Raw genomic sequence first — 69,743 nt, forward strand, 5'->3', positions numbered from 1 at the left:
AGAAACAAAATAACTGGCTAAATGTAAACAAAGACCCAGAAGGACTGTCCCGTATAAGTGACTTAAATCACCTTTTTACTTCATTTCTCATTCAGGATGCTGGCGCTCCTTTCCGGGTGTGTATTTCTGTCCTGCTTCTGACTTGTAGAAACTGCTTCTCTGTGTGCCCCCCCAAACACTGCACTATGACTTTAATAATAAACTTTGTACCTGTTTGGCAGTTTTTGCCTCCTTGAAACAGTTTTGCTTTCAAACAGGGTAAAAAATCAGAGAACTTTGCTTCTAGACTCTAACCCTTGATGGATTGGCAGTTAGGTTCAATGCCTGGACAAGGAAATAAGATCTGTCCCTCCCAGAACAGACGGAATAAAGGAATGAGTGATGTTACAAAAGTGCTTGTAACCTATACAGTCCATGGGTAATGAGGACCAAAATGAATATTTAAAAAATAAAATCTGTGGAGCCTTCTTTATATGGAGGGGAAGTTGGTCTCTGTCTTGGACAAGACCCTCCATGCATTCTGGGAGAGCGATGTTTCCATTCACTTTACACAGAGGAATAACCAATCTCAAATCTTTTCTGTATTATAATTTCCTTATATTCTCATCAGGACCTAGAAAACATGGTTCCATGACCATCCTTGCAGAAACAGTGCATGAGGAATTGAAGAAAATGCCTGTATCAAAAACCCTGCGAGTGGCAACTAAGACCCAATGCAGCAAAATAAATAAATATTTATTTTTAAATATAAAAATTTTTTTTTGAAACAAAGCAGACCAATGAGCTGGAATCAAGATAGCTGGGAGAAACATCAACAACCCCAGATACGCAGATGACACCATCCTAAGGCAGAAAGCTAAGAAGAACTAAAGAGCCTCTTGGTGAAAATGAATGAGGAGAGTAAAAAAGTTGGCTTAAAACTCAACATTCAGAAAACTAAGGTCATGGCATCCAGTCCCATCACTTCATGGCAAATAGATGGGGAAACAGTGACAGACTTAAATTTTTTGGGCTCCAAAATCACTGCAGATGGTGACTGCAGCCATGAAATTAAAAGACGCTTGCTCCTTGCAAGAAAAGCCATGACAAACCTAGACAGCATATTAAAAAGCAGAGACGTTACTTTGCCAACAAAGGTCCGTCTGGTCAAAGCTATGGTTTTTCCAGTAGTCATGTATGGATGTGAGAGTTGGTCTATAAAGAAAGCAGAGTGCCAAAGAATTGATGCTTTTGAACTGTGGTGTTGGAGAAGACTCTTGAGAGTCCCTTGGACTGCAAGGAGATCCAACCAGTCAATCCTAAAGGAAATCAGTCCTGAATATTCACTGAAAGGACTGATGCTGAAGCTGAAACTCCAATACTTTGGCCACCTGATGCGAAGAACTGACTCATTGGAAAAGACCATGATGCTGGGAAAGATTGAGGGCAGGAGGAAAAGGGGATGACAGAAGATGAAATGGTTGCATGGCGTCATCAACTCAATGGACATGAGTTCGTGTAAGCTCCAAGAGTTGGTGATGGACAGGGACGCCTTGCGGGCTACAGTCCATGTGGTCACAAAGAGTCAGACACAACTGAGTGACTGAACTGAACTGCGACTAATGAGGACTATGGGAGTTCAGGGAGAGGCTGAGAGATGGCCAGAGGAGCACAGAGCATGTGGCCCTGGAGCATTAGTCCAGAACTCCAGGGGACAAAGGGCACCCAGGACAAGTCAGCCCCTCAAAAGCATTCTCAGCGATACTCAGAAAAACAGAAAATTCTCTAGCTTTGCATCAATTGGAGTTCAGACTAAGTCAGTTCAGTCTTAAGGAAAGTAACGGCTCTCCTGAGGCCAGAAAATATTGGGGAAATATTGGGGCAGTGTTAGCACTGATGCCTAATGTCCATTCTCATGATGTGCTCAGTGCATAGATTAAACAAACAGGGCAGACAGCCTTGTCATACTCCTTCATGAGAAGTGCCAGGCTGGATGAGTTACAAGCTGGAATCAAGACAGAAGGGAGAAATGCCAACAACCTCAGATATGTGGATGATAACACCCTAATGGCAGAAAGCGAAGAGAAACTACAGAGCCTCTTGATGAGGGTGAAGGAGGAGAGTGACAGAGCCGGCTTAAAACTAAATATTAAAAAACTAAGATTATGGCATCTGGCTCCATTACTTCATGGCAAATAGAGGGGAAAAAGGTGAAAGTAGTGTCAGATTTCCTCTTCTTGGGCTCGAAAATCACTGTGGACCGTGACTGCAGCCACGAAATCAGAAGACGTTTGCTTCTTGGCAGGAAAGCTATGACAAACCTAGACAGTGTGTTGAAAAGCAGAGACATACTCTGCCACCAAAGGTCCATACAGGCAAAGCAATGGTCTTCCCAGTGGTCACGTACGGTTGTGAGAGCTGGACAGTTAAGAAAGCAGAACACCAAAGAATTGATGCCTTCAAACTGTGGTGCTGGAGAACAGCAAGGAGATCAAACCAGTCAATCTTAAGGGAAATCAACCCTGAATACTCATTGGAAGGACTGATACTGAAGCTGAAGCTCCAGTATTTTGGTTATCTGATGTGAACAGCTGACTCATTGGAAAAGTCCCTGATGCTGGGAAAGATTAAGGGCAGAAGGAGAAGAGGGCATCAGAGGATGAGACATCTGAATGGCATCACCAATGCAATGGACATGAACTTGGGTACACTTCAGGAGATGGTGAGGAACAGGGAGGCCTGGCGTGCTGCAGTCCATGGGGTCACAGAGTCAGACAGGTTTGGCCAACTGAACAACAACAACAACAAAAATGTCCATTCTCATTTTCTCTCAAAGTCATGCAATCCTGCATGTTTAGCTGGGACATGGCTACACAATGTAGAATGTTGGCCGCACTAAACAGCCTCCCCTGCAGCTAGCTGTGGCCCTGTGACCAAGCAATGGCCAATGGAACAGAAGTAGAAATAACATAGGCAACATTTAGGACGTTTCTTTCAAAGGAAAGGTTGTGCTTTTCCCTTCTCCACTTCCCATTAACTGGAAGGTTGACGCAGCAGTGGGCCACCTGGCAAACAAACCTTAGTAACGGGAGAGCAACAAGCTGGAAGGAACCTGGGTCCCTGACAAAGTGGAACCACCGTGTCAACTCACCGCTTGCATCTGGACCTATATGAGAGGGAAGCAAACTGCAGCCTTGTTTCAGCCACTATTTCTTAGGGACTGTGTGTAACTTAATATATATTATCAGTTCTGGAAATATGGAGCCTGAGAGGACATAAATCGTCATTTCAGAAGGATGCAATCAAACTCTCCTTGGTCACCTCAGTGTCTTACAGTCAATGAATGTTTATTAAGTTCTCTAAGGATGCAGCACAGCACAAAACAAGTGAAAAATCCTGTCTTAACAGAGTTTACATTTGGAGTTATTTCACTTAACCTTTTAAGACACCCCTCCTTTCTCAGGGAAATGTATCTGCCTTAAGAGATAAGAAGATGAAGGTGGAAGGGTTTCCATAAAGGCTTTGAGGTCACACAGCTGGTGAGTAGACTTCCAGGGTTCAGGTTTATCTTCTGCTGAAGCCACATTCTCACCACTAACACAGTGATCTCCAAACTGAGTTCAGTGGAGTCCTTAGGTGTAACAGAGGTTTATTGTGGTCTGTCATGAATGGATGGTTGTGACTGTAAGAGATGAAGGGGTAGGTTTTCCCCCATGAGCGCAAGAAAGGCCTGGAGATTAGTTCAGGGAGTATCTAAGGAGACCCCAAGGGCAAGGATAAAGGACATCCAGCTCTTAAAGTGAACCAACAGTGAAGGGCAACTGGACAAACCAAAGCACAGCAGGCCCCCAAAGACAGATGGTACCAGAGACCAAAAGCCCCAGACACTTGTGCTTTTGACACTCAAAGGGGACCCTCGGGCGGAACAGCCCTGTCTGGGAATGGGGGAGTGTCTCAATGTGCAAATCGAGCTATATTCACACAAAGTGTCCTGCATTTCAATTTTGTCTGAGTTTGTGTTTGCGGATCCCTATCACATGCCCACACTTGCACGCACACACATCAAGACAAGTGATTCGCGGAAGAAACACAGTGCTGGCTAGAGGGGTCCCAGAGTGACTCCGCTCTGGGGAATGTTTTCAAATATTCTTCTTTCCACTTACTGGGTTTTTACATGGTCTTTAATAAGGATATGACAAACGGGGGGTGGGGGAACCTAAGAGTCAATATATATATTTTTAGAAAGAGCAAGAGTCAGAGATATTTTTCAACATCCCTTTTTATATATTCTGAGCTTTCACACACTCCTCAATGAATTTTCTTAATTGGGAGAAATCACTCTCAAGGGAAATTTCTGTTTAGGTTTTCTGGCGGGATGGGACAAAAAGTGAGTGGTTTCTGTAACTAGGTTGTTCAAATAGATCTAATAAACCCTGTTACCGAAAATGGTAAGCTGTGACTTTCCAGTCAGGGGACAGAACACTGTGCTGTGCCCATCTATAGTACACAACGCTGGAGGAGGTCTTTGCGGGATAAATACACAGCAGCACCCGGGAAAGTCCAGCATCTGGGCAGGCGGCGGCTCTGGATCCACTGTCCACATCCCACTCGCGCAGGCAGGTAATCCATGATGCTCCCACACTGGGAGCCAAGGGATCCCTTTCCCAGGGTGGTTCTGGCCTTAGTCAGGGGTCTGTGGAACAAGGCAGGAGGGAGCCGGGAGGACATGTGTCCATTGCTGGGAGGGTTCTGAGTCCTCTGAAGACCAGTCCTCTCTCTGGGTCTCAATTTTCATCCTGCAAATGGAGGGACATGCCAGCAGGGCTTCTGGGGACATTTCTGCTTTTGAGTCTTTGGGATTGTGATTCGAGCCAACTGTGCCCCTTCCAGCTGTGCATCCAGCGTCAGGTCAGAGCTCCCCCGAGGGCCTGAGGTGCGTCTCCTTGCCTGGCACAGGGCACTGCTCTCAGCCCCGGGGACAGAATTAGTGCAGTGGGTCCCTCTGAACAGAGGCTGCGGGGTCTCCAGGGGGGTTTCCTGGGCTCCACTGTCCCTCCAGGGACCCCGGCAAGCAGACATGAGATGAATCTGCCCAGCACTGAAAAGACAGACGGCTCAGAAACAGAGCCAGCCCTCCAACCTGGCCAAATGCTGCTTTCGTTGCTTAGTTGCTAAGTTGTGACCGACACTTTTGCGACCCCATGGACTGTAGTGTGTCAGGCTCCTCTGTCCATGGGATTCTCCAGGCAAGAATACTGGAGTGAGTTGCCATTTCCTCCTCCAGGGGACCTTCCTGACTCAGGGATCAAACCCTCATTCCGTGTGTCTCCTGCATCGGCAGGCGGGCTCTTTACCATTTGAGCCACCAGGGGAGCATCTGGCTAGCTATTTCTTCAGGAAGAACTTTTGGAGGAAATGTTTAATTCTTTGTGAAAGAAACCAGTGCATCAGCTCTGCATAAACACACTTTTGGGACAATCGGTCACCCCTATCCTTAGGCTTGTTCCCAAGGCCTTTCCCCTGGGCTCCAGACGAGACTCAGCTCAGGCTCCTCCCTTCCACTTCATCCTCTCCTTCCCTCCACCCTCACCACCCCAGCAGTCCTCTCTCCTCTGAACTCTGAGATGAGGGGCAGAGGCTGCAGGGAAACAGCCCTCTTTGCTCAGGTCACCAGTTTGACCTCAGTCTCTCCTGAGGCTTCTGGGCAGTAGCTCAGTCCTCTGTCCCCAGGGATCACAGTCTGGCTTGTAGAGTCCTAGTGGAGGGGTGACACCTCTGGAACTCCTCTTAGGAGCCCAGTACCTTCACCCCGTATGTCACCTGAGCCATTCCACATGTTGGACAGAGGCAGGAATTGACGATCAGAGAGGTTCAGTCCCTGCTCGTCACCACACAGCACTCACAGGTGGTCCAAACCAAATCCTCGACGCGGTCTCTGAGACTCTGAGCTCACCCTGCTTCTCCCACTAGGAGGCCTTTCCAGGTTCCTGACGGAAATACCCTCCACGAGTCCACCTGGCAGGGGCTGAGAAGAACGCTCTCCCCTCCTTGTCTTCACACCAGCCCTCCTCAGGGCAGCCAGGTGCCAGCACGGCTCCCGCTGCCTGTGGTGGCCTCTCTCCTGAACCCTCACTGTGACCAGGCAACTCGATGGGAGAGCCTCCCTGAGGTCACACCCTTGTCCTCAGAGGCGGGGAGAGGCGCTGTGTCCTCTGATCAGTGCAGGGCTCCTCCCTGGGGGACAGAGAGGGCACACGGTGGGAAAGGAGCCCTGCTTCCTAGGACCCTCTGACATGTCAGCTCCCGGGAAGAGGGAGATGGGTTCTCATTGGATAGCACCTCACACCCATCACCAGTTTCCCCACCCTGGAGCCAGGCACCCCAGGCTCCTCACCCCCACTCCTGCACTGCTTGCTGTGTGACCTTGGAAAAGCCCCATCCCCTCTCTGTGCCCAGTCTCTGCACTGGGGAAATTGGTAACAACCACAGGACTTGATCAAACACTGAGAGATAGCCCAGAACCTCCTCATGTATGTTAGGAGCCCAGGAAGCTTCCTATTCCTGGGAGGTCACAGAGAACAGAGACCACGGGGGACAGTGGGTGGGGGTTGGGATGTCATCTAACAATCAGAGACATAAAGGAGCTTTGCTTTGCAGACATGAGGACAGAGAGAATGTCTCCCTTTCTGGCTCTGGGGCTCCTGCTGGCTGGGATCTGCTCCAGTGTCCACTGCCTCCCGGACAATGTGACGGTGAGGGACCAACACAGAAGGGCGGATGACCACACATTAGCCTCCAGCAACACTGACTTCGCCTTCAGCCTCTACAAGCAGTAGGCTTTGAAGAACCCCGATAAGAATGTCATCTACTCCCCTATGAGCATCTCCATAGCGTTGGCCTTCCTGTCTCTGGGGGCCCGAAACACCACACTGACAGAGATCCTAGAAGGTCTCAAGTTCAACCTCTCAGAGATCCAGGAGACAGAGATCCACCAGGGCTTCCGGCACCTCCTGCAGACACTCAATCGACCCAGCAACCAGCTGCAGCTGAACGTGGGCAACGCCATGTTTGTGCAGGACCAGCTGAAGCTGCTGGACAAGTTCATAGAAGATGCCCGGGTGCTGTACTCCTCCGAGGCCTTCTTGACCAACTTCGAGGATCAGGAAGCTGCCAGGCGTCTAATAAATGACTATGTGAAGAATAAAACCCAGGGGAAAATTGAGGAGCTGTTCAAGGTCCTTTCCCAAAGAACAGTCTTGGTCCTGGTGAATTACATCTACTTTAAAGGTGGGTGCCCTCTTTGAGTCAGAAGGAAACACACCTTTAGTTTTGTGTCTTCACGGCTATTTCTATTTCAGCTCAGCCAACTGTGTTGCTGGACATCATAGAGGGAGCTGACATCGGTGCGGACAGCTTGCGCACTAAGACCCTGTCCCCATCACAGTCTTTGTCTATTTGGGGGTTTTCTAAATCACAGCTGTCATTGCAGCACACAAGAGCAGGGGAGCCTTTAACCCTTTGTCTGAGACACAGTGAAGCGAAAGTTGCTCAGTCATGTCTGACTCTGTGACCCTGTGGACTGTAGCCTGTCAGGCTCCTCTGTCCATGGAATTCTCTAGGTCAGAATACTGAAGGGGTCTCCGTTCCCTTCTTCAGGGGATCTTCCCAACACAGGGATCGAACCCAGGTCTCATGCATCCCAGGCAGATTCTTTACTATCTGAGCCGCAGGGAGCCTTTTTATTCTCAAACTTGCCTGACTGCCTGGAGGAAGGAGCTTTCCTCTAAGATCACTGTGGAGTGGCCGGGAACCCCAGCTTCTTTTAGCACATGCAAGGAAGGCCACTGCTCCGCACACTGCGGGCTGTGTCTGACCTGGGCTCCCTCTAAGGGGACTTGGTCTCCGCGGATGGAGGTGGGGCTGGTGGCCAGCTTCATGCTGTGACAGCCTCTGAGCAGCCTGGCCAACTCAAGGAACTTCAGTTGTGCTCCGTTATAGCTATGAGGGTAGCATTGGCAAGGCCAACACCAGAGGGAAGCCTCAGGGGAGGACAACCTCTGGGACAGACTCTTTTCCAGATTCTAGCTGGTCCAGGGCCCAGTCCCATTGAGAGAAACCCAACACAGCAAACCTGATCCTGGAAACTCATAAGGGGCAGAGTGAAGGCAGAAAGATTTCACACCCAGAGTCAGCAGTGCAAAAGGGACACAAAATAAAGACACAAAGAATGATCATTGAGCGAGAGGGTGGTCAGGCGCCTAAGGGACACCAGCTGGGGGCACATATTCGCCCTGAACCGGGGACTTCTGGCAGAGCCCTGGCTAGCCCTCCTGGATCTGTATTTTCCTCTGTAAATGAAGGCATGGATTCCCAGTTCTCCGGAAAATTGTTAATAATCCAGGCCAGATCTACTATGTTTGTTCCTTGACTTTTCTGTGTTCTCATCTCCTACCACCCTGACCTGTCCCAGGAATTTCTCCTCCCCTGGGGCACCCCACCAGCCCAGCTTTCCCTCTCCTCCTGTCTCTAACCATGGGGACACAGGCAGGGCTGGAAACAAAGCAGGAAGCAGAGGTGGATCTGTACTCCATGAAGCCCCAGGGCTCCAGTCTCCCCAAGAAGCCCACCCATCGACACTAAGGTCTCCATCTTCCTTGGGGGACACCCAAGCCCCGTCCTCTGTTGACCCCTCCCTGCCCTCCGGGTCCCCGTGTGGCTCCTACTCTAGCCGGGCTCACAAGGCTGTGGGGACGTGTGTCCTCCCTACAAAGCCAGCGACTAACCCCAGGTCACTAACATGTGCCCTTGAAGGACCAGGCAGTCCCATATCTCCCTGGGCCCAGCCTCATCCCCACCTCTCCCTTGCCCTCCACATTCCTGTTGACTTTGCATGTAGCACAACTAACCAGCGTTGTTTCACATCCCGCTTCCCAATCCTGACCTGCAGGCTTCACCCTTGTCCCCAAGGGCTCACCCACCTGTCCAGGTGTGTGTGTACACTGAGCAGGTCTGTCCCCAGAGGCACGTGGTATGGAGGGCTGCTGGCGTGGGGAGGGTCTTCCCCGCTCAGGGACCAGCGCCGAGGAGGGAGAGACCGCAGCTCTTGCACTCACAGACTCTTCACCTGTCCCCCCGCCTCCAGCCCAGTGGAAGATCCCCTTTGACCCCAAACAGACTCGGCCGGCAGAGTTCCACGTGAGTGAGAATAAGACGGTGGAGGTGCACATGATGAGCATTGGGGGCCTGGTGACCCCTCACTTCCGGGATGAGGAGCTGGGTTGCACGCTGGTGGAGCTCATGTACACCAGCAACGACAGTGCCCTCTTCATCCTCCCCGACGAGGGCAAAATGCAGGACCTAGAAGCCAAGCTGAACCCAGAGACGCTGACGAGGTGGCGAGACTTCCTGCGGCCGAGGTAACTCCTAGGACCTGGAGCTGTGCGTTCACCTGCCTTCTCGGTCCTTCCCCCTCTTCCTGGACTCCTGACCCCCAGCAACAGGGCCTTAGGAATGTCCAGGAGTGGGACAGTGGTGGGAGAGCCTGTACTGAGATATCCTTGCCCTTTGCTGCCTGTGTGGCTCTGAGCCTGATTCTTTCCTTCTGTAAGATGATGGCATCAGAGGGGACAGGGTCTTCCTCTCACACTAACATGTGCTGTGTCATGAGGATCCTCAACATAGCCCCCAACACATGTGCTATTGTCTCGTATCTCCACCTCTTGGGTGGGGGAGCAGATGGGATTTTATCAGCTGAGGGCTCCGGTGAGATAGACACTGAGAATCAGCTTTGCATAGGCTATACATTACGTTCACTCATTTATTTAACCAACCTTTCAGCACTGGTTTCACAGGTTGATCGAGAAGCTGTTCTGTGCCAGTGACTAATTATGCTCTGAGGGTAGGCCAGCAGATAGAATAGTAAATTCTCTGCCCTCGTGAGCTTACTCTGTGATTGAGAGAGACGTACGAGAAACAAATGTAATGAATAATTTGGTGTGTTGAATGGTTAGAAAGGGGGAGACAGGGATAGTAAAGCAAAAAAAATAATAATGATAAAGAAAATTGGACCCAGAGGTATTTTGTGATTGTAACTAGGGGGACCCTTAGGTGGTGTTTGAGGTGAGGGACTGAGCCATGCAGATGTGTTCGGAAAAGCGTTGTTGGCCCAGGGAAGAGCCAGGGCAAAGCCTCTGAGGCAGGAGCCAGTCTATTGTGGCTGAGGATTAGTGAGGCCAGAGCAGGAGAGCAGAGGGAGTGAGAGGGGAAGCTGGGAGAGGTCGGGGTCTTCAGGGAGGACTAAGGTCACTTGGAGCCTTGCAGACCCCTTGACTCCCCTTGTCTAAGGGAAATGGAAACTCATCACAAGGTTTTGGGTCAAAGAGTGAATGATCTGAGTGATGCTTTAAAAGGATCACCCAGGGTGCCGAATGGAGATCAGACAGCAGAGGACATGCACGGAGGCAGGGAGGCCAGCCAGGAGCCCAGTGGGGTCACCCAGGGGAGTCACTGGGGCCGGACCAGGAGGAGCCGGGACGTGTGGGGAGGGGTTGGGCTCTGGGTTAACTGAGAATAGACACACCGGCCAGGACATGAGATTCAGGAGACCGATCTCAGGGGGACAAGAGAGGGAGAGGCAGTGCTGGGCCCAGGGTCTGCAGGGGGCGGGTAGGGAGGGGGTGTGGGCAGCATGAGGGGGTGGGGGCGCCCCCACCCAGAGTCCCACTCCCAGGCTTGCACTCCCCTGGCCCCTTCCTGTGCTTCTCTGGGGCTCAGCTCCCTGCTGAGAGGCGAGGGGTGTCCTTGACCCTCTGTTCTGAGTGGGGGATCTGCAGACCCAGGGGGGATGAGTGTGGGAGGCACTTTATAAAGCACAGGGGACTGGAGACCTGCCTGCATGTGACCTAGAGGCTGAAACCCCTTCCCGACTCCTGTCCAGGGGACCTGACACCTTGGGGTTCGTGACTCCCAGCCCCTCCTCCCTGTAGATCCCAGGAGACCTCAGGACACGGGACCCCCTCCCCCTGCCTGTGCTCCCTTCCCAAACCTTTCCCCTCCAACACCAAGAGCTACCACAGGGCAGGAATGCAGTGAATAGTGGTAAATGGAGGGAATATCCACCAGACACATTGATTTACAAGCCCTGAGGGGACATGGATCTGTACATTCCTGGCCCAAGGAGGATGTTCAGTAGGAATTTGTTGACTAATATATAAAGGAGGGAGGAAGGATGTAAGGAAGAAAGAAGATAGGTCAATGAGGAATAATAGCTCCCTCCCTGCTACAAGGGACCCAGAGTTTAAGGGGAGCCTCAGCCGCCTCATATTAGCATCTGTCAGACCAGACACCAGGGTAAGAGTCTTAAGTGAAATACAGACAGACAGAGAGAGGGGGAGGGGAACCTGGGGGTGGGAGACAGCTTCTCTTACTCCAAGAACCTGCTGGCAGCTCTGCTCAGAAGCAGCAGCCCTGCCCCCAAGGAACTCACCGGGAAGGCAAGACGGAGACTCTAAATATTGGATTATTCAGGCCCCCCAAACCCCTGAATGCAGCTCCCAGCCCTCCATGTCCCACTGTTGTCCCTGCCAAGCCCCTCCCCACCTTGCAGCAGCCCCTCTTTCCTGCAAGTGCTTCTACCTGCCTCGTGGCCTCCTCTTCACCCAGCCCACTCCTTCCCCTCCCCAGGGACTCATACTGGATGCCACCTCCTGCAAGAAGCCTTCCTGGTGACCTTGGTACATCCCTCCCTGTGCTCCCCCTACCCCTACCCCCAGCACGGTCTCCCAGCAGCTGTGGGATCCGTGTTGGAGAAGGGTGATTCCTGAGCCCTGCAGGCTTGCAGGGGAGAAGTAGGGCCGGGTGGGGGCAAGCCCACAGCCTCTGCCTTAGCATGCTGCCCTGAAGGTGAGACTGTTGCAGACAGGAATGCATAATTAAGGAATTAAAGAGAGTTAGCCCGAGGAATCTAGAAACTGAGGAAAGGAGGTACTTATTCCAGGGAGAATGGGGTGGATGGAGACGAAACCAAGGAAGACCTCGCAGAGACGTGGGAGAAACGTGAGCGCCGAGTTGAGTAAGCCATCAAGTTTATTTTCTCACCTCCTAGTTTGATAGATACCCTCCACCTGCCAAAATTTTCCATCTCCAGCGACTATAACCTGAAACACATCCTTTCTAAGCTGGGCGTCTGGAAAGTCTTCACCCCTGAGGCTGACCTGTCAGGAATCACAGATGTCAAGGACTTAGAAGTTTCCCAGGTGAGTTTTTAAACTTTGGACATTTCATCTTCCACATGGGAGCTTGATAGGTGACAGCCAGGCAGATCTTTGGGTAATCTTGAATTTGCAAAACAACTACATTTCTCATTACTCAGTTCAGTTCAGTTCAGTTCAGTCTCTCAGTTGTGTCTGACTCTTTGCGACCCCGTGGACTGCAGCACGCCAGGCCTCCCTGTCCATCACCAACTCCCAGAGCTTGCTCAAACTCATGTCCATCGAGTTGGTGATGCCATCCAACCATCTCATCCTCTCTCATTCCCTTCTCCTCCTGTCTTCAATCTTTCCCAACATCAGGGTCTTTTCAAGTAAGTCAGCTCTTTGCATCAGGTGGCCAAAGTATTGGAGTTTCAGCTTCAGCATCAGTCCTTCCAAAGAATATTCAGGACTGATTTCCTTTAGGATGGATTGATTCTATCTCCTTGTAGTCCAAGGGACTCTCGAGAGTCTTCTCCAACACCACAGATCAAAACATCAATTCTTTGGTGCTCAGCTTTCTTTATGGTCCAATTCTAACATCCATATATGACACCTGGAAAGACCATAGCTTTGACTACACAGACCTTTGTCAGTAAAGTGATGCCTTTGCTTTTTAATATGTTGGACATTACTCAGTTACCCTGCCTGCAATCTGTCAGCCCAGGGGACCTGGGTTATAACCATCTTGGGGGCTGGTTCTACCTTCTTTGTAATATATTTTGGGATAGACATCAGTCCTGGGAATGTGCCTGAGGTGGAATCAACTGTAAATCCCCATCCCTTGCAGCACCTTTTACTGCCTATGGGATAAACTATTAAAGCCCTTAGTCCTGAATCTTGTCATTCTTAAAATATGTATGATAGTTCTTGGCTCCTGTGCAGTGCTCAGCAGAGCAGGTAAGAGGTAATAGGTACTAATAATGGCTCAGGGCCATCATGATCAATATACACTAAGAGGAGGAGAGAAGAACACCAGGGGTCCTGATCCTGCGATCTGAGAAGCAGAGAACTCAAGAGTGACTAGGGGTGGAGCTGGGCAGTCCTACAGTCTCCCCTGCACCCCACCTGCCAGAGGACCTGGTAAAGGAGGCACAGGGGCTATGGGGCCTCATGGTCCAGGGCTGGGAAGCCAATCCTAGGCAAGATAGCTGAGGGCTCAGGGACATGTCAGCTAGGGCCGGAGAGAAGCAGAAAGCAGTGCTTACCCATCTGCTGCTTTGACATGGAGGGACTGTGGACAGTTCCCTGCAAGAAAAATGCCTCGATCTGGCCCCTCCCCCTACACTAGGGGGTGTTTGGGGAGAGCACAGTCTCTGGACTCAGACAGAGAGGGCTTCAGATCAGGGAGCCCCTGCTCTTTGCTTCTCTGACCCTGGGCCCAGGACTTACAGCCTTTGACTGCTCTTTGCACAGCCATGGGTCACATCTATGTGAACTGGCCGACAGGTTTGTTGGGAAAAACAAAGTTGAACAGGTAGATAGCGTAGTAACAGGCCAGTGGCAGAAGGTGGATGAATATCAGTCCCCTTAGAGGCACTCAGGTGGCTGCTCACCTCCTGCCCACCCCATCTCCGGTCCGTAATACTCTGCTGTCCCCACAGATGGTCCACAGCGCTGTGCTGGACTTGGACGAGGAGGGCACAAAAGGAGCTGCTTCTACGGGAGTGATATTTTCTTTCAAGTCCATGACTATTGTGCGTTTCGACAGGCCCTTCCTGATTGCTGTAGTTCTCGAAGACACCCAGGGCATCATCTTTTTGGAGAAAGTCACCAACCCCAGTCAAGCCTAGAGATCCGCTCTGAGCTGTGGGTGCCCTCCTTAAGGAGTGGGGTGCCCAGGTCCCTGGGTGCAGCCTGGCCCCTGGGCACTGAGGATCCACCCTGCCTGTCCCCACCTGCTCACCCCTAGGAAGGTGACAGTGACTCTGCTGGGGGCTCCACATGCACAGGGAGTGTGTGTCCTTGTCACGAGGAGGCTCTGAGACCTTCGACAGCAATAAACCACCTTCCTTTGACTGCACTCTTTCCTGTGTGTCTCCGCCCTGATCCACCTGGCTCCACGCCCTGCTGCTGCCTGGGCCCTGAGGTCAAGTGCCCAGACCTCCCCACCTCTGGGCCCCTCTGCTTTAGACTCACCAAAAGGCTCAGGAGCGGGCTTTGTGCCTGTGACCAAGCCCACTGGACCGCAGGCTCATCACAAGGAGGGGTCCTTGCTGCTTGCTGCCCACTTCCAGGGGTTCTGGCTCCAGGTCAAGGTTCACTCCTTCCTCCCAAGGGCCTGAGATGTGTCCTTGTGCTCACCTGCAGGGGCTCCAACACTGACCCCTTCTGGCACAGCCCCTGGACCCTGCCATCCTGCAGCTGAGCTGGGCCTTCCTCCCTCCAGGATCACCCTTCTGCTCCCCAGCACCTCAACCTGGGAGACTAGCTATTTGCAGGTTTCCAGCTGGGTTCCTCCACCACCTGATGTGTTACATGTCCTCCCCTGACAAAGGCAGGGCTGGCCTGGGGTTGGGGGTCCTGATGACTAGAGTGGATGAGGTCAACGAGCCTTGGTTAATTAGGGTCAGACACTGAGCCACAGCTATGAGCTCAGTGACCAGCAGCCATTTCTGAGGGGCCTCCATCCTCTGGAGTCCTTGGTATGGAACCAGGGGCAGGAAAGGACGGTGACAATGACAACAGTCACCGTGATCAGTGAGCCACGGAGCATCTGCTCTGTGCCAATCACTGTGCACATGCCTCAAGATCCTGCCTTTCATTCAGCATCACACAGTCCCATCTGGAGGGAGGGGCAGTTTACAGATTCCCACTCGACCAAGATGGAAACAGAGGCTCAGGAAGGTGAGGGAGCTGCCTGAGGCCCAGCAGCTGGTAGGTGGTGGAGTCAGGACTGAGCCCAGAGTCTGGCGGGGAGTGATTACTGACCAGATTAGGGGATCATGGAGCAGACAGCTGGTCTGATAGAAGGCCAGGTACCTTGTGCACCTGCTGGAGCGCCCTGACCTCCCCGCCTTGCGCATGGGGCTCTCTTTGCCCCCCCGGGGTGGGGAACCAGCTTCCTGCACACCGGTCCCTGGAATCCAGAGGCATCACAGGACTCAAGTCAGCTGGGTCTTCTCCAGCTGCATCCCCTCTGCCCTCTCTAGACGGCAACCAAGCCTCCTCCTCTTCTTCCCTGCCACCCCCTCCCCCCACCCCTGGTGCCTCCTAGGCTCACACACAGAGCATCAGTCTCTTCAGACACCCGCAGAGCCCCTCCTCCAGCTGACCCCTCCTCAAATCCTCTTATCCCAGAGCCTGACTTAGCCCATCTGAGCCCCATTTCTCATCCCTGGTCTTGAACTTGCAGGAAGCTCCCGAGGGGGTGCAGGTGTGGGAAGAGCCTCCTGTGCGAGGGGGGTCCTGGGGACCTGGGCTCAGCTCCAGGCTCCGTCGCTGCACAGGGGCCCCGCCACCGTCCTCAGGTCACCCGACCTCTCTGGTCCACTCCCTCCTCTCTGTGGGGTTGTGTGAGAATCCCTCGTCCCAGTGCATGTGTGCTAAGTCACTTCAGTCATGTCCAGCTCTGCAAGGCTCCTCCCTCCATGGGATTCTCCAGGCAAGAATACTGGAGTGGGTTGCCATGCCCTTCTCCAGGGGATCTTCCTGACCCAGGGATAGAACCTGTGTCTCTAATGTCTCCTGCATTGGCAGGTGGGTTCTTTAACACATTCCAGGGTTGTAGGAAATCACAGTGGTCATGGGCCAGCCCAAGACCTGGCTCAGGGCGGACCCCCAGGAGGCAGCTGGTTTTATTCCCCTGGTGGACCTGAGGCTGTATCCTCCCTAGTGATTCTGACTCAGCAGGTCTCAGGGGGACCCAGAATCTATGTTAGTAAGGGCCTGAGCTGACCCTGGATCCACAGAGTCAGCCACTGTCACCTTTTAGAGTGAAATTCAGATTTTTTCGCCTCCTTCTGGAGACCCCGATGGCCCCCATCTCTTCAAGAAAAATATCCACCCTCCTCACCACAACCTCAGTACTCCGTTTGATCTGTTCTTGCCAACTTTCTGACTTCTCCTATGACTATCCTTGCCCACAATCTGCTGCAGTGACTGGATTTCCTGCTGTTCTAGAATCTAGAAAGTTGTTTCCTGCCTCAGAACAATTGCACTTGCTATTAGCTGCTTGAACAGCCTTTTTGCAGCCCCTTCCATGGCACACTCCCTCACTTCACTCATTCTCTGCTCGAAGGTCAGCGCCTCAGAGAGGCCCCACCTCTATCCTTACCACCTCTGTCCTCACCACTCTCTACCCTGCGTTAGTTTTCTTCTGCCCATCTGAAAGGATATAAAATATTGGCTTGTTTTCCTCTCTAGAATGTAAACTCTGGTTTTCCAGGTGACCTTGGGCAGCCCTGGACTTTTCTGTACTTGAGGTCTCTTGTCTATGAATGGAAGAATCAACTGAAATTCAGCCTCCAAGAAATCTTCACCTGTAATGTTTATTCCTTATCAGTCACAGGCAGAGAACAGACAGCTGTCTATCTGTCCATTTGCTTAGTAATCTGCTTTTTGAACATCTCAGCTTGGTTAAAATTTTCATCAGTTTCTAACATTTTAACATTCATTGATTTGTTCATTCACTCATTCACCAAACATCAACCAAACATCAACCATCTCTTGGGACCTGAGCTACCTGTTGGGGATGCAAGAGAGAGGATACACAGCTGTTTCCTGAGGGAGCTTGGGGCCAGTGGGGACCGACACAGAGAATTCACACAGAACAGTGTGTCCTGGACAGCCAGGGCCCTAAAACCACAGACTTATGAGTTGACAGGACATTGAAAACTCTTGAGAGTCCCTTGGACAGCAAGGAGATCAGACCAGGCAGTCATAAAGGAAATCAGTCCTGAATATTCATTGGAAGGACCGATGCTGAAGCTGAAGCCCCAGTACTTTGGCCACCTGATGCGAAGAACTGACTCACTGGAAAAGACCCTGATGTTGTGAAAGATTGAGGGCAGGAGGAGAAGCAGGCAACTGAGGATGAGATGGCTGGATGGCATCACTGACTGAATGGACATGAATTTGAGCAAAGTCTGGGAGACAGTGAAGACAGGGAAGCCTGGCACGTTTCAGTCCATGGGGTCGGCAAACAGTTGACGTGACTGAGCGACTGAACAACATAATGCAATGTGAAGGTTGTTCAATGGGTAAATCAGCTCCGGAGATAAGCTCCTTTATTCTCTATTGACTTCATCCTTGAACAAATATTCAGTCATCAGCATATGAAGGACAGGCAGCCTGGGCCCTGTTTGGGAGGAAGTGGCCCCGTTTTTCGAGAGATGGAAATGCAGAGCCCTGATTACAGCCATGCGCAGCCAGGTGAGGCCTAGACAGGGGAGCCTGAAAGACGCATGGAGGGCAGTTAGTTCCTGAAAGGCTTCCTGGAAGACGTGGCCCCCTGAGCTGAGATGGGATAATGGATCAGGAAAGAGACAAAAAAAGATTTCAGCAGAGAGAGGAACATGGTCAGCTCATGGAGGTAGGATGAGCTGGCACCCCACAGCTTCTTGCCCACGTGTGCAGCTCTTGGAGCTTGAGGGGCAGAAGTGCGTTTTGGGAGGAGGTGACCTGTGGATAGCTCACCAAGCTGGCTGGGGGCCGAGATTCCAGCCCCACCCATGGCCCCACACTCACCTGAAACTGAAATCTTCACCTGAACCTTAGAGAAGCTGGGGACAGACAGCAGGTTGCAGGGACCTTCACACAGAAGCGCTTCTCTGCAGGGGGAGTTGTGACAGGCTGGTCTCCTGGGAAGACCAGGACTGTTAGGAGATTCCCTTGGCCCATCACCCACCCTCAGCATCGCCAACAGTGAGGAGAACAACCAGCCTCTCAGTGCAGGGTGTGTGGGAATCCATGGGTGGAGGAGAAAGAGCTGTGAGCATGGGAGGTGCTGGGACTGAGGCTGAGGTCCTGGGCTGAGGCTCAGGGGTTTGCAGCCCAACTCCCTGAGTCTGTTTCCTCCTTTGCCCTCTTGACCACTCAGGGTGGCCATGGAGCTGAAACCAGAGATGCACATAGACCTTTACACCAGGGAAGTCTGAGCTCATGGGAGCCATGCTCCAGCCTCTCCTGGGTCATTCTCTCCTCTGGGGCACCTCCTGCTGTGATGCTGTGCCCATCACAGGAGTGTAGCCCAGGTCGTTGAACTTGCCTCCTAGGTACTTCTCTTACGACTTTTTCAAATGGCATGATGGCCTGATTATTTTCCTGGAGTGGTTTTTAAATGGCAAGTACAAGTCAATAGAACTTTCCACTTCTATGCAGTACAAACAGAAAAGTTAGTATGTACTCAACAGAAAGAGTGTTTGCAAAACTTTTGCAACTCAAAAACCTTGTCCTTCTTGAGCCAGCTTGGTGGCAGGCATGGCACAGAGTGACCTGCAGACTGAGAGCAGAGAAAGGGTGTACATGGGTTAATGGGTTTATGCCAGACTTCATTATCTCTGAATTTAATGTCTGGGCATTTTATATAAATGGAACCGTACAACATGAGATCTTGTGTATCTGCCTTCTTTCACTTAGCATGATGTCTTCAAAGTTCATCCACATTGTATACGTGTCAGTAGATGTGTATATGTGTCACTTCATTCCTTTATATCGCTGAATAGTGTTCCATTGTCTGAGTATAGCATACTTTGTTTATTCATTCGTTAGCTGATGGACAGTTGCCTGTTTCATTTTGGGGGATATTTTGAATATGCTAATATAGCCATTTTTGTTCAGGTATTTTTGTGGACATATGTTTTCATTTTGCAGAGGTGTATGCCTAGGAATGAAATTGCTCGGTCGTATGGTAACTCTACCTTTAGCTCTTTGAGGAAACACCAAGCTGATTTCCACAGCAGCTGCACCATTTTTACATTCCATCAGCAATTTATAAGGGTTTACATATCTCCATATTCTTGACAACACTGGTTATTTCTATTATTGCTAGTTATTTTTACCATTATGGTAGATGCAAGGTGGTATCTCATTGTGGTTTTGATTTACATTTCCATGAGGATGAATGATGGTTCAGTGCTTATTGAACTTTTGTGTATCTTCCTTGGAAAAATGTCTATTCAAGTCCTTTGTCCAGCTTTTTATTGGGTTGTTTGTCTTTTTATTATTGAGTTGCAAATAATCTTTAAATATTCTAGATATACTTCCCTCATCAGATATGTGATTTGCAAATATTTTCTCTAAGTTGTCTTTTTACTCTCTTGATAGTGTCTTTTGATACACAAAAGTTTTTTAACTTTGATGACATCCAGCTTATCTTTTTTTGTTGAGTGATCATGATCTCAGTGTCAGATCTAAGAATCCATTGCCAAATCCAAGGTCATGAATATTTTCTCCTATGTTTTCTCCTATGAATTTTATAGGTTTAGCTGTTGTACTTAGGTTTTTGATCCATTTGAAGATCATTTTTATACATGGTTTGAGGGAAAGGTCTAAAATGACCCACTCTGTTTTCAAAGAACATATTGCAATGTATTTTAATTGAAATTGTTGAATTTTTTTGTTACACTCAAAGTTTCTTGAGAGCTGAGACTTTGACACTTTGTGTTCTCAATAAGACAATAGCAATTAACAGATAATAGGTACTCAATAAATATTTGGTGAATAAATGAATGAATAACTTACTATAGTACTTATTACTGAATATGATCATTGATATAGTTTTCTATTTGATCCAGCTGTATTTTCTGTTTTTCCCTCTTGCTATATTTTTGGGGTTATTTGAGGAATTTTTATGTGTTTTTGTTTTACTGAACTGTTGGCCTTTAAGCTATACTTCTTTGTTGTACTTTTTTTTTTCAGTTGATTGGGAATTTATAATAAATCTCCTGGGGCAGACCGTAGTTCTCTAATTTTACTGTTCTTGCTCTGCCCTGTTAGTTACTCAGTCATGTCTGACTCTTTGTGATTTCATGAACTGTAGCCCGCCAGGCTCCTCTGTCCATGAGATTCTCCAGGCAAGAAAACTGGAGTGGGTTGTCATTTCCTTCTCCAGGGGATTTTCCCAACCTGGGATAAATCCCAGGTCTCACTCATTGCAAGCGTGTTCTTTACCATCTGAGCCACCTGGGAAGCCCAGGGACAGGCAGACTCAGCTTGGCTAGTCGAGTCAGTGTCAATCCTCCCTCCAGGGATCTCTGTGGGCCTAGATCTTCCCAGGATCCTCTATTTCTCAGCATCTCCTAGGACACTAGGACCGTGGTCCCCAGGTGATTGTCCACCCATGAGACAGGAAACCTCACACTGGTTGTCTCTGCAAGTCTCCCGCCCCTCAAGGTCCCACTAATGCCCAAGCCAACTTGATTGATATCTGTGGATTAATATCTTCCTTCTGTGACTTGTCAACCATTTTTTCTCTCTAGGCTTCTTATTATCAACATTTAAACATGCTCACTTTTCACTTAATTCAATTTTTAAAAATATGTCTTCCATTGCCTTTTTTTTTTTTTTTTTTTTTGCTTCCCTGGTGGCTCAGATAGTAAAGAATCTGCCTGCAATGTGGGAGACCTGAGTTCAATCCCTGGGTTGGGAAGATACCCTGGAGAAGGAAATGGCAACTCACTCGAGTATTCTTGCCTGGAAAATCCTAGCGACAGAGGAATCGGGTAGGCTATACTTCTTTGGGTTTCAAACAGTCAGACACAACTGAGTGACTAACACTTTACCTACAGCATTTTTAAGAAAAAAATATTTCTCCTATGTAGATTTTTTTTAACATTGAAGTATATCTGATGTATGTGCATAGTTTTTATATCATCATTTTGAAGGAATAAAGGTCAGAGAGGAATAAATATACACCTCATTTTATTTTATTTAAATAACTTTATTTTGGCTGTGTTGTGAGACTTGTGGATCTTGGTTCCCTGACCAAGGATTGAACCTGGGCCCCAGAAGTGAAACCTCTGAATCCTAACCACTGGACCACCAAGGAATTCCCCACACCTTATTTTAAACACGTTCCTTTTCCTAAATGTTTATAATCCAAATGACTTGATTTTAGAGGAGAAGGTCCTAAGGGAGAAAAATAATCATTTAAAAACCTTTGAATTTCAAAAAAAAAAAAAAGGTCTTCCTTTATACCCCCTCGAGCTCCCCCTTGTCTGTCATTTTCTTTGATGCAAAATTGCTAGAAAGAAATGTCTCCCCTTGCTGTACACCTTGTGCGTCGCTCATTCTCTCGGAAATTCTACAACCTGCTTTCTCCTCCCACATCTCAACTGTCAGTGCCCCTGCAAGTCACCAACGACCCCCACTTGGTAGGTCCAGCCTATCCTGTGAACCCTCTTTGTCTTTTCTCTCTCTCCCAATGTGTCCCTGTGACCCTCTTCATTTTTTTTCTGTCTCTTTGGGTGCCCTCTCTTCCTTTTTCCTGTCCCTGAACTGTGGTCATTCCTGATCATGGGGCCCCAGGCTCCCTTCTGTTCACACTGTCACCAGGAGGGCGTCCTCACCAGGAAGTCTCGTCTCTCCCACGCGTTAGCAGATTTCTGGGTCCTGCTCAGATTTCCTTACTCAACGCCAGATCCCTAGAAGCAAATGCTGACTGTTCTTTTTGTCGTGGATGCCGGCCACGATGCCAGCATCTCAGGTCTATGCAGGAGCTCATCCTCTTCCTCCCGTGTCCTCTTCCTGCTACGTTACCATCTCTCCAAATGGCTCCCTGTAGTTTCCTAAGCTCCCAACCTGGCAACGCTAGTGTCACCTTCACTGCAGCCTGTCCTTACTTCATGAATAATTGATGCCTCAGTCCAATCTATGGTACCTCCTAACTGTCTCTCAAAAGGTCCGTTTTTCTCTGTTTTCAGATCTATATCCCCTGACTTGTATCCCTTGACCATCTACCCTCTTCACCTTAATTCTTTTGATTATCTCCTAACTGTGTGCCATTCCATTTAGGCAGAGCAGTGTTGAACTGTGCCAAGTAAGCCCTGGGTCCGAGGAAGTGGGGGGATTGCATCCAAGCAGACTCAACGTTAACCATTTTACTGGTGAGCATGATTTTACAGAGCTTCACACACAGATCACGGAGGTTTGGGGAGCACAAGGAAGCTCCCCAGGATCACTCAGCATTCCAGAACTCAGCTGAGTTTAGAGTCCAGACATCCTGACTCTCCTGTTTACCTCACCTTTGCTAGGGACCACCAGCCTCAGCCAGGAATTCTACCTTCTTGACGTTGCAGTACCTGACTCAGACCACCAGAGGATCCCATGGATCACACAAATCTGGTCTTAGAACTTGCTGAGTGGGAGGGACCATCGCTTGGACAGCATCTCAGGAATGTCTCAAACAGGGAAGTTAGGAGAAATACAGAATTTCATTGGCTGGAGTTAGTGCCTTTAGGCGATATAAAGCGTGATCAGAGTTTACAAACCGCATGAGAAGTCAGTGGTCTTAGCTTTGCAGCCCGCGAGTCTCTGCTGTTACTCTTAAAACAGTTTGCTGTGGCCTTATCTGGGTACACAGTGGGCTTAACAAGCTGCTGTTAATCCATTCTGGATTTAAAGAGTACCTGTTGGTTATGGTATATCTTTTTGGCAAGTCCTGGTATGGTTTTCTTTGCAAATTGTGGTTTTACTTCCATTGCTTATTAGGATTGACAGCTCTGGCTGTCCTGGAAATTGATGACCATCCAGAAGAGACTGTCGAAATGCACAATGATGGATTAGGTTCTCCTGGCAGGGAAATCAATCTTGATGCCCATGGTGGCAGCTGCTTAAGTGCGCTCCTCAGTCATCTAAACCACAGCCCTTATGCAGCACCATGGGGCCAATAGAACTTCATACACTTAGACGTCAGAGCAGGTGTCTGGTTTGGCTGTGAGGGTGGGCAGTGGCGGGGGGGGGTGGGGTCCTGTGGAATCCAGCCTTTGAAATGTGTAGTCTGTGGGCTACAGTCCATGGGGTCACAAAGGGTCAAACATGACTTAGCAACTGAACAACTATAACAACAAAAGCAGTAGTAGTAACAGTAACAGTTGTTAACTGTTGGTCTTTTGGAGAAGATGCCCTCTGGTCGTTTAAGGGCAGTGGTAGTTCACAGTGTCAGGTAATTTAGCCAAGGCTGTGTTACTATTAAATGTCAAACCCAGATCTCAGCTGAAGCCTGCCGATCCCAAAGTTACCATGGATAACTGCAGGCAGGGGGAAATACAGCAGTATATGTTACCCTGCATATTCAAGCTCAAGGTACCATTGCCTATTCAAACTCAAACTACCATCTTGTTTCCAGATTACTCTATCTTTCCCCATTAGACTCTCCTATCATCCCTCCTGATTTCCCCAGTCTGAAACATAAAATCTCATCATTTGAAAAACTCTCTGGTCATTATTTTCAATAGAATTATTTCTCCTTTGTGCCGGCCACTCATGTTTCCTCCATCCCTGTAACCAGGGGAAACTATGACTTTCAGAGCATCCTCTGCCCTCTTTATGTTCGTGTCTGCACTGCTGAGATACTGAAAATCACACCCCTACACAGGTCAATGACCTGACCTCCAACCCCTGAGGGACCCTACTCTTGCCTGCTAGAACTTTGAGGTTTCCTGATGTCTCCTTGTCTCCCCCGTCCCAGACTTCTGGTCCATTTGCATCTCCAAGAAGGATTCAGTAGATAACATCTCTCTGTAACACAGAGAAAGCAGGAGTCATTTGAGGGGAGCTCCCTCACCTTCTGGCCATGTGATTAGAGCCACATTCTCACCCTCTTGTCCTCTCTCTAGGATGGAAAGTGTGCCACGCCTCTGGTCAAAGGGCTCCTCTCTTGTGCTTGGCATCCCACCCATCCCCACCTCATCATCTCTGATTAACTTCTTCCATCTTCTATGGGATCACTCACCTAGAGCCGAATATACTAGAGTGTGAAGTCAAGTGAGACTGAGGAAGCGTTACTATGAATAAAGTTAGAGAAGGTGACAGAATTCCAGCTGAGCTATTTAAAATTCTAAAAGTCGATGCTGTTAAAGTGCTGCAGCCAATATGTCAGCAAATTTGGAAAACTCAGCAGTGGCCACAAGACTGGAAAAAGTCCATTTTCATTCCAACCCCAAAGAAGGGCAATGCCAAAGAATGTTCACACTGCTGTACAGTTTCGGTCATTTCACATGTTAGTAAGGTTGTGCTCAAAAACCTTCAAGCTAGGCTTTAGCCGTAAGTGAACTGAAAACTTCCAGATGTACAAGCTGGTTTTAGTAAGAACAGAGGAACCAGAGATCAAATTGTCAATATTCATTGGATCGTGGAGAAAGCAGGGGAATTCCAGAAAAGCATCTACTTCTGCTTCACTGACTACTCAAAAGCCTTTGACTGTATTATTGTTGCTGTTGTTCAGTTGCTCAGTCATGTTTGCCTCTTTGTGACTCCATGGACTGCAGCACACTAGGCTTCCCTGTCCTTCACTGTTTCCCGGAGTTTGCTCAAACTCATGTCCATTGAGTCGATGATGCCATTTAACCATCTCATCCTCTGTCGTCCCCTTCTCCTCCCGCCTTCAATCTTTCCCAGCATCATCCCAATGAGTTAGTTCTTCGCATCAGGTGGCCAAATTATTGGAGCTTCATAATCAGCCCTTCCAATGAATATTCAGGGTTGATTTCCTTTAGGATTGACTGGTTTGATCTCCTTGCTGTCCAGAGGACTCTTAAGAGTTTTCTCCAGGCCCACAGTTCGAAATAATCAATTCTTCAGTATTTCTCCTTCTTTATGCCCAACTCTCACATACATACATGACTACTGGAAAAACCATAGCTTTGACTACACAGATCTTTGTCGGTAAAGTGATGTCTCTGCCTTTTAATATGCCATGTAGATTTGTCATAGCTTTTCTTCCAAGAAGCAGACATCTTTTAATTTCATGGCTGCAATCACTTTCCAGTGATTTTGGAGCCTAAGAAAATAAAGTCTGTCACTTTCTATTTTTCCCGCATCTATTTGCCATGAAGTGATGGAACTGGATGCCATGATCTTAGTTTTCTGAATGTTGAGTTTTAAGCCAGGTTTTTCGCTCGCCTCTTTCACTCTTATGAAAGTAGATAGTCTCCCATGATGAGGTGCTGTGGGGCAGGAGGGTGATCCTGGATGAGGAAGGCCCAGCTCAGCTGCAGGATGGGGACGCCCAGGGGCTGTGCCAGCAGAGGTCAGGGTTGGAGCCCCTGCAGGTGGGCACGAGGGCACATCCCAGGCCCTGGGTAGGAAGGAGTGAACCTGGACATGGAACCAGAGCCCCCGGAAGTGGACAGCAGGCAGCAGGGGCCCCTCCCTGTCCTGGGCCTGTGGTCCAGTGGATTTGGTTACAGGCACAAAGCCTGCTCCTGGGCCGGTTGGGGAGGCTAAGGCAGAGGGGCCCAGAGTCTGGGGTGGGCTGAACATGTGTGGGAGGTCAGGGGCTTATCCTCAGGGCCCAGGCAGCAGCAGGGCATGGAATCAGGCAGATCAAGGTGGAGGCACACAGAAAAGAATTCAGTCCAAGAAAGGTGGTTTATTGCTGTCAGAGGTCTCGGAGCCTTCTTGTGACCAGGACACAGAGTCCCTGTGCTGTGGAACCCCCAGCATAGCCACTGTCACCTTCCCAGGGGTAAGCAGGTGGGGGACAGGCTGTCCCAAGGGACCTGGGCACCCAGTTCCTTACCACTCAGAGCAGAGCTCTAGGCTTGACTGGGGTTGATGACTTTGCCCAAAAAGATGGTGCTCTGAGAATCTTTGCTGAGTATGGAAAATAGAAATGGCCTATTGAAACGCACCGTGATCACTGGGCATATGAATCCAGAGAACAGGTTAGCTTTACTTCTTGTGGCAGCAGCTCCTTCTGTGCCCAGCTCCCCCACGTCCAGCGCAGTGCTGTGGACCACCTGTCGGGACACCAGAGCAGTACCCACTGGAGACGGGGTGGGAGGAGGTGAGCAGTCACAAAGCGCCTCTAAGGGGGCTGCCAGTCACCCACCTTCTGTCGCTGACCTGTCACTCTGCTGTTAACCTGTTCAGTTTGTCCTCCCAACAAACCTGTCAGCCAGTTCACGTAGACGTGACCCACGGCTGTGCAAAGCGCAGTCAAAGGCTTTAAGTCCTGGGCCCAGGGTCAGAGAAGCAAAAGAGCAGTGGCTCCCTGATCTGGATCCCCCTCTGTCCGATCCACAGACTGTGCTGTCCCCCAAACACCCCCTAGTGCAGGGGGAGGGGCCGTGTCAAGGCACTTTTATTTCAGCAACTGTCCACAGTCCCTCCATGTCAAAGCAGCAGATGGGCGAGCACTGCTTTCTGCTCCTCTGCTGCCCCAGCTGACATGTCCCTGAGCCCTCAGCTACCTTGCCTAGGCTTGGCTTCCCAGCCCTGGACCATGAGGCCCCATAGCCCCTGTGTCTCCTTTACCAGGTCCTCTGGCAGGTGGGGTGCAGGGGAGACTGCAGGGCTGTCCAGTCACCGCCCTTCCCTGTCCCCCTGCTCCCAGATTCACTCTAGCTTCTCTGTTTCTGGGATCGCAGTACCAGGACCCCTGGTGTTCTTCTCTAGTTGCTCATAGTGCATTTTCATCACAACAGCCCTGAGCCATTGTTAGTAATTATCATCTCTTACCTTCTCTGCTGGGCTCTGCACATGAGCCAAGAAGTATCACGTTCCTTTTAAAAATGACAAGATACAGGGGTAGAGGACTTTAGTTATTTGCTGCCATGGGCAGTATAATTGGAGCATGAAAGTTGAAATAAAGTGTTAGTCGCTCAGTCGTGTCTGACTCTTTGGGCCCCCACAGACTATAGCTCACCAGACTCCTCTGTCCGTGGGATTTCCCAGGCAAGAATACTGGAGTGGGAGGCCATTCCCTTCTCAAAGGGCATCTTCCAGACCCAGGGATCCAACCCGGGTCTCTCTCATTGCAGGTAGTTTCTTGACCCTCTGAGCCACCAGGGAAGCCTCACATTGGAGCTTAGGGTGGGGATTCACTGCTGACCCCCCAGCAGGGTCTTTCCAGTGACTGGGCTGGGTCACATTACACTTAGGGAAAACGGGGACCAGGCCCCTGCACTGTTGGACCACAGCTGTCCTTGGCTTGAGGATTTTAGAGTGAGGGTGATTTTATAATGAGAAATGCAGTTATTTTGCAAATTCAAGATTATCCAAAATCTGCCTGACCTTCACTTTTCAAGCTTTGATGCAGAGGATGTATTGTCAGAAGTTGAAAACCTACCTGGGAAACTGCCCTGTTCTGGGCCCCTGTCACTTGTGACAGGTCAGCCTTGTGGGTGAAGACTTTCGTCACACCCAGCTGGGGAAGGATGTCATCCAGATGATAGTCCCTGGAGATGGAGAACTTTGGCAGGTGGAGGTCACACATCCATCTAGGAAGTGAGATAAAACCTTGAACGTTCGCTTGACTCCGTGCTTGCCTGCCTTTCTCCCAGCTCACAGCATGTCTGGTTTTCTCTCTACCATTCCTTCTCCCTGTGATGAGTACCCCTTCCTCAGTTTCTAGACCCGTTGGGTTAACTCTCCTTAATTCATTCATTATCCATTCACTTCTGCAGGAGTCTAACATGTAGGTAGCGTGCCAGGGCTGGGCTGTGGTGGTTCCTGGGCCTGACCTTGTAAACTCCTCAAGCCCCTCTTTGCAGGAAGCAGGTCACTGACAGTGGCCTTTTTGTCTTTCATTCTAGCAAAGCGACGCATATGAATTCTTTGTGGTTGCTCTGGGTCTTCATTGCTACCCCCTGGCCTTCTCTAGTTGAGGCGGGTGGGGGCTACTCTTTTTGCGGCGTACAGGGGCTACTCTTTTTGCGGCGTACAGGTTTCTCACGGCAGTGGCTTCTCTGCTTCTGGAGCACAGGCTCTCTAGGCACTTGGACTTCAGTGGTTGTGGTGCACTGGCTTAATTGCTCCACGACATGTGGGATCTTCCCAGAGCAGGGATCAAAGCCTTGCCCCCTGCACTGGTAGGCAGATTCCTAATCACTGTACCACCAGAGAAGTCCAAAGCTATAGCTTAAACATTTTCACCAGGTGCCCCCATGCTTAACTACCCTCTGGTCTAAGCACCCCTTTCAAAAGCTCTTGATCACACAGTGCCTTAAGTAATCTGTGGATCCTTTTCTTTGATTAAAGAAGTAGAAATGAAGAATAAGGAATTAGCAGGTGACTAGATCCTTTCCCCAGATTCCCCTTCAGTATCTGGGAAGCAGATCCTGTGAACAAGACAGCATCTAAAAAAGATCACAAGGAGTCCCAGGTGTGTCCTCAGTGGGAGATGGGGAAGAATCTGACCCATTACCTCGATGGTTAACTGAGATTACGTCCCCTTTTTCCCTTTAAAAACTTTCATGGTCAACCAGAGTCTTAGGAACTGGTTCTAGGAAATGAATCCAATTTCTCCCCATGTTGTCAGCCTCCTGAATAAAGCAAGCTTTCCTTCTCCAACCAACACTTGTCTCTCCAGTACTGGATTCTTGGTGGCCAGCAGCCCAAACTTGAATTTCATAAGAGCCCTGCTCCTCCCCTGCAAGCCTGCAGGGCACGGAGATACCTTCACTCCAATAGGGATCCATAGCTGCTGGAAGACTATGCCGGTGGGGCTGCTTCACGGGCACCAGGAAGGCTTCCTGCAGGAGGTGGCATCCAGCCTGGATCCCAAGGAGAGGACTAAGCTGGCTGGGTGAAGAGGAGGGCAGGAGGCAGGAAAACGTACTTGTAGGAAAGAGGGAAGCAAGAGGGGCCACTCCACAGCATGAGGGCAGCCTGAAGGTTGGCTGCAGGGAGCGGTGGGGCTGGGCAGGGACTTACTGAACGTCCTCCATGGGCCAGGAGTGTGTAGATCCATGTCCCTTCAGTGCTTGTAAATCAAGGTGTCTGATGAATGTTCTGTCCATTTACAGCTATTCACTGAGCCCCCAAAGATAAAATAAAGTCAGCCACTGTTTCCCCATCTATTTGCCATGAAGTGATGGGACCAGATGCCATTATCTTAGTTTTCTGAATGTTGAGCTTTAAGCCAACACTTATTCACTCATTAAGTATTTATTGAGTATGTTAACCCCTGTCATTGTTGCTCAGTTGCTAAGTCACGTCCAACTCTTTGAGATCCCACGGGCTGTAGCACCCCAGGCTTCCCTGTCCATCACCAACTCCCGAAGTTTGCTCAGCATCAGTCCTTCCAATGTATATTCAGGCTTAACTCCTGTAACCTTTTTGAGAATATAATCCTGTACAAAAGTGTCAGAGTCCCCACTCTTGAAGAGTTTTGAGTGTAGTAACAGGCACTGATGAGTAAACTTGTAGTTAAAATACATATTGTGCTTTATTCTTTGTTAACAGAGTGGGTCAGGTGGACTTCTATCTCAAACCATGTATAAAACTTAACTCAGGGATTTCCCCGATGGTTCAGTGGCTAGAACTTCACACACACCCCCCCCCGATGTGGGGAGCCGAGGTTCAATCCCTGGTCAGGGAACTAGATCTCATGTGCTGCAGCTAAGACCCTGTGTAGCTAAATAAAGAAATGTATATTTTTAAAAGCTTTACTCAAAATAGTTCAAAGACCTAAGTATAACAACTAAACCCATAAATATCAGAGAAAAGCAAAATTAACATCCTTGGATTTGGCAATGGATTCTAAAACCTGACACCAAAAATCATGAGCAACAACAAAAAAGGAGATAAATTGAACTTTTTCAAAATTAGAATTTTTTTTGCATCAAAAGACACTATCAAGAGAGCAAAAAGACAAATTACAAAATGAGAGAAAATATTTATAAATCAAATATCTGATGAGAAAATTGCATCTAGAATACTTAAAGAATACTTACAACTCAACAGTAAAACAATCCAATGAAAAACTAAACAGAGGATTTGAATGTCATTTCCGAAGAAGATACACAAATAGCCGATAAGGACTGAACAAAATCTGTATGTGTGTGTGTGCTCAGTTGTGTCCGACCCCAAGGATTCTAGCCCACCAGGCTCCTCTGTCTGTAGAATTTTCCAGGCAAGAATACTGGAGTGGGTTGCCATTCCCTTCTCCAGAGAATCTTCCCAACCCAGGGATCAAACCTGTGTCTCTTGCATCTCCTGCATTGGCAGGAGGATTCTTTTTACTAGAGCCACCATGGAAGCCACCTGGTCAGAAAAAAATCTGATCATCATTCATACATAGAGAAATGCAAGTAAAAAGCACAATGAGATACCACCTGATATCTACTAGAATAATGATGATAATGGTAATAATATATAATAGCAATAATAATGATAAATAAACAACCACTGTTGTCAAGAATACGGAGAAGTTAGAACCCTCATACACTGCTGGTGAAAATGTAAAACGATGCAGCTGCTGTGGAAATCAGCTTGGTGGTTCCTCAAGGAACTAAAAGTAGAGTTACCATATAACCCAGCAATTCCATTCCCATGTACACACCCAAGAAAAATGAAAACATATTTTCACATAACAGCCTGTACCTGAATGTTTGCAGTAGCATGGCTGCTAGAAACCTGAAACAGACAAATGACCATCAGCTGACAAATGGATAAACAGAATATGATATATTCAGACAATGGACCGAATTCAGCCAATGGAATTCAGCCATAAAAAGGAATGAAGGGCTGACACACATACCGCAGGGATGAACATTGAAAGCATCAAGCTAAGTGAATGAAGCCAGGGATGAAAGATCACATATTGTATGATCCCCTTTATAGAAAATGTGCAGACATTAAGTCTGGAGACATAGAAAGCATATTAGCAATTACTTATTAGGGTTGGGGGAAGGCAATAGTGGAGAGTGAGAGCTTAACGGGTATGGGGTCTCCTTTTTTGCTTAGTCATTTAGTTGTGTCCGATTCTCTTTGGCAATCCCCATGGACTGTAGCCCACCGGGCTCCTCTGTCCATGGGATTTCCCAGGCAAGAACACTAGAGTGGGTTGCCATTTCCTTCTCCAGGGGATCTTCCTTATCCAGGAATCAAACCCACATCTCCTGCATTGCAGGTAAATTCTATACCAATGAACCCACGGGGAACCCTGGGGTATCCTTTAGAGATGATTTTTAAAAAGTGGGAAAGTAAAACGTAGTGATGATTGCACAGCACTGGGAATGTACCAACTGCCATTGAATTTTACACTTTAAAATGTTTAATGTTTTGGTATTTAAATATCATTTCAATTTCAGAGAGAAAGAAGAGAGAATTTGATGTAGGATAACTAAACTCCCTGTGTAGACATTGTTTGGATTCTAATTGAAAGAAATCAATTAAAAAAAAAAACAAACATTTGGGAACCACTGAGGGAAGCAAAGACTTGATATTTGAAAATATTAAAGAATTATGTTTGATTTTCAAAGTATGATGTACTATTTTGGGTATGACTTTTAAAATTCTTATAGTTAGAGACATTTCTCCAAAGAAGACATACAGATGGCTAACAAACACATGAAAAGATGCTCAACATCACTCATTATTAGAGAAATGCAAATCAAAACCACAATGAGGTATCATTTCACACCAGTCAGAATGGCTGCTATCCAAAAGTCTACAAGCAATAAATGCTGGAGAGGGTGTGGAGAAAAGGGAACCCTCTTACACTGTTGGTGGGAATGCAAACTAGTACAGCCACTATGGAGAACGGTGTGGAGATTCCTTAAAAAACTGGGAATAGAACTGCCATATGACCCAGCAATCCCACTGCTGGGCATATACACCGAGGAAACCAGAATTGAAAGAGACGCATGTACCCCAATGTTCATCGCAGCACTGTTTACAATAGCCAGGACATGGAAGCAACCTAGATGTCCATCAGCAGACGAATGGACAAGGAAGCTGTGGTACATATACACAATGGAATATTACTCAGCCATTAAAAAAATACATTTGAATCGGTTCTACTGAGATGGATGAAACTGGAGCCCATTATACAGAGTGAAGTAAGCCAGAAAGAAAAACAACAATACAGTATACTAATGCATATATATGGAATTTGAAAGATGGTAACGATAACCCTATATGCGAGACAGAATAAGAGACACAGATGCATAGAACAATTTTATGGACTCTGAGGGAGAAGGTGAGGGTGGGACGTTCTGGGAGAATAGCATTGAAATATGTATATTATCATATGTGAAACAGAACACCATTCCATGTTCGATGCATGAGACAAGGGCTCAGGGCCGGGGCAATGGGATGACCCAGAGGGATGGGATGGGGAGGGAGGTGGGTGGGGGGTCCAGGAAGGGGAACACATGTAAACCCATGGCTGATTCATGTCAATGTATGGCAAAAACTATTACAATATTGTAAAGTAATTAGCCCCCAACTAAAATAAATAAATTTATAAAAAAAAAAAACTTTAAAAAACAACAACAACAAAAAAAAATTCTTATAGTTAAAAGATTTGCTTCAAAACAATAAAAAGAGGGAAAGTGATTGAGAATTAGAGAAAAATGATGCTGGCCCTATACTGATAATGACTGAAGCTGCTGTTATGTGTGTGTGGGGGTCATTATGCCATCCTCTTTATTTTTGTATGTATCTGAATTCTTCTGTAATAAAAATCTAAAAAATGCAAAAAAATCATTGAGGGCAGGATTGTGCTTTATTCACCAGTACTTAATAGACCCTTGGCATGAAGTGGGCACTCCAAGAGAATGAATGAATGAATGAATGAATGAATAAACAAATGAATGGATGAAACCATGTATCTCATCATAGCCCCTGCTGCACCCTCCCTTTAGTGAACATCAGGAGAAAGAATCAAAGATCCTGAGAAGTCAAGGAAAAGTGAGACTGGTTGTGTTTATGTGTAGGCAATGGATGAACCAATTAAAAACAAAGTCAAAATGAACAAAGCTGGGAGAAAATTAAGTCTGGCTCACACGGCCTTTAACCCATAAAATTCCTGCCTCTGCACTCAGTTTGGAGGCTACCTGTGTGCCACCCTTACCACCAAGCCAGCTCAGGAAGGACAAGGTTTTTGAATTACAAAAGTTTTGCAAGCACGCTTTCTGCTGAGCACCTATTGACTTTTCTGTTCACACTGCATTGAAGTAGAAAGGTCAGTAGATTATTCATTACTATTTAAAAAGCACTCTAGCCAAAATGAAGAAGCTACCATGACATCATGACATTTGCAAGAGTCATAAGCCAAGCTCCTAGCAGGCAAGATCAAAGATGTGAACCCTGCTCTCCACTCATCCCTCCTCTCCCTCTACAACCTGGACCACTTTGGCCCCATTTCCTGCAACATCCCCTTTAAAGCCCAGCCTGCATCCTGTCCTGGCCCTGAATCTCTTCTCTATATATCAGCTGGAGTCATTTTCCTACCAGTCATTTCTCCTCACATCGACCTTCTGTTTAAATCCCTTTAAAGCTTCCTAGGACTCTATGGAAACGTCCCAGAATCCTTGCTGAGTTCCAGGGCCCTGGTTCTCCAGAGGCTCCATCATGGCCCCAACCTCTCTGCAGCCCCTCCACATCCTGCTCCAGTTGTGCCCAGTTTCTTTCCCTTGATACGGTCCCACTCATTTTTCTTTTTCCTAGCTAGAAACATTCTCCATTCTGTTTACCCTCAACCTACTTTTCCTCTACTGGCAGAACTGAGATCCCTTCCTCCAGGAAGCCTTCCCTGACTTCCCATTGAGTTTGGTCCTCCCCTCTCAGCCTCCTTGTTCATCACCCATCTTCCCCATTATATCCTAAGTCCCACGAGGACCATAGCTGAAAATCCTTATGGGCAAAATGGCTTTGTGGTTTAGAGTGTTCCTCTGACATCCACCTGGTTAGGATAATATCCTGCCTGCAATAATCTCTAGCAGTATGGCCTTTAGGGAATTACAGAGCCTCTCTGTTCCTCTATTTCCTCATTGGTAAAACGGGATGAGGAACAGCAAGTATCTCGTGTGATCAGCTCAAGGACTAAATGGGTTATTTCAGGTAGCAGTCTGAGCAGGCTGCCTGGCAGAGAGACCTCAGCCCTTCTTTTGTGGATGACGTCATTCTTGCCTGGAGCTGTTCTCCCTGGAGATGACCGAGTCCCTGATCACAGTGAGGGGAGGCGGGGCTGGGTGTTGCTCTTACTGCAGGTGTGTGTTTACTGCTCTTTCATTCCCAGGACACCTCTTCTGCCTGCTGATGGGGATCCACTGTCAGGGGAGTAGGTGGAACTGGCCAGGAGGTGGAGGAGCTTGGCTGGGGACCTGGAAGTAGCTGGTCTCCCAGGTTGGGGTGCTGGGGGGCAGAGGGGTGATCCTGGGGGGAGGAAGGCCCAGCTCAGCTACAGGAAAGAGGGGTCCAGGGGCTGTGCCAGAAGAGGTCAGGGTTGGAGCCCCTTGCACGTGAGCACGAGGGCACATCCCAGGTCCTGGGGAGGGAGGAGTGAACTTGGACCTGGAATCAGAACCCCTGGAAGTGGGCATCGGGCAGCAGGGCCCCTCCCAGTCCTGGGCCTGCGGTCCAGTGGGCTTGGTCACAGGCACAAAGCCGGCTCCCGGGCTGGCTGGTGAGGCTGAAGCAGAGATGCCTCAGAAGTAGAGTGGGCCTAGTGTGTGTAGGATGTCAGAGGGGCTTGTCCCTGGGGCCCAGGCACCAGCAGGGCGTGGAGTCAGGCAGATCAGGGCGGAGACACATAGGAAAGAGTCCAGTCCAAGGAAGGTGCTTTATTGCTGGTGTAGGGCTCAGCGTCTTCTCCTGAGCAGGGCACAGGCTCTCTGGGCACAGGGGCCCCCAGCATTGTCACTGTCACCTTCCCAAGGGTGAACGGGTGGAGTTAGATAGGGGGGCTGTTCCTTGGTGCACAGAGGTCAGGCTGCTCCGAGGGACCAGGGCAACCAGCTCCTTCTTCAGTGGACCCGCCATTCGGTGGGGAGCTCTAGGCTTGACTGGGGTTGGTGACTTTCCCCAAAAAGATGATGCTCTGGGTGTCTTTGAGAACTATGGCAATCAGGAAGGGCCTGTTGAAGCTCAAGGGGATCTTGTTTATGGACGTGATTCCCACCTTGATTCCTGTGGCAGCAGCTCCTTCCGTGCCCTCCTCACCCACATCGAGCATGGCCTTGTGGACCACCTGTAGGGATGCCAGAACATTACCCACTGGAGTCGGGGGAGGCAGGGCGTGAGCAGGGCTCTGAGCACCTCTAGGGACTGACATTTATCCACCTGCTCCTGGTCTGTCACTGTGCTGTCAACCTGTTCAGTTTGTCTGTCCTCCCATCAGACTGTCAGCTGGTTTGCCATCGTGATGCACAGGTGTGCAAAGTGAGGTTGTCAGTGATGGGTCGAGGGTTAGAGAGACACAGAGCCAGCACTCCCTGATTCTGGAACCCTCTCTGAGTCCAGAGACTGTGATGCCCCCGAATTCCCCCCAGGGTAGGGGCAGGGGCAATGCCGAGGCATTTTTTTTTTTCTTGCAGGGAACTGTCATAGTCCTCCAGGTCCAAGCAGCAGATTTGGGTGGGAACAGCTTTGCTCCTCTCCTGCCCCAGCTGACATGTCCCTGAGGCCTCGGCTTCTTTGCCTAGGACGTGATTCCCCATCCCTGGACCCCACTGGCCTCTTAGCACCTGTGTCTCCTTTACCAGGTCCTCTGGCAGGTGGGGTGCAGGGGAGACTGCAGGGCTGCCCAGCACCTGCCCCCCTCATCTACTCTGACTTCTCTGCTTCTTGGATCGCAGTACCAGGGCCCGTGGTATTCTTCCGTCCTGCTCTTAGGGTATATTCATCACGATGACCCTGAGCCACTGTTAGTACTTATTACTTCTTACCTGCTCTGCTAGACTCTGCATGCTGGATAAGAACTATCACCTCCTTTTACAGATGAAGAAAATGGAGGGCTATAGGATTTGCCTCAATAGGAGTGAAAAGTAGAGCTTGGCATGGGGTCCACCACTGATATCACCCCAGGTCTTTCCCAGTGATGGAATCCGGGTCACCTATTTCAGGGAATGTGGGGACAACCCCCAATATGATGGTAACCCAGCTCTCCTAGGCTTGGGGAGTCCCGGGAAGGGCTACTGAATTGTAGGAAATTCAAGGAATTTCTAAATTCAAAATTAGCCAAGCATTTGCCTGTCTGTCCCCATTCAAGCTCCTAGAAGAAGGATGAACTGTCCAAAATTCAGACTCACCTGGGAAACCTCTAGCTTGTGGTCATCTGTGATTCCTGACAGGTCCGCCTCCTGGGTGAAGACTTTCTTAATTTCCAGCTGGGAAAGTATGTCTTTCAGCTTATTGTCACTGGAGGTGGAAAACCTTGGCAGGTTGAGTTCCTGTATCCGTCTAGGAAATGTGAAAAATGAGCTCGTGCCTGACTCAGCGTCCGCCTTCTTCGCAGCTCACATCTCGGTCTTCTGTGGTTTCCTCTTCAACCACCACCTTACCACTGGGGGAACACAACTCCTTTCCTCAAGTTTCTAGACCCATCTGGCCAACTCTTTCTGATTCCTTAATTATCCTTTCCTGTCTGCAGGAGTCTAACCCAGGGGCAGTGCACTGAGGTTGGGACCTGGCCCTGCTCCTCCCCTGCAAGCCTGCAGGGCACAGGAAACACCTTCCTCCAGCATGGATTCCACAGCTGCTGGGAAACTGTGCTGGCGAGGCTGCTCCACAGGCACCAGGAAGGCTTCCTGCAGGAGGTGGCATGGAGCCTGACTCCCAGGGGAGGGGATGGAACTGACTGGGTGAAGAGGAGCCTAGGAGGAGGTGGATACAGTTGCAGGAATGTGGGAAGCCGGAGGGGCTGTTCCACAGCACAAGGGCGGCCTGAGTGTGGGTGGCAGGGAAGGAAGGAGCTGAACAGGAGCTTGGAGGGGACATGAGGGGCTGGGGGCTGCAATCAAGGGCCTTGGGGACCTGAATCATCCTATTCAGAGTCTCTCTCTTGCCTTCCTGGTGAGTTTCTTGGGGGTAGGGCTGCTGCTTCTGAGCAGAGCCACCAGCAGTTTATTGGAGCAAGAGATGCTGTCTTCCACACCCAGGCCTCTCTCTCTCTCTGTGTATTTCCCTTAAGACTCTTGTCAGGGTGCCTGGTCTTACAAATGCCAAATATGAGGAGGCTGTGACTCCCCTTAAGCTCTGGGTTCTTTTGGAACACAGAGGAAACGATTCTCCTCATTGTCATTCCTCATTTATTCATTCATCTTTTATCCATTTACTCAATAAGATATTACTGAACATCCTCCATGGGCCAGGAATGTACAGATCCATGTCCCCTCGGGGCTTGTAAATCAATGTGTCTGGTGGATATTCCCTCCTTTTACCACTATTCACTGCATTTCTGCCCTGTGGTAGCTCTTGGTGTTGGAGGGGAAAGGTTTGGGAAGGGAGCACAACCAGGGGGAGAGGGTCCCGTGTCCTGAGGTCTCCTGGGATCTACAGGGAGGAGGGGCTGGGAGTCATGAGCCCCAAGGTGTCAGGTCCCCTGGACAGGAGTCAGGAAGGGGCTGCAGCCTCTAGGTCACATGCAGGCAGGTCTTCAGTCCCCTGTGCTTTATAAAGTGCCTCCCACACTCATCCCCCCTGGGTCTGCAGATCCCCCACTCAGAACAGAGGGTCAAGGACACCCCTCGCCTCTCAGCAGGGAGCTGAGCCCCAGAGAAGCACAGGAAGGGGCCAGGGGAGTGTAAGCCTGGGAGTGGGACTCTGGGTGGGGGCGGCCCCGGTGGGGGCGGCCCCGCCCCCTCATGCTGCCCACACCCCCTCCCTACCCGCCCCCTGCAGACCCTGGGCCCAGCACTGCCTCTCCATCTCTTGTCCCCCTGAGATCGGTCTCCTGAATCTCATGTCCTGGCCGGTGTGTCTATTCTCAGTTAACCCAGAGCCCAACCCCTCCCCACACGTCCCGGCTCCTCCTGGTCCAGCCCCAGTGACTCCCCTGGGTGACCCCACTGGGCTCCTGGCTGGCCTCCCTGCCTCCATGCATATCCTGCGCAGGCAGTTCTTCACTAGGCACCCTGGGTGATCCTTTTAAAGCATCACTTAGATCATTCACTCTTTGGGCCAAAACCTTGTGACAAGTTTCCATTTCCCTTAGATGGGGGGAGTCAAGGGATCTTCAAGGTCCCATGTAATCTGAATTCCCCTTGGGTTCTCTGACTTCACCCAACTTCCCCTCTCACCTCCTCTGCTCTGCTGCTCTGGCCTCACTAATGCTCAACCACACCAGACTGGCTCCTGCCTCAGAGGCTTTGCACTGGCTGTTCCCTTGGCCAGGAATGCTTTTCCCAACACATCCACATGGCTCAGTCCCTCACCTCAAACATCACAAAGGACACTCTATTTACAATCACAAACTACCTCTGGGAGTAATTATCTTTTTCCTTTATTATCCCTCATCTCTGCATTTCTCACCTCTCAAAGTAACAAATAATTTAATTATTTTATTTATTTCTTGTCTATCTCCTTCCATTACAAAGTAAGTGCTATGAAGGTGGGGATCTAGGGGCTTATTTGCCTACCTACCCTCAGGGTCTAAATTATTATTATTATTATTATTATGAAAATAGTCCCTGGGACATAGCAAGTCCTCAATTAATCTGTTCAACCAGTGTTGAGTGGATGAATGAATAAATGAGTCACTATGATGGAAAGACCATGCAGAGCTGGCCCTCAGCCTCTGTCTCACCTGAGCCCTCAGCTCAGGTTCCATCTTCCTCCCTCCACCTACAAAGGGTGGAGCCATGGAGAGAATGTGCATGAGTGTTGAGGGTCCTCATGACTCACACACGTTAGAGGCAGAGGGAACCTCAGCCACTGTCCTCTCTGAGGTCATCATCTTGTAGAAGGAGAAATTCAAGCCCAGAGCCACACAGGCAGCAAAGTGCAAGGTCATCCCTGGATGGGTTCTCCCAGCAGTTCCCACACCCCTGGACATTCCTGAGGCCCTGTTGCTGGGGATCAGGAGTCCAGGAAGAGGGGAAAGGACCCAGAAGGCAAGTGGGCCCACAGTCCTGGGTCCTGGGGACAGTCACCTGGGGAACAGTGATTCTCGCCACCTCGTCAGCATCTTGGGGTTCAGCTTGGCTTCCAGGTCCTGCATTTTGCCCTCATCGGGGAGGATGAAGAGGGCGCTGTCGTTGCTGGTGTACGTGAGCTCCACCGGTGTGCAGCCCAGCTCCTCGTCCCGGAAGTAAGGGGTCACCAGGCCCCTAATGCTCATCATGGGCACCTCCACCGTCTTGTTCTTGCTCACACGGAACAGTGACTTGTAAGTTTGTTTGGGATCAAAGGGCGTCCTCCACTGGGCTGGAGGCAGAGGGACAGGTGAGGAGTCTGTGACTGCAAGGACTGTGCCCTCTCCCTCCCCCGCCCCCTGGTCCTTGAGAGGGAAGACCCTCCCACACCAGACCCCCCATACCATGTGCCTCTAAGGATGGCTGTTCCAGGTGGGCACATACACCTGGGAAGGTAGGTAAGCCCTGGGAATGGAAGTGAACACAGATCAGGATTGAAAAGAGGAACATGAAGCAAAGCTGGTTAATTGTTCTACATGAGCAATCAACAGGAATGTGGAGGGCATGGGAGAGACAGAAGTGAGGCTGGGGCCTGGGGAGATACAGGACCTCCTGGTCCTTCAAGGGGACAAGTGACCAGGAGTTAGTCGTTGGCTTTTCAGGGAGGACACACGTCCCCACAGCCTGTGAACCCAGCTGGAGCAGGAGCCACACGGGGACCAGGAGGGCAGGGCAGGGCAGGGTCAACAGAGGAGAGGACCCGGGTCTCCACCAGGAGGATGGATCCTCACTGAGGCAGAGACTTCTAGGGGAATTTAGGGCTCTGGGATTTCATGGAGTGTGTATCCATCCCAACCTCCTGCTTTGTTTCCACCTCCATCTCTGTCCTCATGGTTAGAGGCAGGGGCAGGGGGAAAGCAGGGCTGGCTGGAGTGCCCCTGGAAAAGAGATTTTGGAGGAAAAAGTCTCAGGATGGGATGGTAGGAGAAGAAAGCACAGGAGATACAAAGAACAATCCAGGGAAAGTCAGCCCTAAATTCATATTTCAGAACAATTCAGTTCTAAGCCTTCATTTACAGATAAAAACAGTGGCCCCAGAGGGCCGCTCTGGGTTCTATCAGGAACTCCCAGCCCAGGGAAATCTTATGGTCCACACCTAGTGGGTCTTAGACACCTGACCACTTCTGACTCAGTGATCCTCTCTGGGTTCCTAATTGCACAGTTGGCTCCCTGTGCAAAATCCATCTGCCTCTGCTCCTCCCCTTGTGAATATCTAGGCTGAGGTTTGCCATGCTGACCTCCTGTCACCAGGACCGGGCATCAGACCAGCCCGAAGCTGGGAGAGGATCCTGTCTAGGAGGCTCCCCTCTGCAGAGGCTGCTCCCGGATGGTGACCTGGCCTGTTCCACCCTAAGCTGATAGAAGAGCACAAACGAAGACCCTGGGGCTGCGCAGGCTCCTCAGAGTCTGTCTCACCGTGAAGACCACTGGCCTCACCGGGAGCCTCCAGAGACCAAGTCCCCCGGGAGGTCAGAACCACCCCATGGTGGGCACAGCCGAGGGCTTCCTGAGGGCTCCAACCCACCTCATCAGGAAGGACACATCCAAGAGTGATGGGGATGGGAAGGTCCTTCCTTTAAGCAGCCGGGTAAGATTAAGTCAAAACAAAACTCTCCCTCTGCCTCAGACAAAGGGCTAGTAGCTCCCCTGCACTAAAGTCCTGCAATGACCACTGGAGTTTGGAAAACCCCAAGACAGTCAAAGCCAATGGTTGGGGCAGGGTCTTGGTGCCCCAGCATCCTGAACTGAGGGCTCGTGTGCAGTCACTAAGTCCTGTCTGACTCTGTGACCCCATGGACTGTAGCCCACCAGGCTCTTCTGTTCATGGGATTTTCAAGGCAAGAATACTGGAGTGGGTTGCCATTTCCTCCTCCAGGGAATCTTCCCAACTCAGGAATCGATCTCATGTCTCCTGCATTGTCAGGCAGGTTCTTTATCACTGAGCCACCAGGGAAGTCCACTTCTATATAGTATTTTGCCTAATGATACAGTTGGCTGAGCCAGAACAGAAATAGCCTGAAGTCACAAAAAAAAAAAAAAAAAAGTGCATTTCCTTCTGAATACCAATGCCGGCACCCACCTTTAAAGTAGACATAATTCACCAGAATCATCTTTGTGAGTGGGTCGAGGTCCTTGAACAAGTCCACAATTTTCCCCTGAGTTTTATTCTTCACATAGTCATTTATTAGACTCTTGGCAGCTTCAGGATCCCCGAAGTTGGTGGAGAAGGCCTCGGAGGAGTACAGCACCTGGGCATCTTCCCTGAACTTGTCCAGCAGCTTCAGCTGCTCTTGCACAAACATGGCATTGCCCACGCTCAGCTGCAACTGGTTGCTGGGTTGATTGAGTGTCTGCAGGAGGTGCTGGAAACCCTGATGGATTTCTGTCTCGGGGGTCTCTGTGAGGTTGAACATGAGACCTTCCAGGATCTCCGTCAGGGTGGGGCCACGAGCCCCCAGAGACAGGAAGGCCAAAGCTACAGAGATGCTCAGAGGGGAGAAGATGACATTCTTATCGGGGTTCTTCAAAGCCAACTGCTTGTAGAGGCTGAAGGCGAAGTCGGTGTTGCTGGAGGCTAATGTGTGGTCATCCACAGGCGCCCCTTTGTGCTGTTTTTCTGGGGTCACATTCTCTGGGAGGCAGTGGACACTGGAGCAGAGTCCAGCCACCAGGAGTCCGAGAGCCAGAAAGGGAGACATTCTCTCTGCCCTCATATCTGAAAACAAAGCTCCTTTAAGTCTCTGGGTGTCAGATGACATCCCAGCCCCCATCCTCTGTACCACCAGAGTGGTCTCTGTTCTCTCAGCCCTGCTCCTCTGTGACCTCCCAGGGGTAGCCACCCTCCTGGGCTCCCAACACACACGGAGAGGTTCTGGGCTCCAATTTCCTCAGTGGAGAGACTGGGCACAGAGAGGGGAAGGGGGCTTTTCCAAGGTCACACGGCAAGCAGTGGAGTAGTGAGGGTGAGGAGCCTGGGGTGCCTGGCTCCAGGGTGGGGAAGCTGGTGATGGGTGTGAGGTGCTATCCAGTGAGGACCAATCTCCCTCTTCCTGGGAGCTAACACCGTCACAGGGCACTAGAACTTTATCCCTTCTCTGTCCCTCCAGGAAGGAGCCCTGCACTGATCAGAGGACACAGCACCTCTCCCCGCCTCTGAGGACAAGGGTGTGACCTCAGGGAGGCTCTCCCATCGAGGTGCCTGGTCACAATGAGGGTTCAGGAGAGAGGCCACCACAGGCAGCGGGAGCCGGAGCTGTGCTGGCACCTGGCTGCCCTGAGGAGGGCTGGTGTGAAGAACAAGGAGGGGAGAGCGTTCTTCTCAGCCCCTGCCAGGTGGACTCGTGGAGGATATTTCCATCAAGACCCTGGAAAGGGCTCCTAGTGGGAGAAGCAGGGTGAGCTCAGAGTCTCAGAGACCGCGTCGAGGATTTCATTTGGACCGCCTGTGAGTGCTGTGTGGTGATGAGCAGGGACTGAACCTCTCTGATCCTCAATTCCCACCTCTGTCCAACATGTGGAATGGCTCAGGTGACATACGGGGTGAAGGTACTGGGCTCCTAAGAGGAGTTCCAGAGGTGTCACCCCTCCGCTAGCCACCCTCTCTAGGACTCTACAAGCCAGACTGTGATCCCTGAGGACAGAGGACTGAGGTACTGCTCAGGAGCCTCAGGAGAGACTGAGGTCAAACTGGTGACCTCAGCAAAGAGGGCTGTTTCCCTGCAGCCTCTGCCCCTCATCTCAGAAGAGACAGGGCTGCGGTGGTGAGGGGGGAAGGGGAGAGAGACAAGAGGCAGAGGGGGGAGGAGACTGGAGGGGAGAGGAGCAGGGGGTGTGGGGGAGGAAGCTGAGCTGAGTCTTGTCCAGAGACCAGGGGAAAGGCCTTCACACAAGCCTGGGGAGAGAGGTGATCGATTGCCTCAACTATTCATGTACTCAGGAGTGATACAAAGGTTTTTTCCAAATGAGTTAAGCATTTTCTTCCAAAACTATTCCTGGAATATTCATTTGTTCTGGTTGCATGGTTGCCTCTGCTTCTGAGCGGTCTGTCTTTTCAGTACTGGACAGTCTCAGCCCCTGTCTGCTTGCCAGAGTCCCTGGAGGGACAGTGGAGCCCAGAAAACCCACCTGGAGACCCCGCAGCTTCTGCCCAGAGGGATCCACTGCACTAATTCCGTCCCCAGGAATCTCTGAGAGCAGCACCCTGTGCCAAGCAAAGAGATGCACCTCAGGGCCCTCAGGGGGTCTCTGACCTGACGCTGGATGCACAGCTGGATGGGGCACAGCTGACTCGAATCACAATCCCAAAGACTCAAAAGCAGAAATGCCTCCAGTAGCCCTGGTGGCACGTCCCTCCCTTTGCAGGATGAAAACTGAGACCCAGAGAGAAAACTGGTCTTCAGAGGACTCAGAACCCTCCCAGCATCAGACACATGTCCTCCCGCCTCCCTCTTGCCTCAGGTTCTACCGATCCCTGCCCAAGGCTAGAGCCACCCTGGGAAAGGGGTCCCTTAGCTCCCAGTGTGGGAGCATCATGGTTTACCTGCCTTTGAGAGCGGGATGTGGACAGTGTATCCAGAGCCTGCCCAGATGATGGAGTTTCGTGACTTTGTTTGTCTATTTATCCTGCAAATATCTCTTCTCTGGCTTGCGAAATATAGGAGGGAACAAAACCTCAGACTGGAAATGGGCAGATGAACATTTCTGGTAAGAGGATTCATTAGGTCTATGCAAACAATCTCGTTACCGAAATAGGGGTTTTCTCCCCTAAAAAAATAGCCAGTAAATAAACCCACAAAAAAATCTTTCTCATGTTAGAGTTTTCTTCTATTTATGAAATACTCACTGAGGAACATGTGACAACTCAGAAAACATCAAATAGAATATTGAAAACTACTCCAAATTATTGTTGTTTTAAAAAAGTTATTGACTCTTATTAGTGTTTTATTCCTGGTCTGATATCCTCTTTAAGGATCACGGAGAAACCCCCAAAATGTAGAGAAGGGCTTGTAAAATATTTCCCAGAACGCTATCGCCCAGGGAAATCCCAAGTTAACATTGTGTTGTGTTTCTTTATTAGTCATTTTTCTTTGAAGAGTGCGTGTGAGTGTGTACATTTGCATATGTGATAGGACATGATTTTAAAATGCAATACACTATTTGTTTACAGTTTGATTTGCAAGTTGAAGCACTCCTCCCCTACTCTCACAGAAGTGGTGTGAGCCTGAGGTCCCTGAAGAGTGTCCGAAATACAAGTGTCTGGGGCCTCTGGTCTCCAGCACCATCTGTTTGGGGGACCTGCTGTGACTTGGACATCGCCCTGCTGTCCTTCACCATTGGTTCACCCTAGGAGCTAATTGTCCTCCCTTCTTGACCTTGAGGTCTCCTTAGCTGTCTCAATGAGATAATTTCAGGTATTTCCTAGGCTCATGGGAAAAACCTGTCCCTTCATCCATCATAGTCACATCCCTCCAGCCATGAAAATCCCTGACAATCCCTGCTAGACTTCTGGAGACCCCTGGGGTTCTATTAAGCACAGTTTGCAAACCACTGACTTAGTGATATTGGGCTTCTCCCATGGCTGAGCAGGAAAAGAATTTGCCTGTAATGCAGGACACCAGGGTTCGACCCCTGGGTCAGGAAAGATCCCTGGAGCAGGAAATGGTACCTGCTCCGGTATTCTTGCCTGAAAAATCCCATGAACAAAGGAGCACAGCAGGCTAAGGTCCAGAGAGGTTGCAAAGAGTTGGACACGACTGAGCAGAATGATGGCTTAGAGGTGAGGGTATGACTTTGCCAGGAGGTAAGCTTTGATCCTGAAAGTACTGCTGACCAGCTGTGTAATCCCATGATATTTATTGAAAATCTGTGGACTTTAATCTCTTTATCTCTAAAATGCAGATAAGAAAGTGTCCCTGACTGGAAAGAGGTGGGGGAGGTGTGTCTATGAAGAGTTAGTCAAATAACACTAGGTGTAAGCTCTCAGTTCAGTTCAATTCAGTCACTCAGTTGTGTCCGACTCTTTTCAACCCCATGAACTGCAGCACGCCGGGCCTCCCTGTCCATCACGAACTCCCAGAGTTTACTCAAACTGGTCCATTGAGTCGGTGATGCCATGCAACCATCTCATCCTCTGTCATCCCCTTCTCCTCTTGCCTTCAATCTTTCCCAGCATCAGGGTCTTTTCAAATGAGTCAGCTCTTTGCATCAGGTGGCCAAAGTATTGGAGTTTCAGCTTCAACATCAGTCCTTCCCATGAACATTCAGGACTGATTTCCTTTAGGATGGACTAGGTTGATCTCCTTGCAGTCCAAGGGATTCTCAAGAGCCTTCTACAACACCACAGTTCAAACACCTCAATTTTTCGACACTCGGCTGTCTTTATAGTCCAACTCTCACATCCATACACAACTATTGGAAAAACCATAACCTTGACTAGGTGGACCTTTGTTGGCAAAGTAATGTCTCTGCTTTTTAATATGCTGTCTAGGTTGGCCATAGCTTATCCTTTCAGTCCTTTTCCTTTCATGTCCTTTCAGTCTCCATAATTTCCAGAACTGACTGTATATTTTGAAGTTACAGAGAATCCCAAAGAAAGTAGTGGCTAAAACAAGACTAGAGTTTATTTTTCTCTTGTAAGTCCTGATATTTTAAGCAGTGAGTTGACATGTTGATTCCAATTTGTCAGGGACTCAGGCTGCTTCTATTCTTCCTGTTTTTTGCCAGGTCCCAGAGGACTCATTGCCACATCCGCCTTCCATTTAATGGGAGTCAAGAGGGGAGGCTAGCTTGAAACTCAACGTTCAAAAAACTAAGCTCATAGCATCCAGTCTCATCACTTCATCGCAAATAGAAGGAGAAAGGGTGGAAGCAATGACAGATATTATCTTCTTGGGCTCCAAATCACTGAGGACAGTGATTGGTGGTGGTTTATTTGCTAAGTTGTGTCCAACTCTTGTGACCCCAAAGATTGTAGCCTGCCAGGCTCCTCTGCCCATGGGGTGGATTGCCATTTCCTTCTCCAGGGTGTCGACTAAAAAGAGATGTACAACTTGAGAGTTGTGAGTTAAGTTTTATTTGGGGCAAAATGAGGAATGCAGCCCTTGAGGGAGCATCTCAGACAGCTCTGAGAGTCTGCTCCAAAGCGGCAGTGGGAGAAAGTTAATATATAAGGTTTTGGTGAAGGGAGAGTTCAATACCATGAAGCACTCAATTTGCAAAAGGTTTTTTGTTAGTCATGAGGGTCTGATGTCAACTTGAAGGGAGTTAGTTCTTCGCTAGATATGAGGAGATACAAGGATTGAGATCTTAAAATCTATTCCTAAAAACATCCAACTATCTAAAGACCTGTCCCACCAGAGTCCCTGGAGCACAGAGTGTCTCACTTCACCCTGAACTCCCTCAGGGGTTGTTCAAGGTCAATAGGTATAGCTGTATGGAGTTCAGCCTCCACAGAGGCAGATGGCAAATGTCTTTGTTGTTCAGTCATTGTCAATGATCTTGGTAAGTGCCAATTCGTAGTTGACAAGCGGATCTTCCCAAGGATCTTCCCAACCCAGGAATGAAACCCGGGTCTCCTGCATCGCGGGCAGATTCTTTTCCCACTGAGCTATGAGTGCACCCATGAAATTAAAAGATGCTTGCTCCTTGGAAGGAAAGCTACGACAAAACTAGAGAGCATATTAAAAAGCAGAGACATCATTTTGTTCACAAAGCTCTGTATGGTCAAAGCTTGATATTTCCAGTAGTCATGTACACATGTGAGAATTGAACCATAAAGAAGGCTGAACTGCGAAGAATTGATGCTTTTAAATTGTGGTGCTAGAGAAGACTCTTGAGAGTTCCTTGGCCAGCAAGGAGATCAAAACAGTCAATCCTAAAGGAAATCAACCCTGAATGTTCATTGGAAGGACTGATGCTGAAGTTCCAAATACTTTGGCCACCTGATGCAAAGAGCCAACTCACTGGAAAAGACCCTGATGCTGGGAAAGATTGAGGGCAGGAGGAGAAGTGAGCGGCAGAGGATGAGATGGTGGGATGGCATCACTGACTCAAGGCACATGAGTTGGAGAAAATTCAAGGAAATAGTGCAGGACAAAGGAGCCCGGCAAGTTGTAGTCCATGGGGTCTCAATGAGTCGGACATGACTTAGAGACTGAACAACAACAATTTTTGATGGTCTCATCTTATTAGGCTGGAAAACAAACCCTATATGTAAGGAAGGGGGAAGATAATATTCTATCTTGGTGGAGAAAAAAAAAAGGACGCTTTGATTGGATAAAAGTCTTGGTATCTAATTTCCAAGAACATTTGTACCCAACACCCAATTTAAACCATAGAGAAAAGGAAGGACATACTAAACAAATACATTAGACTATATATATATACATATATATATATATATATATATATATACATACAGATAGCAAAAAAAGAAATTAATACAATTTTAGTCACAGTAGGAAGCATAGAGAGAAGAAAAAGGAGTAAAAAGAAAACAAAACATCATAAATGTAAATGATAATATAGGGAATACGTGGGAGGAAATCTTTTGCAAAGAGAACCAAAGCAATACTTCCCACCCGAGTATGTGATCTTGGCAGTTCCTGGCTGGGCCTTTATGACTGTCAGCCGTTATGGTGGAGGACAAGAGATGCCTGTGATTTCTGAGTTGAGCACAGCACTGTGAGGAAGGCCAAGCCACATGGAAGCAACCCATGTAGGGGTCCTGACCACAGCTCAGCTGAGATCTTTGCTCACAGCCAGCATCAACCACCAGACACGTGAGGAGGAAGCCTTCTATGGCTTCCGTCAGCCATGGTCAGTGAGTGAGCACAGGAGACAGCCCGAGTGAAAACAGCCTTACTGAGCCCAGTCGGAGCTGGATGCCAGAATCGTGAGAGACAATAACAAGAAATGATCGCTGTTTTTTAAGACTACATTTGTATACCCTGCAAAAATATTTTTTAATTGAAGGAAAAGTATTGATTTTTTTGACAAACAAAATCTTAGACAATTCATTACCAGTAGGCCTGCATTACAAAAAGTATTAAAGCAAGTTCTTGGGACAGAAGGTAAATAGACAAATAAAAATTGGTGCAGAGGAATAAAGAGTGCCAAAAATAATAAAACGTGTTTTTTTTCTTTATTGTGAAATTTTGATGGTCAATTAACTGTGTGTAGCAGATAAAAGTTGCAACGTATTATGGAATTTAACACATGTAAATTATAGAAAAGAGAACAATAGCACATCGGACAAAAGAATGAAAAAAGCAAGAATATTGAGGTAAGATTTTATAGTTTACTTGAAGTGATATAGTATTATCAGAAAATATGTGTTGATGAGTTAAAGATTCATTGTAAATTCTCAATACCCTGAAAAAATACACAAACTAAGAAGTATGGGTTTTAATCCAACAGTTGAGTAAAATGAAAACCTGGAAACTCCTCAAATAATGCAAAAATACAGCAAGAGAAAAAGAAAAAAAACAAAATACAGATGGATAAAATATAAAACAAATAAAAAGTTAAAAGATCTATGCCAGTCATATCAATAATACCTTTCTGTGATGAAAATTATAGTGATCTCTCACTCACTCATTTATTCATTTATTTACCAAATATTCATTGAGTCCCCACTATGTGTAATCCCTGTAGTCCTCCTGAGAATTCAATGGTGTACAAATATCAGGATACCAGCTTTCAAGAAGCTTTAAATAGTGTAATGGGCACAGATATTGAAGTGTCAATTAAAATGTATTGTAATATATTTCTTTAAAGATAGAATGGGTTGGGGTGATGATTCATACCATATATAAAACAAATCAAAATGGATCAAACACCTAAGAGTAAGTGCTAAATATATAACACTCTTAGAATACATCATAGGAGTAAATTTTTGTGATCTTGGATTTGCAATAGATTCTTGGATCTGACAGCAAAAGCATGAGGAGTAACAACAAAAATAGGTAAATTGGACTTCATCAAACTTCAAATATTTTGTGCATCACAAGTCAACTATCAAGAGAATGAAAAAAAAACCTACAAAATGGGAGAACATATTTGCAAATCATACATCTGATGAAGAAATTGTATCTAGAATATTTAAGGAATATTTACAGCTGAATAATAAAAGACAAACAATCCAATGAAAAAGTGGCAAAAGGACTGTAATAGACACGTTTTCAAAGAAGATACACAAGTGACTACTAAGCACTGAACACATGCTCACCATCATTCATCCTCCGGGAAATCAAAGCCACAGTAAGACATTAACTCAAATCTAAGAAGGCTGTATTCATAATAAGAATAATAGAAAATCAACAGCATATGTTTCAAGAATAAGGAGAAATTGGACCCCTTGTACATTGCTGGCGAAGAAGTAAAATGGTGCAGTTGCTCTGGAAATAGGTGGTTCTTCAAAGAAGTAAATGTTTGATGACCTTGCATGCATGCATGCTGAGTTGCTTCAGTTGTGTCCGTCTCTTTGCAACTCCATGGACTATAACCCACCAGTCTCCCTCTGTCCATGGGATTCTCCAGGCAAGAATACTGGAGTGGGTCGCCATGCCCTCCTCCAGGAGACCGGCCCAACCCAGGGATCAAACCCAGGTCTCCCACACTGCAGGCAGATCATTTACCATCTGAGCCACCAGAGGAAAAAGGAATGAAATACTGAAACACAGGCAGTGTGGATGAATCTTGAAAGTATCATGCTAAGGGGAAGAAGCCAGTCACCAAAGGTCACATATTGTCTCATTCCCTTTATATAAACTATTGAGGTGTTAAATCCAGAGACACAAAAATTTCTATTAGTAGTTACCAGGTGCTGGCCAAAGATTGTAATGGGCAGTGAGATCTTAATGGATATGGGGTTTCCTTTGGGGGTGATTAAAACAGTCAGAAACTAAAAGGAAGTGATAGTTGTACAGCATTGTAAATGTGCTAATCACCACTGAATTTTACATGTTTAAGTGGCTAATTTTGTTATACAAATTTCACTTCAATACAGAGAGACTTAGAGAGAAAGTAATTAAATGTCATGCGTAGACATTGTTTCTGCAATGCATCCTAATTCAGAAAAAAAAATTAAGTTTAGACACCATGTAGGGGAGTAATAACTTGGCACTGGATGATATTAAAGAATCATGTTTATTTTTAAGTGTTATATGCCATTTTAAGTATTTTTTCTAAAATTCTTATAGTTAGAATAACAGGATGTGTAAGATTTGCTACAAAACAAACCCAAAAGAGGAAAGCATTTAGGAGGTAGGAAATAATTATATTGGCCCCAAGTTCATAATGACTGGAGCTGCTGATATGTACGTGAGGTTATATCATCCTCTCTGTTTTTGTAATGTCTGAATTTTCCCCAGAAAACAAAAAAGTCCTTGAGGGAGAGACTGTGCTTTGTTAACCAACACTGAATGCATCCTCAGTGTGAGGTGGATGCTCCATAGTGAATATTTTGCAAACATTCTATCTGCTGAGCACATATTAACTTTTCTGTTCATGCTGCATTAAAGTGGAAAGTTCTATTAATTCATATTATTAAATAGATATATCATTTAAAACCACTCTAGCCATAATGAAGTAGCCATCACCACATTTGAAAGGTCATAAAGCAAGTTCCCATGATGGGTGTAACCTCACAGCAGGAGGTGACCCAGAGGACACAGACTCCCTGTGAATGTAGAGCCCTGAGCAGAGTCACTGTCACCTCCCCAGATGTGAGCAGGTGCGGACAGGGAGGGTGGATCCTCAGTGCACAGGGGCCAGGCTGCACCCGGGACCTGGGCACCCTGCTCCTTAGTGAGGGCACCCACAGCTCAGAGTGGAGCTCTAGGCTTGACTGGGGTTGGTGACTTTCCCCAGAAAGATGATGCTCTGGGTGTCTTTGAAAACTATGGCAATCAGGAAGGGCCTGTTGAAACGCACAATGGTTGTCTGAGAGGACACTTTTTCTATGCCGATTCCCGTGGCAGCAGCTCCTTCCGTGCCCTCCTCGTCCACGTCCAGCACAGCGCTGTGGACCACCTGTGGGGATACCAGAGCATTACCCACCAGAGACGGGGTGGGTGGAGGAGAGCAGTCACCCAGCGCCTCTAAGGGGACTGACATTCACCCACCTGCCTCTGGCCTGTCACTCTTCTGTCCTCCCAACAAACTGTCCACTGTTTGCATAGTTGTGATACATAGACGTGCAAACTGAAGGCAAAGTCTGTGAGTGATGTGCCCAGCATCAGAGAGGCAAAGAACAGGGACTCACTCTCCTAACCCAGAGACGGTGCTGCCTCCGAAGACCCTCTAGTATAGGGGAGGGGCCAGGTCAAGGCATTTTTCTTGCAGGCAACTGTCCACAGTCCCTCCATGTCAAAGCTACAGATGGGCGAACACTGTCTTCTGCTCCTCTCTTGCCCCCAGCTGACATGTCCTTGAGCCCTCAGCTACCTTGCCTAGGACTGGCTTCCCATCCTTGGACCACAAAGCCCCATAGCACCTATGCCTCCTTTATCAGGTCCTCTGGCAGGTGGGGTGCGGAGGAGACTGCAGGGCTGCCAAGTCACACCCCACCCCACCATTCACTCTGACTTCTCTGCCTCTAGGATCACAGTACCAAGACACTGGGTGTTCCCCTCATATGTTCTTAGCAGATTTTCATCACGATTGCTTTATAGACTTTGTTAGTACCTATAACCTCTTACCTGCTCACCTAGGCACCAAACAGGAACCAAGAACTATATGCTCCTTTTAAAGATGAAAAGTTGGGGGATGCAGAAATGTAATCGTTCCCCTCTACAGGCACTGAAAGATGGAGCCTGGCATGGGGTCCACTGCTGTTTCCACTCCGGTCCTTCCCAGTGACAGGCTTCTGTGTCACTTTATAATTCAGGGAAGGTGGAACCTGATGTCACCATGATTGTTACCTAGCTCTCCTGAGCTTGAGGAGTCCCAGGGAGGGAGACTGAGTCACAGGGAAAGCAATTATTTTACAAATTCAAGGTGACCTGCCATCTGACTGGCCTCCAAGTTTCACTCTCTGATAGGAGGATGAATTGTCCACACTTTAAAGACTCACCTGGGAGACGACCAGGCTCCCGGTCCCTGCGATTCCTGACAGGTCAGGGTCGGTGAATATTTTCTTAATACCCAGCTGGGAAAGGATGTCATTCAGCTCATAGTGGCTTTTGATGGAAAATTTTGGCAGGTGGAGTTCATGTATTCGACTAGGAAATGAAGAAAATAAATTTGAGCACCTGCTTGAAAAGATGTCCAACTTTTCCCACCTCACAGCATGGTCTTCCAAGGATTCCTCTTAACCAACCCTTTTCTCCCCAGAAGAAGGACTCTTTTTCTCAGTTTCTAGGCTCCTCGGGCTAAATCCCCTTATTTTGGTAATTTTCCATTCCAATGTGCAGGAGTCTAACATGCCAGCAGGCACCAGGGCAGGGGGAGGTTAAGGAGTCTGCAAGGCCCCAGTGACCTGCGTCCATCCTCCACGGGACCCTGACCTCGCCCAGCTTCCCCTCTCACTCCCTCTGCTCTCTTGCTCTGGCCTCACTAATCCTCAACCTTACCAGGCTCACTCCTGCCTCAGAGGCTATTCCCTGGTTATTCCCTTGGGCAGAAATGCTTTTTCCCAACATATCCAGAAGGCTCAGTCTCTCACTGCAACAACACCTAAGGGCCACCCTATTTACCATCACAAACTACCTCTGGATGTGATTTTCTTCACCCTTTTACTCTGCTTTACTCTCCCCAGTTCCCCACTTGTCCCCTCTCAACCCAACGAAGAGTTTATATTTATTTCCAGTCTGTCTCCCACAATTATGGATTGCCATGAAGGCAGAGAATTTAGTGTTTTATTTGCTGACTACCCACAGGGTCTAAGTTAGTCCCTGCGGCATAGTATGTCCTCAATTAATCTAGTCAACCAGTGCTGACTGGGTGAGTGAATAAATGAGTGACTATCACCCAAAGACAAATATTGTCCTCAGAACCCGTCACACCTGAGCCCTCACCTGATTCTATCTGATCCTTCTGAAGAGTAAAACTTAAAATTTTACATAACCTCCTGCTTGTTCTGCCTCTGTAACTCAACTTGCTCCTTGCAAAGTCTGGATCACGTAGGTCACGTAGTCTTCGAAAGTGGGGACTTTCAATACTAGGAACTGGAGCTTATCTCACTCACCCTTGTTCAGCTCTTTGCAATTGCCCAGCACCTGCAAACCTGCTTAATCATGCCTGTCCATCTAAAGGCCAGGCATCCCCCTCCCCATCTTGACTGCTCTGCCCATGCGGGCGAAACCCCTTAGATTAGTCCAGCCTATTAACAGCTAATGTTGTTCACTATAGTTTGCTACAGTCTGTGTGTAAAAACTCTGTAACCCCTTTGTTCAGGGCTCAGAGCTTAGAGTGCTAACTCCTCTGGGCCGACCAGCCTAATAAACCTGAGTTCTCCAACTCTCTGAGTGTGGTGCTTGGTTTCTCGAATATTGGTTTCTGCAACACTTCTTCTTTCAAAAAGAGGAGTAGTGGGGAGAAGACCATGAGTGTTGGGCGTCATGTTGAGTCCTCATGACTCAGCCCTTCTTAGTGTTAAGCCAACCTTCAGCTCCTGCCCTCTCAGATGTGATCATCTTAAAGAAGGATTCAAGCCCTGAGCCAGGCAGGCAGCAAAGGGCAAGGTCATCATGGGATGGGTTCTCCCACCTCTGCCCTGTGGCCTGCACATTCCTGAGGCCCTGTTGCTGGGAGTCAGGAGTCCAGGAAGAGGGGGAAGGACCGAGAAGGCAGGTGAACTCTCAGCTCTGGGTCCTGGGGAGTCACCTGGGATGCAGGGAGTCTCGCCACCTCGTCAGCGTCTCTGGGTTCAGCTTGGCTTCCAGGTCCTGCATTTTGCCCTCGTCGGGGAGGATGAAGAGGGCGCTGTCGTTGCTGGTGTACATGAGCTCCACCAGCGTGCAGCCCAGCAACTTGTCGCGGAAGTAAGGGGTCACCAGGCCAAGGGTCATCATGGGCACCTCCACTGTCTTGTTCTGGCTCACATGGAACTCTGCCTGCTGAGTGTTTTTGGGATCAAAGCGGGTCTCCCACTGGGCTGGAGGCGGGAGGGACAGGTGAAGAGTCTGTGAGTGCAAGAGCTGCGGTCTCTCCCTCCACGGCCCTGGTCCCTGAGCGGGGAAGACCCTCCCCATGCCAGCAGCCCACCGTACCACGTGCCCCTGGGGACAGACCTGCTCGGTGTACACACACACCTGGGCAGGTGGGTGAGCCCTTGGGGACAGGGGTGAAGCCTGCAGGTAAGGATTGGGAAGCAGGACATGAAACAACGCTGGTTAGTTGTCCTACATGCAAAGTCAACAGGAATCTGGAGAGCAAGGGAGAGGTGGGGATGAGGCTGGGCCCCGGGAGATATGGAACCACCTGGTCCTTCAAAGGGTACATGTTAGTTACCAGGGGTTAGTCGCTGGCTTTGTAGGGAGTACACACATCCCCAGAGCCTTGTGAGCTCGGCTAGAGCAGGAGCCACATGGGGACCCGGAGGGCAGGGCGGGGCCAACAGAGGAGGGGGCTTGGGTGTCCCCCAAGGAAGATGGAGACCTTAGTGTCGAGGGGTGGGCTTCTTGGGGAGATTGGAGCCCTGGGGCTTCATGGAGTATAAATCCACCTCTGCTTCCTGCTTTGTTTCCAGCCCTGCCTGTGTCCCCATGGTTAGAGACAGGAGGAGAGGGAAAGCTGGGCTGGTGGGGTGCCCCAGGGGAGGAGAAAGTCCTGGGACAGGTCAGGGTGGTAGGAGATGAGAACACAGAAAAGTCAAGGAACAAACATAGTAGATCTGGCCTGGATTATTAACAATTTTCCGGAGAACGGGGAATCCATGCCTTCATTTACAGAGGAAAATACAGATCCAGGAGGGCTAGCCAGGGCTCTGCCAGAAGTCCCCGGTTCAGTGCAAACATGTGCCCCCAGCTGGTGTCCCTTAGGCACCTGACCACCCCTCACTCAAAGAACATTCTTTGTGTCTTTATTCCGTGTCCCTTTTGCAGTGCTGGCTCCAGGTGTGAAATCTTTCTGCCTTCACTCTGCCCCTTATGAGTTTCCAGGATCAGGTTTGCTGTATTGGGTTTCTCTCAATGGGACTGGGCCCTGGACCAGCTAGAATCTGGAAAAGAGTCTATCCTGGAGGTTGTCCTTCCCTGAGGCTTCCCTCTGGTGTTGGCCTTGCCAATGATAGTCTCATAGCTATAACGGAGCACAACTGAAGTTCCTTGAGTTGGCCAGGCTGCTCAGAGGCTGTCACAGCATGAAGCTGGCCACCAGCCCCACCTCCACCCGCTGAGACAAAGTCCCCTTAGAGAGAGCCCAGGCCAGACACAGCCCACAGTGTGTGGAGCAGTGGCCTTCCTTGCATGTGCTAAAAGAAGCTGGGGTTTCTGGCCACTGCAGAGTGACCTTAGAGAAACGCTCCTTCCTCCAGGCAGTCAAGCAAGTTTGAGAGTAAAAAGGCTCCCTGTGGCTCAGATGGTAAAGAATCTGCCTGCAATGCATGAGACCTGGGTTCGATCCCTTGGTTGGGAAGATCCCCTGAAGAAGGGAACGGAGACCCCTTCAGTATTCTGACCTAGGGAATTCCATGGACAGAGGAGCCTGACAGGCTACAGTCCACAGGGTCGCAGAGTCAGACACGACTGAGAAACTTTCGCTTCACTGTGGCTCAGACAAAGGGTTAATGGCTCCCCTGCTCTTGTGTGCTGCAATGGCAGCTGTGATTTAGAAAACCCCCAAATAGACAAAGACTGTGATGGGGACAGGGTCTTAGTGCGCAAGCTGTCCGCACCAATGTCAGCTCCCTCTATGATGTCCAGCAACACATTTGGCTGAGCTGAAATAGAAATAGCCGTGAAGACACAAAACTAAAGGTGTGTTTCCTTCTGACTCAAAGTGGGCACCCACCTTTAAAGTAGATGTAATTCACCAGGACCAACACTGTTCTTGGGGAAAGGACCTTGAACAGCTCCTCAATTTTCCCCTGGGTTTTATTCTTCACATAGTCATTTATTAGACACCTGGCAGCTTCATTATCCCTGAAGTTGGTCGAGAAGGCCTCGGAGGAGTACAGCACCTGGGCATCTTCTATGAACTTGTCCAGCAGCTTCAGCTGGTCCTGCACAAACATGGCGTTGCCCACGTTCAGCTGCAGCTGGTTGCTGGGTCGATTGAGTGTCTGCAGGAGGTGCTGGAAGCCCTGGTGGATCTCTGTCTCCTGGATCTCTGAGAGGTTGAACTTGAGACCTTCTAGGATCTCTGTCAGTGTGGTGTTTCGGGCCCCCAGAGACAGGAAGGCCAAGGCTATGGAGATGCTCAGTGGGGAAAAGATGACATTCTTATCAGGGTTCTTCAAAGCCAACTGCTTGTAGAGGCTGAAGGCGAAGTCGGTGTTGCTGGAGGCTAATGTGCGGTCATCCGCCCTTCTGTTTTGGTCCCTCACCATCACATTGTCCGAGAGGCAGTGGACACTGGAGCAGATCCCAGCCAGCAGGAGCCCCAGAGCCAGAAAGGGAGACATTCTCTCTGCCCTCATGTCTGAAAAGCAAAGCTCCTTTATGTCTCCGATTATTAGATGACATCCCAACCCCCACCCACTGTCCCCCGTGGTCTCTGTTCTCTTGGCCCTGCTGCTCCGTGACCTCCCAGGAATAGGAAGCTTCCTGGGCTCCTAACATACACGAGGAGGTTCTGGGCTATCTCTCACCGTTTGATCAAGTCCTGTGGTTGTTACCAATTTCCCCAGTGGAGAGACTGGGCTCAGAGAGGGGATGGGGCTTTTCCAAGGTCACACGGCAAGCAGTGCAGGAGTGGGGGTGAGGAGCCTCGGGTGCCTGGCTCCAGGGTGGGGAAGCTGGTGATGGGCCTGAGGTGCTATCCAGTGAGAACTCATCTCCGTCTTCCCGGGAGCTGACATGTCAGAGGGTCCTAGGAAGCAGGGCTCCTTTCCCACTGTGTCCCCTCTCTGTCCCCCCAGGGAGGAGCCCTGCACTGATCAGAGGACACAGCGCCTCTCCCTGCCTCTGAGGACAAGGGTGTGACCTCAGGGAGGCTCTCCCATCGAGGTGCCTGGTCACAGCAACGGTTCAGGAGAGAGGCCACCTCAGGCAGCGGAAGCCGTGTTGGCACCTGGCTGCCCTAAGGAGGGCTGGTGTGAAGAACAAAGAGGGGAGAGCGTTCTTCTCAGCCCCTGCCAGGTGGACTCGTGGAGGATATTTCCATCAGGAACCTGGAAAGGCCTCCTACTGGGAGAAGCAGGGTGAGCTCAGAGTCTCAGAGATCGCGTCGAGGATTTCGTTTGGACCACCTGTTAGTGCTGTGTGATGACGAGCAGGGACTGAACCTCTCTGATCCTCAATTCCCACCTCCATCCAACATGCGGAATGGCTCAGGTGACATACAGGGTGAAGGTGCTGGGCTCCTAAGAGGAGTTCCAGAGGTGTCACCCCTCCGCTAGCCACCCTCTCTAGGACTCTACAAGCCAGACTGTGATCCCTGGGGACAGAGGACTCAGCTACTGCCCAGAAGCCTCAGGAGAGACTGAGGTCAAACTGGTGACCTCAGCAAAGAGGGCTGTTTCCCTACAGCCTCTGCCCCTCATCTCAGAAGAGACAGGGCTGCGGTGGTGAGGGGGGAAGGGGAGAGAGACAGGAGGCAGAGGGGGGAGGAGACTGGAGGGGAGAGGAGCAGGGGGTGTGGGGGAGGAAGCTGAGCTGAGTCTTGTCCAGAGACCAGGGGAAAGGCCTTCACACAAGCCTGAGGAGAGAGGCGATCGATTGCCTAAACTATCAGTGTACTCAGGAGTGATACAATGGTTTTTTCCAAACAAGTTAACCATTTTCTTCCAAAACTTCTTCCTGGAGGAATAGCGCTTTTTCATGTGTTCTGGTTGGAGGGTTGCCTCTGCCTCTGAGAAGCCTGTCTTTTCAATACCGAACAGATGCACCTCAAGGTTAGCTTGGCCGGGGACCCTAGAGGGACAGTGACGTGCAGGACCGCCCCTGATGACCCCTCTGCCCAGAGGGACCTGGTGCAATAATTCCATCCCTAGGGCTCTCTGAGAGCAGCACTCTGTGCCAGGCAAGGAGATGCACCTCAGGCCCTCGGGGGAGCTCTGACCTGACGGGGGATGCAGACCTGGATGGAGCACAGCTGGCTCGAATGACAACTCCAAAGACTCAAAAGCAGAAATGTCCCCAGAAGCCCTGCTGGCCTGTCCCTCCCTTTGCAGGATGAAAACTGACACCCAGAGAGAGGACTGGTCTTCAGAGGACTCACAACCCTCCCAGCATCGGACACATGTCCTCTCGCCTCCCTCCTGCCTCTTTCCAGAGACCCGTGACTGAGGCCAGAACCACCCTGGGAAAGGGGTCCTTTGGCTCCCAGTGTGGGAGCATCATGGATTACCTGCTTGCGAGAGCGGGATGTGTGGAATGGATCCGAAGTCACCGTCTGCCTGGATGCAGGAGTTTCATGACTGCGTTTGTCTATTTATCCTGCAAAGACCTCTTCTCTGGCTTGCGAAATGTAGGAGGGAAAAAGACCTCAGACTGGAAATGGGCAGATGAACATTTCTGGTAACAGGATTCATTAGGTCTACGCAAACAATCTAGTTACTGAAATAGGTCTTTTTTTTTTTTTTTTTTTTTGCCTTAAAAAATAGCCAGTAAATAAACACACAAAAAAATCTTTCACATGTTGCAGTTCTCTTCTGTTTATGAGATACTCACTGAAGAAGATGCGACAACTCAGAAAACATCAAATGAATCATTGAAAACTACTCCAAATTACTGTTCTTTTTAAAGAGTTATTGACTCTTATTAGTGTTTTATTCATGGTCTGGAATATTTAAGGATCTATTTAAGGATCACAGAGAAACCCCGAACATGTAGAGAAGGGCTTGCAAAATATTTCTCAGAACCCTATAGCCCAGGGAAATCCAGTTAACATTGTGTTGTGTTTCTTAATTAGTCACCTTTCTTTGAAGTGTGTGTGTGTGTATGCAATACACTATTTGCTTACAGTTTGATTTGCAAGTTGAAGCACCCTTTCCCAACCCCACAGAAGGGGTGTGAGCCTGAGGGCCCTGAAGAGTGTCAGGAATCCAAGTGTCTGGGGCCTCTGGTCTCCAGCACCATCTGTTTGGGGGACCTGCTGTGACTTGGACATCACCCTGCTGTCCTTCACTGTTGGTTCACCCTAGGAGCTAATTGTCCTCCCTTCTTGACCTTGAGGTCTCCTTAGCTGTCTCAATGAGATAATTTCAGGTATTTCCTAGGCTAATGGGAAAAACCTGTCCCTTCATCCATCTTAGTCAATCCCTCCAGCCATGACAATCCCTGCTAGACTTCTGGGGACCTCTGGGGTTCTACCAAGCATAGTTTGCAAACCACTGACTTAGTGATGTTGGGCTTCCCCAATGTCTCAGCAGGAAAAGAATCTGCCATTAATGCAGGACATCTGGCTTCGACCCCTGGGTCTGAAGGATCCCTGGAACAGGAAATGGCAACCGGCTCTGGTATTCTTGCCTGAAAAACCTCATGAACAAAGGAGCACAGCAGGTTAAGGTCCAAAGAGGTTGCAAAGAATTGGACATGACTTCAGTGATGGCTTAGAGATGAGGGTATGGCTTTGGAATGAGATAAGCTTCAAACCTGAAAGTACTGCTTACCAGCTCTGTGACCCCACAATATTTATTGAACATCGTGGACTTTAATCTCTTTATCTCTAAAATGCAGATAAGAACACTTCTCTTACTGGAAAGAGGTGGGGGAGGCATGTTTATGAAGAGTTAATCAAATAACCTAGGTGTAAGCTCCGGTAGGACAGAATTTTGTTTCTTTTTCATAGTGCTGCATGCTTAATAAGTTTCATAGATATTCATTGACAGTAAGATCCTGAGATGGTAAAGAAGAGTTTGGTCTCATCCTTCCTGAATTCATGATCTATGTCCTTTGAGTCTCCAGTAATTTCCAGAATTGACTGTATATTTTGAAGTTACAGAGAATCCCAAAGAAAATAGTGGCTAAAACAAGACTACGTTTATTTTTCTCTTGTAAGTCCTGATTTAAGCAGTGGTGGGTTGAAATGGTGATTCCAATTTGTCAGGGACCCAGGCTCCTTGAATACTTTGTGTTTTTTGCCATGTACCAGAGGGCTCATTGCCACATCCACCTTCCGTTTAATAGGAGTCAAGAGGGAGGCTGGCTTGAAACTCAGCATGCAAAGATCCAAGATCATAGCATCCAGTCTCATCACTTCATGGAAAATAGAAGGAGAAATAGTGGAAACAATGACATATTATTTTCTTGGGCTCCAAGTCACTGTGAACAGTGACTGCATCCATGAAATTAAGAGATACTTCTTCCTTGGAAGGAAAGCTATGACAACCTAGACAGCATATTAAAAAGCAGAGACATCACTTTGTTCATAAAGGTGTATATAGTCAAAGTTATGGTTTTTCCAGTAATCATGTACAGATGTGAGAGCTGGACCATAAAGAAGCTGAATGCTGAAGAATTGATACTTTTGAATTGTGGCACTAGAAAAGACTCTTGAGAGTTCCTTGAACTGCAAGGAGATGAAAACAGTCAATCCTAAAAGAAATCAAGCCTGAATATTCATTGGAAGGAATGATGCTGAAGTTGAAGCTCCAAATACTTTGGCCACCTGATGCAAAAAGCCAACTCACTGGAAAAGACCCTAGTGCTGGGTAAGATTGAGAACAGGAGGAGAAGTGAGAAGCAGAGAATGAGATGGTAGGATGGCATCACTGACTCAATGGACATGAGTTTGAGCAAACTTGGGGAGATGGTGAAGGACAGGGAAGCCTGGCGATCTGCAGTCCGTGGGGTTGCAAAGAGTCGGACGTCACTTAGATACTGAACTACAACAATTTTTGATGGTCTTATTTTATTAGGTTAGAAAACAAACCCTAGATGTAAGGCAGGGGGAAGATAATATTCTATCTTGGTGGGGCAAAAAAGTACATTTTGGAGTGCTGTTCCAAGATGGTGGAGGAATAGGACATGGAGACCACTTTCTCCCCCACAAATTCATCAAACGATCATTTGAATGCTTAACGACTTCCACAAAACAACTTCTGAAATCTGACAGAGGACACCAGGCACCCAGAAAGGCAGCCCATTCTCTTCCAAAGGAGATAGGACAACATATAAATGACAAAAAGAGAGACAAAAGAGTTAGAGAAGACCAGAGACCCATCCTGGGGAGGGAGTTGTGAAGGAGGAGAAGTTTCCACACAGCAGGAAACCCTCTCACCAGCAGGTCTGTGGGGAGCTTTGGAATGTCAGAGGGCAACATAACTGGGAGGAAAAAAAAAAACACCCACAGAATATGCACCTAACTACAACTGCTGAAGAAGGAATTCATAGGGCCTGGACTCCATCTTAGGCCTGTTCATGCTGATCATGTTCGGCCACCTCTCTAATGGACTCTGAACTCTGTGCTTAGTGCCTGTGGAAACAACAATAGGAGGATAAGACCCCCTCCGGACAGGGGAATCTTGAAGATTGTATCCAGGTTACTCATCACCTAAGCGAAAACATACACTGATCCCCCTACCTCCAGACGGGTCATAAATTTTTTTTCTGTAACCTCGGGCTTATTGATTATTGACTGTTTGAACACATAACACATGAATGATGGGGTTATTGTGATTGTATTTACCTTTCCTTTGTTTATGTAAGTCACAAGGAAATTGGGTGGTGGGTTCAGACACGTACACATGAGGTATAAAAGATTTTCACAAATGCTGGTCGGGGTCCTTGGCTAAGAGGAGACTCTGCCTTGGGCCTGCCGGTGTGATAAACTGCACTTCACTATCTGCATCGTCCTTCTGAGTGAGCTTGTTTCCCCGAACGAGTGGCTATAACATTTGGTTCATTGGCCGGGAAACTCCTCACTTTGAGGAGACAGGTCTCGTTTGAGGCCACCCCGAGGCTTTGTAGCTTGAATCTCCTAGAGGGGGGAAGGCGCCTCGCCCCTCTGGAAGAACTCGGCCTTTCAACGCCCGTTTTCTTCGCTTTGGCAGGTAGTGAACGGCAGCAAGGGAACTGAGCGCTCAGGTGCGGAGGAATCCACCTGGTAGGGTGGAAGAGGGGGCCTGATCACCCCCCTGGGAGGGACCAGAAGGGAGACACATAGGAAACTGGTTTAGGTTGGCGACAATAGCTACGCGGCACTCGGGTCGACGGCCGTACCAGGGATAAAGAAAGGGAACTTAGGGTTTAAGAAAGTCAGTTAGGAGGTGTGTCCATGCTGTCTTAGGGAACTTGCCGAACAGTCGCCACAGGGTTTTAGAAAGGAGATATTGAATTCCGTGTGCTCGTATTCTGCCCTCCCCCAGGAGGTACCCATCTGCTGTGTGACCCATCATCTCCCCTACCAGTGGAAACAGGTAGATTGGCTTCTCGGGAAGGCCCTGCAACAGGGAAATCCAGAGGTAAGAAAATGGGAGGAAGCGGATCTAAGGCCACTGTATTGGAGAATATGATTAAGAATTTTAAGAAAGGGTTCGACGGAGATTATGGGAAGAAAGTGACACCCTGTCGGCTCTGTACCCTTTGTGAAGTCGAATGGCCTTCCATGGGGGTTGGCTGGCCACCAGAGGGAGCTATGGACTTAAATCTCATAAAGGCAGTCTATGCTATAGTTACGGGAAAGCCCGGACTCCCCGATCAGTTCCCGTGCATAGACTCTTGGCTGGGAATAGCCCAAGACCCCCCCCAAATGGGCCCGTTTTATGCTCATGGCGGGGAAGGAAAAATCTTCATGGCTCAAAAGGTAACCAAGGACGAGGAGGAAATTTTACAGGGCCCTGAAAGAGATGAACTTCCCCCACCACCGTATTGGATGATGGTCCCACCAACTAGTATCACCGTGGCCGCCGGAGGCCCAACCGGAGGAACCAGCCTGAGACTGGTAAGCCTCCCGGACTCCTCAGTGGTCCCAACAGCTCCACAGGTTATAGAGCCGCCCACTCGGCAGGCTCCAGCCTCAGCTGGAGGGACAATGAGCCCACCGGACTCTGCCACCCCGGATGCTGCCTCTACGTTCCCTAAACTCTACCCTCCACTCCCGGTAAGTACTCCCGGACAAGGGGGAGGAACCACCGGAATTAAACAAAGGCTCCGTTCTGCCAGAGAGCCAGAGGGAAGAATACCCTTGCAGATGCCCTTGAGAGAAGTTCAGCAACCCCCAATGATAGGGGAGGACAGTAATTATCACCAAGCTCCTGTAACCTATTACTATCAACCCTTTTCATCAACCGATATACTGAACTGGCAAAAACACACCCCTTCTTACTCGGTGGAACCCCAGGGCATGACTAGACTGATGGAGACTATTTTCCTCACTCATTGACCAACCTGGGACGATATAATGCAATTACTAGCATCTCTCTTCAGTACAGAAGAGAGATACAGGATCAACACTGAGGCAAGAACATGGTTACAGGAGATGATCCCTGAGGGCACTGCTAACCCAGAGAGATGGATAGAGCAAGCCTTCCCCACTGACAGACCTAATTGGGACTACAATACAGAGGAGAGAAAAATTCAGTTAGACAGATACCAAACGGCGATTATACAGGGACTTAGAAGGGGAGCCCGAAAGCCGATGGACATGTCTAAACCAGCCGGAGTAGTTCAGAAGGGAAACGAGTCACCTTCTCAATTTTACAAGAGACTTTGTGAGGCCTATAGACTCTATACACCCATAGATCCAGAAGCTACGGGCTCCCAGATTGTTATCAATTCGGCATTTATCTCGCAAGCATGTCCCGACATAAAACGAAAGCTTCAAAAGACCACGGGGGTTATATCCATGTCTAGCTCTCAGCTGATTGAAATAGCGGATAAGGTGTTCTGGAATAGGGACACAGAAATAGAGAAGAAATATGAGAAAATGTATAAATACAAGCAGAGGAGAACAGATGAGAGGTTTGCAATGCTGGCTGCTGCGCTTGGAAGGTCTTCCAAAGACTTTTCCACCAACAAAACAAAGAAACCCCCTCTGGCTTCGAGGTCAGGACAGCCCTCCAACCAGTCCCAACGGAGGCCACGGGCTCCATTACAGCCAAATCAATGCACCCGATGCCGTGGTTTCGGTTATTGGAAGAATGAGTGCCCAGAAGGAAGAAGGGAGAATAAACCCTTCCCGGTTGCAGAACTCACTAACATAGAGACTGAATAGAGATGCCGGGACTCAAAGACATCAGGTCCCCGAGAGCCCATGGTAACTTTAAAAATTGGGGACCAAGATATTGACTTTATGGTGGACACCGGGGCGGAATTGTCCGTGGTAACTAAACCTGTGGCGCCACTGTCTAAAAGGACCGTTGCTGTAAACGGGGTTTCGGGAGAAGAAATGGTTAAGTCGTTTTGCCAGCCCAGGAAATGTCAGATGGGGGGTCACCAAGCGACTCATGAGTTCCTCTATATCCCTGAGTGCCCAGTACCCCTGCTGGGGAGAGACTTGCTCTCCAAGCTGGGAGCACAAGTGACTTTCTCTCCTGAAGAGAGGCCCACTTTTCGAGTGGGCACAACAACCTACTTACTCTCCCTCTCTGTGCCCCCTCAAGACGAACGGAGGCTACATGAGCCCCCTGGAAATAAACAAGACCAGGCAACAGGGTTGGAGAGAAGGCTAACTCAGCTGTTCCCTGAGGTCTGGGCCGAAGATAACCCCCCTGGGCTAGCCAGACACCAAGCCCCTGTAATAATAGAACTCAAACCTTGCGCCACCCCGGTAAGAAAATGTCAATACCCAATACCCTTAGAAGCCCGAATTGGGATTCTGCCTCACATCAATAGGCTAAAGCAAGCAGGCATCCTGGTGGAATGTCAATCAGCTTGGAACACACCCATCTTACTGGTAAAGAAGGAAGGAGGACAAGACTATAGGCCTGTACAGGATCTCAGACTGGTCAATCAGGCCACTGTGACTCTACGCCTGACTGTCTCAAACCCCTATACCTTACTTAGCCTCCTCCCACCTAAGACAAGGATCTATACTTGCTTGGACCTCAAAGATGCCTTTTTCTGTATACGCCTAGCACCTGCATCACAACCCATCTTTGCCTTTGAATGGGAGGACCCAATCGGAGGCAATAAGCAGCAGCTCACTTGGACCCGCCTCCCGCAAGGATTCAAAAATGCTCCAACCATCTTTGGAGAAGCCTTGGCCTCAGACCTGGAACCTTTCCAGCCTGAAAGGTATGGATGTTGGCTCCTGCAATATGTGGACGACCTGTTGCTGGCCGCTGAGAGCTGGGAAGAATGCTGGGAAGGGACCCAAGTTTCCCTCCAACTGCTGGCAGAAGCGGGATACCGAGTGTCGAGGAAAAAGGCACAAATCTGCAAGGAGGAGGTAAGGTATTTGGGGTTTGTCTTAAGGGAAGGCACAAGATTACTAGATCAATCTAGAAAAGAAGTAATTCTGAGGCTCCCCACGCCTAAGACTCGGCGACAAGTCAGGGAGTTCCTAGGGGCCACTGGATTCTGCAGGATTTGGATTCCAAGGTATTCTCAAATAGCCCAACCCCTATTTGAGCTCCTGACAGGGCCTGAAGAAAATCCAGTAAGGTGGACTGAGAAACAGCAAAAAGCTTTTGAGGAGCTAAGACTAGCAATCACCTCTGCTCCCGCCTTGGGATTGCCAGACCTCACCAAACCATTCACCTGATATGTGACCGAGAAAGATAAGACAGCCATGGGGTTTTGACTCAAAGCTTGGGAATGTGGGACAGGCCGATAGCTTACTTTTCAAAGCGACTTGATAATGTTGCCACCGGCTGGCCTAGCTGTCTTCGGGCAGTAGCCGCGGTCGCCTTACTGGTATGTGAAGCCACAAAATTAACTTTCGGCCAGGACCTGATCGTAAAGGTCCCACATGAAGTCAACACCCTCCTTCGAGGAGATCCCCACAAATGGCTCTCCAATTCCCGGATTATTCAATACCAGAGACTGCTATGTGAAAACCCCAACCTCCGTATCGAGCCTTGCCAGGGTTTAAACCCGGCAACGTTTCTCCCAACAGGAGAAGGTGGACCCACCCATGATTGCAAGGAAGTCTTAGAGGAGGTCTATGCTAGCCATCCAGACCTCCGAGACAGGCCAATTTCAAATCCTGACTGGACTCTGTATACTGATGGCACCAGCCTGGTAAAGCTAGGACAGCGAATGTCAGGCTATGCTGTAGTCACAGAGAGGACTGTTATCGAGGCCGGCTCCTTACCACAACGCTGGTCAGCCCAACGAGCTGAATTATGGGCCTTAGTCCGGGCACTGCAATTGTCAAAGGGTAAGAAGGTGACCGTCTACACCGACTCCCGGTATGCTTTTACTACGCTCCACGTACATGGGGCACTATACCGAGAGAGAGGCCTTCTAAACAGCCAATGGAAAGGACATTAAGAATAAGGAGGAGATCCTGACTCTGCTAGACGCTGTCTGGAGTCCCACGGAGGTAGCAGTCATGCACTGCCGTGGGCACCAGAAGGAAGACACCCCACAGGCTTGAGGGAATAGGCTGGCTGACGAGACCGCCAGACGAGCAGCTGAGGACAGAAAGGAATCCGGGGAAATCCCCATGAGAACTTTTGCCCTAGATGAGCTACCCGAGCTGGCCCTAGACTCCCCAACATACACTGAGGCTCAAAACCAACTAGCTGAAGCGGAGGGAGCCACCAAGACAGAAAAAGGATGGTGGGAACTACCGGATGGTAAGCTACTAGTGTCTGTAAAGATGGCCCCCTCTCTGGTGAGCCAAGCTCATCGCATGACTCACCTGGGACACGACAAATTAGAGGAATTGATCCGAAGGTATTTTCTGGTTCCTCGCCTCTCCTCTCTATGTAGAATGGAATCCCAAAATTGCAACGCCTGCTCTCAGATTAACGCCGCTCCAGGGTGCAGACCAAAACCTCCAGGTATCCAATTAAAAGGTACTCTTCCTTTTGAACATCTGGAAGTGGACTTCACTGAGATGAAACCATATCGCCATTTTCACTACCTGTTGGTCCTGGTGTGTACATTCTCAGGATGGGTGGAGGCCTTCCCCACCCGAACTGAGAGAGCATCAGAAGTAGCTCAGAGCCTGCTTAGGGAAATAGTTCCCCGATTTGGATTCCCCATCAGCATAGGATCAGATAACGGCCCAGCCTTCATATCAGATCTGATACAACAAGTAAGTAAAGCCATGAATATAAAATGGAAGTTACACACCGCCTACTGGTCTCAGAGCTCCGGAATGGTAGAACGAACTAACCGGACACTAAAGGAGACACTTTCTAAATAGATTATAGAAACTGACTATTCCTGGGTAGATTTCTTTCCCGTGGCCTTGCTCAAGCTCAGGATGACCCCACAGTCCCACGGCTACTCTCCCTACGAAATTGTGTATGGGAGGCCTCCTCCCATAATAAGACAGGTAACAATTTATATACTTCAGGTAAGGGGAGACGGGAGATCACAGCAGATGGAACAACTAGATAAGGTAATTAATCAAGTAACTATGTTTGTGCAAGAAAGAATACCGCTGCCTTTGCGGGAGCAGATGCATGAGTTTATACCAGGAGACCAGGTATGGGTGAAAGACTGGAAACATGACTCACTGGCCCCCGATGGAAAGGCCCTTACACTGTTGTTTTAACCACCCCTACCGCAGTTAAATTTGCAGGCCTTGCCCCTTGGATCCATCACACCAGAGCGAAGAAGGCATACCACACTGACCCGGAAGACGCCGAGTGGACCACCCAGAAGGACCCCACCGACTCTCGGGAAACCAAGATCATTCTGAAGAGGAAGAAGAAAACGAGGTCCCAGACGAGCCCTCTCTAGGATGGAGCTGGGTAAACAACTCCTGCTACTTGGCCTCACCAACGCAGTTCTGAACCTGACCACTGTTCCTGCACAGGACAACGTCTTCATCTCATGGGCACATTCCTACGCGGACTTCCACAACTCCTCCAACTGTTGGGTATGTGGGGCTATGCCCCTGTCAGTTAAGGACGGACTCCCCTGGTGGGTGTCGCCACTTCGTTATGGAGACTTTATACCACTGTGCTCCTTCTTGGAACAACAGAAGGGAACTTTCCTTTCTGTCACCAATCATAACCTTTCTTTGCTCTCCTGGTGTAAGAAAAAGCCATCAATGGGCCAGGGACATGGGGTTACATTTAATATGCACACTAGTCTTATGGAGGTAACAAGAGCTTATACCTCATATATGAAAAATAAAAAAGAGAAGGGCTCCCTTACAAAAGGGGGACAGGCCTCCCGGTACCTTGAGCAATACTACCAGGTCTGGGATGAATATTTCTGGATGACTCCTGAGAAAGGACAGTTGATTGCTCCCGCTACTATTTGCTGGGAACAAAAAGAACACAAAGTTGGATTTGGAGACCGCCACCTAGACCCAAAAGAATTAAAATATATGGGTTATTTGTCTCCTGAACAAAGTAAACAAGTCATAGAAGTTACTTATCACCCCAATCAGTCGGTTCAGTGGCCCGGTTCCGACTGGAAATATAATCCTTGAATCCATTGGGTAGCCCCCAACGGGACCCAGTGGATCTGTGGGCTTAACTTATGGCCATGGTTACCAGTTGGCTGGGCAGGGCGTTGCACACTGGGATTTGCTTTCGCCCGTGGCAGTATTAAGCCTAGCCTACACCAACCTCCAGTAAACCTGCCCTATCTGCAGGCAAGATGGTCAAGATCTGTGTTCCAGTGGTATGACTATCTTGCTGCCTTGTTTGTACCCTCTGTAGGGACAACGGATATCATGAGTAAGGTGGAGGCCTTAACTAATTTCACTAAACAGGCCCTCTTAGACAGTACAAAAGGCATTCAAGCCTTGAACGAAGAACAAATTCAGATGAGGAGGGCGGTAATTCAAAATAGGATGGTATTAGACGTACTCACAGCAGCCCAGGGAGGGACTTGCACCATAATTAAAGTCGAATGTTGTGTATACATCCCTGATCTGTCTAAAAATGTATCTACTGCCTTGGAAGATATGCAAAATCAAGTGAAAGCCATGTCTGATGAAAATATTCCCTTTTGGACTTCGGTCCTGTCCTGGGTAAAGGGAGATTGGTGGAAAACTATTATTACTGTTGTCATAATAGTTCTAATCATACTGCTTTGTGGGCCCTGCTTCTTACAATGTCTTGTGAACTTTGTAACCCAGAGGTTGATAGAGTTCTCTCATGTGGGTGGCCAGAGGGCTAAAGTACAATATATCTCAATGAATGATGCTCGTTATGAAAACTAGGAGCATCAAGAGGGGGGAATGAAGAGGGAATTCATAGGGCCTGGACTCCATCTTAGGCCTTTTTGTGCTGATCATGTTCGGCCACCTCTCTAATGGACTCTGAACTCTGTGCTTAGTGCCTGTGGAAATGACAATAGAAGGATAA

General features: G+C 48.9%; 4 protein-coding genes across 7 annotated transcripts in view; 2 read left to right on the plus strand and 2 right to left on the minus strand.

Moving 5' to 3' along the window:
* The first annotated feature begins 6,638 nt into the window (after nt 1–6,638).
* On the plus strand, nt 6,639–14,250 carry LOC145529386 (serpin A3-1-like). Its single transcript, XM_081549691.1, is given in 4 exon segments — nt 6,639–7,266; nt 9,122–9,395; nt 12,083–12,233; nt 13,832–14,250. Coding segments are annotated over 4 exon segments (1,242 nt in total). The 3' UTR covers nt 14,021–14,250.
* Nucleotides 14,251–25,742: 11,492 nt separating this feature from the next.
* LOC145529828 (serpin A3-5-like) lies at nt 25,743–56,834 on the minus strand. Of its 3 annotated transcripts, none has more exons than XR_014071387.1 (5): nt 56,207–56,834; nt 54,080–54,350; nt 52,329–52,476; nt 50,970–51,286; nt 25,743–25,844 (listed from the first exon to the last, which is right to left on the minus strand). XR_014071387.1 is itself a non-coding variant. In XM_081550587.1 (4 exons), exons 1-4 carry the CDS (start codon nt 56,832–56,834, stop codon nt 51,092–51,094), a joined length of 1,242 nt encoding a protein of 413 aa, XP_081406713.1. In that variant the 3' UTR covers nt 50,921–51,091. The 3 variants fall into 3 exon arrangements, 1 of the variants encoding a protein (XP_081406713.1); XR_014071388.1 differs by having other exon boundaries at nt 25,746–25,874; nt 50,996–51,286; XM_081550587.1 differs by lacking the exon at nt 25,743–25,844 and having other exon boundaries at nt 50,921–51,286.
* Nucleotides 25,925–42,414, minus strand: LOC145529823 (serpin A3-8). 2 transcript variants are annotated; one of them, XM_081550563.1, is made up of 4 exons: nt 41,334–42,402; nt 39,212–39,485; nt 27,460–27,610; nt 25,925–26,128 (listed from the first exon to the last, which is right to left on the minus strand). In XM_081550563.1, exons 1-4 carry the CDS (start codon nt 42,022–42,024, stop codon nt 25,925–25,927), a joined length of 1,320 nt encoding a protein of 439 aa, XP_081406689.1. In that variant the 5' UTR covers nt 42,025–42,402. The 2 variants fall into 2 exon arrangements, with proteins under 2 accessions (XP_081406689.1, XP_081406690.1); XM_081550564.1 differs by lacking the exons at nt 25,925–26,128; nt 27,460–27,610 and adding exons at nt 34,889–35,310; nt 36,371–36,521 and having other exon boundaries at nt 41,334–42,414.
* Nucleotides 56,835–62,341: 5,507 nt separating the features above from the next.
* Nucleotides 62,342–69,743, plus strand: part of LOC145528583 (retrovirus-related Pol polyprotein from transposon opus) — a 9,231-nt gene continuing 1,829 nt past the window's right edge. Inside the window, exons 1-3 of the mRNA XM_081547254.1 lie at nt 62,342–62,385; nt 62,667–65,899; nt 68,237–68,299. Coding sequence (XP_081403380.1) covers nt 64,553–65,899; nt 68,237–68,299 — 1,410 coding nt within the window. The 5' untranslated portion in view covers nt 62,342–62,385; nt 62,667–64,552. The remainder of the gene's footprint in view (nt 62,386–62,666; nt 65,900–68,236; nt 68,300–69,743) is intronic.

Source organism: Giraffa tippelskirchi, chromosome 12 (genome assembly GCF_054371585.1).
Source record: "Giraffa tippelskirchi isolate mGirTip1 chromosome 12, T2T-mGirTip1v1.2.pri, whole genome shotgun sequence".
Taxonomy (NCBI): domain Eukaryota; kingdom Metazoa; phylum Chordata; class Mammalia; order Artiodactyla; family Giraffidae; genus Giraffa; species Giraffa tippelskirchi.

What these genes read in the sequence shown, in the direction of transcription:
- LOC145529828 (XM_081550587.1), bottom strand. Translation starts at nt 56,834, where the DNA reads ATGAGGGCAGAGAGAATGTCTCCCTTTCTGGCTCTGGGGCTCCTGCTG. An exon ending in CGAGACTCCCTGCATCCCAG is followed by an intron (nt 52,477 to 54,079) that starts GTGACTCCCCAG and finishes TTCATTTCCTAG; the next exon opens with TCGAATACATGAACTCCACC. An exon ending in GGAGCCTGGTCGTCTCCCAG is followed by an intron (nt 51,287 to 52,328) that starts GTGAGTCTTTAA and finishes GTATCCCCACAG; the next exon opens with GTGGTCCACAGCGCTGTGCT.
- LOC145529823 (XM_081550563.1), bottom strand. Translation starts at nt 42,024, where the DNA reads ATGGGGGCTGGGATGTCATCTGACACCCAGAGACTTAAAGGAGCTTTG. An exon ending in CGAGAATCACTGTTCCCCAG is followed by an intron (nt 27,611 to 39,211) that starts GTGACTGTCCCC and finishes CTCACTTCCTAG; the next exon opens with ATGGATGTGTGACCTCCACC. An exon ending in AGAACAGGGCAGTTTCCCAG is followed by an intron (nt 26,129 to 27,459) that starts GTAGGTTTTCAA and finishes GTGTCCCGACAG; the next exon opens with GTGGTCCACAGCACTGCGCT.